The following is a 72089-nucleotide window of genomic DNA, read 5'->3' as shown; positions in this document are numbered from 1 at the left end:
ACTGCAGGACGAAAAAATCTTCTTGGACTGCGCCTCCAGTTTCTTTGAATCTCTGTCCCCAGGCACCGTCGGGAAAGAACCAGGCGCTGACTTGGATGAACAGGAGGCCTGCACCACCAAGCTCTCTGGCGTAGGGTGCCTAGACAGAAAACCAGGGTCAGTTGGAGCCGCCCGATACCTCCTGGCCACGGCCCTGTGAACTGCTGGGGAAGATGCCGGCCTCTTCCACACCTCTAACACCGGATCCAGCAGAGCGTCATTAAATGGCAAAAGAGGCTCTGCCGCAGCTGAGGCCGGATGTAGCACCTCTGTTAGAAGGTTTTGTTTTGCCTCCATCACCGGCAAAGGCAGGTCCAAAAAACTAGCTGCCTTCCGTACTACTGCGTGAAAGGAAGCAGCCTCCTCAGTATATTCTCCTGGGGACGAAAGATCCCACTCAGGGGAAGTGTCCAGCCCACTGGCCGACTCCAGACCACGCAGCCCATCACCCGAGTCCTCTAGCTCTCCTTCTTCCAGGGCTCGTTGGTACTCCTGCTCTTCTAATACACGGAGAGCACGTCTCCTCGAATGAAGCCGTTGCTCAATACGCGGAGACGACAATGCCTCCGCCGAAGTCGAAGATCGGCGCCGATCTTCAGAAGCCACCGACGCCGCGTCCGGCGCCACAGGTAACTTCGGCGCCGACGAAAGAGCAGTCGAAGCCGATGGACCCACCGGAGTCACAGGCCGAAATCCCGACGTCGACGGGATGGAAATCCCCGGGGCCAATCCCTCTGAAGCCACCGGAGCGGCCACCGGCGCCGACACCGGCGCCGAGCCCACGTTCCCAAAAGGGAGAAAGGGCATAAAGGGTGCCGGCCGAAGAGGCGCAGGATCACCCAATGAAAAGGCCAAAGGCCCAGCCGGAGCACCCCCTGGAGCCATCTGTTGGAAGATGGCATACATCGCATTCAAGAATGCGGAACTATCGGCTCCAGGGGTGGGAAAAGCCGGATACTGGGGTGCCTGTCTCGGAGGCGACCCCGACGCCGGCCTCGACGTCTGCGACGCCGGAGATAACACCTGAGGCTCCAATACCTCAATCACCGACGCCTGTCCAGGTGAAGTCGGAGACGCCGGAGAGGGCAACGGCGTCGAAGGATGAGGCGTAACCGTGGGACTGATCTCCCTTGTCCTTCGGCGCCGATCCGAAGACCTGGAACGAGTCTCCTTGCTCGAATGACGCCGAGACTCTCTACGGCGCCGGGAGTCTCGATGACGCCTATGTCTTGGCGAAGAAGACTTCTTGTGATGCTTCTCTTTTTTCGATTTCGCCATAAACAGCTTCGCCTCACGTTCCTTGAGGGCCTTTGGATTCATGTGTTGGCATGAATCACAAGTCGAGACGTCGTGGTCGGAGCTCAAACACCAAAGGCAGTCGGAATGAGGATCTGTCACTGACAACTTGCCTCCACACTCACGACAAGGCTTGAATCCAGACTTTCTCTGCGACATTATTACCACAGCGAAAGACTACGCAGCAAAAATACACTGTAACCACAAAAGTAACAGCTGCTCCCTCGAAGATAACCGTTTCGAATGCATGGAAAAAAGGGAACTGACGTCGGCACGTCGTCGAGGACCTCTTATTGCCTGTATGACGTCAGACGGCGTCGCGTGGGCTAGAGTGATGTCCTCGTCGACGTGCAGAGACTAGGAAGAAGATTTCCGTTGAATGCTGGCGCCATGGGAGAATTCATTAGGTGAGGAATCCACAGGTAGTTGTATCCATCAGAAACACTGCTCTGAGTTTGAGGTGGTTGATTTGAAGAGTGGTGTGAGAGGGGGACCATTTGTCGCTTAGTTGAAGGTCCTGCAGACATGCACCCCATCCCACCATTGATGCGTCCGCTGTTATAGTTAGAGGACGGACCTGGATTAAGGAGCATAGCCTCTGGAAATATTCTCGGGTGTTATCCACCAAACGAGAGAAGCTGTCATATGTGGGGTTATTTGTATTGTGTCCTCGAAGGAGCCTTGTATCTGCTGCCATTGTTTGTCTAGCTCCTCCTGGAGTGGATGCATATGATGGCGACAGAGGGGAAATAAGATTTATGCAAGATGACATCATCTGCAGCAATGATTTGTAGCGTCAAGCTGAAAGAGACTCTTTTTGTTGAATTATTCTCGCTAGCCTGACTAGCCTGTGTTGTCTGTCCACTGTTGGATAAGACTTGGTTTGGACTGTATCCAGTATGGTGCCCAGGAAGATTATACTTGTTGATGGCTGGAGCTGGGACTTTTCTTGGTTGAGAGTGAGAGCCAATTGTTTGAAAAGGAGTAAGGTCGCCTTGAGAGATCTACGTACTGACTGGATGTCGGAAACCTTTACTAACCAGTCGTCTAGGTATGGAAAAATGTTATATAGCTTGTGCCATAGATATGCTGCAGCAGGTGCTAGACATTTGGTAAAAATCCAGGGAGCGGACTTGAGCCCGAAAGGGAGCACCTTGAATTGAAAGTGCCTGCCGGCTACCATAAATCTTAGGAACTTCCTGTGTTTTGGGTGGATGGGTATGTGGAAGTAGGCGTCTTGCATGTCTAGTGAAGCCATGTAGTCCGCTCTGTTGAGAAGCTGCAAGATGTCTTTCAATGTCACCATGCGGAATTACTGTTTTTTCAGATATTTGTTCAGCTCCCTTAAATTCAATATAGGTCTTCATAGACGAGATGTTTTCCTGATTAGGAAGAAGCAAGAATAGAAATCCTTTCCCCTTTGGATATAGGGTACACATTCTATTGCTCCCTTGGTTAACATCACCTCTGTTTCTAGGTTGAGAAGATGGAGTTGTCTTTGATGTACTTGGGACGGAGGTGTCCACGGGGACATACATATTAATTCTAGAAGGTGACCAAATCGTATTATGTATAGGACCCACTTGTTGTTTGTTATTTGACACCAACGATGAGGGTGGTGTTTTAGTGAAAAAGGAGAGGCAGCCAGCATTTGGAGATTGTCATTGCCTGCGTGAGGGATATTTGGCTTGTCTCCCAGACTTTCCTCTTTGAGGAGCCTACTATATGCCGCTGCAGGTGGTTGTCTTTGGTGATATTGGGGTCTGGTAGGTTGGAAGTTACAGGAATAAGCTAAGTACCTGCATTGCTGGTATCTTCCACGAATGGAAGACTGCCCTCTGCCTCTGGCACCTCGAAAGGGTGTTTTCTTTTATTGTAGGGGGCCTAGCGATTTGTCTGCTTTGATTGTCTGGAGGGCATTGTTGACATGTTTGCCAAAAAGGGCTTCCCCATCATAAGGAAGGTCCAGAATCTTCGTTTGGACTTCGGGTCGAAAGTTAGTGGCTTTAAGCCATCCTTGGCACCTTAACACTGCTGATCCAGCCAAAAGCCTAAAACCCATAGCAGCAATATCTAGCGCATAATCTATTATCTCTGAAGACGAGCGCTGCCCTTCCAGAAGAATTTTCCTAGCTTCTGATTTATTCGTTTCTGGAAGCTCATCTAAGGAGTGAGTGATGTCCAACCATAGTTGTCTATTGCACCTGCCAAGGAGCGTTAAGGTTTTTGCTTCACGCACCACAATGGCAAACAGTGAGGACAATATTTTCCCGATGTTATCAAAGTGTCTAACTTCTTTATTGGGAGGCGCGTTCAGAGGTGCAGAAGGGTTCCTAGAATGTCTTTGTGCTGCTTGGGAAATGACTGAATCCGGCTTCAGATGACCTGATAGGCAGGCAGAAGTGTCATCTGTTGCTTTGTCATTTTTATCCAACTTAGGCAAGACCGCTGGTACAGTAGCAGGGTCACGCATTATTTTCAAACTATGATTCCACACATGGTCTATTATTGGGGTAGCTCTGATGACTTTCCTATGAGGTTCTTTAAAGTCATACAAGAAACCATCTTGCTTGGTTGTGGGCATTTGTAACTCAAATCGTGTGGCAGCTTTCTCCAATAGATTATGGAATGTACCATACATTGGCAATATACACTCGTCCCACTCATCCTGTGTTGTAAGTATTTCTCCGACTTCTGCTTCATTCTCTGACGGAGCATGGATTAGCGGATTCTGCGGAGAAACGTGCTGAGTGGTAGGTTGTACCTGGAGGTGTAGCGATTGTGGAGTACTTGGTGTGGAAACCACTGGCTTGGGAATGACTGTAGGCTGTGGGTGGAAGCGTTCTTTATAATCTGCTAGCATGGCTTGCAGGTTAGAAACCAGACCGAGGGCAAACATACCATTCCCTACTGCTGTTGTTGAGGAAGTGGTTCACAGTAGTGCTGGTCATAATATGAGTCATCGTCAGAATATTCCTGGCATTTAACACGTAATTGGGATGGACTTCTAGCCACGCCATAAACACCGTCATCATCTGAATCATCATCATCCAAGAGGCGTGATGGTAAAAGCCTTGATACCTTACTTGGGGATGTTATGGATGGCGTTAGATGAGTCTTGGACATATTTGTAAGTGGCGTATGTTCCATCAACTGGTAAAGAGGCAATGAAGATGGTCTTTGCCTTTTTGTAGGCATTAGTTTGATCGTCGACGATAGAAGAGTCGCTGTTGTTGGCGGTGGCGTCGAAAAAGAAGGTAGCCGTCAGTGGAGATGTTGTTGACGGGAGCATCGTCTACAAAAGTGCCATCAACTGGAGTATCGTCAACAGGGGCGTAGTCGACAGACACATGGTTGGCAGTATCGTCGGTGGGGCTGTTGACGTGAGGTCTATAGACAAGACCGTCGATGGGAGGGTCCTGGACGAGGTTTGAAATGTCGGCGAGTAGATCCCTGGCAACGAGATGGGTTGCCCTGTCGACGAGGATAAAAGTGTCATTGATGAGGATCCTGAGGCCGCCGCCCTCAAAACTGAAATAGTGACTATGGTTGATGTCACTGTTGATGATAAGGCTGTTGATGAGAATGTAGTCGACGATGGTGCCATCGACGGCGCAGATCCTGGATTCTTGAATTTATTAATTTTAAGAGGTGGCGTTGGGGGCTCAGAGAGAGTTTTCTTTTTGGGTTTTATGAGGGAGCCTGACCCTCTCTGAATGCCAGACTGAATTTTCTTCGCAGGGCTGTGAATTTTTGAAGAGCCCTCAGATTACTTTTTTGGAGCCTTTTTAGGAGGTTCCTTAATATCTGAGCCTTCATTATGTTTTTTAACAGGTGTCTTTGTGATGGAGGTAGAAGATGAGGCACTCAGAGGCTGGATGGACAGATTTACATTTTTGAAGCCACAAAAGAAGACGACCCTCTCTGTCCTTTAAAGTCTGTGTAGAACATTTTCTACATACCTTGCAGTCTTTGGTATTGTGATTTGGGTATAAGCAGTATACGCAATCATTCATGTGGGTCATCCACATATAGGGGGTCATTCCGACCCCGGCGGTCAAGGACCGCCGGGGATGTGGGAGCACCGCCAACAGGCTGGCGGTGCCCCGCAGGGCATTCTGACCGCGGCGGTTTGGCCGCGGTCAGAAGAGGAAAACCGGCGGTCTCCCGCCGGTTTTCCGCTGCCCTGGGAATCCCCCATGGCGGCGCAGCTTGCTGCGCCGCCATGGGGGATTCCGACCCCCTCACCGCCATCCTGTTCCTGGCGGCTCCGGCCGCCAGGAACAGGATGGCGGTGAGGGGTGTCGTAGGGCCCCTGGGGGCCCCTGCAGTGCCCATGCCAATGGCATGGGCACTGCAGGGGCCCCCGTAAGAGGGCCCCACTTTGTATTTCAGTGTCTGCTTTGCAGACACTGAAATACGCGACGGGTGCCACTGCACCCGTCGCACATACCTACTCCGCCGGCTCCATTCGGAGCCGGCTTCCTCGTGGGGAGGGGTTTCCTGCTGGGCTGGCGGGCGGCCTTCTGGCGGTAGCCCGCCAGCCCAGCGGGAAAGCCAGAATGGCCTCCGCGGTCTTTCGACCGCGGAGCGGCCATATGGCGGCTCCCTCCAGGCGGGCGGCGACCGCCGCCATCTCTTTTTCAGACAGGTCGCACAGGATCTGAAAAGCCCTTTTTTTGGTGTCTCTGACATGGCAGCCAGATTGAAGCACCAGAAGCAGAGATGTTAATTCCGAAATTCTAGGGAATAAGTTTCTGAGAGAAAAACTGAGCAGAGCTCAAAGGAGACTCTTCAGCATGATGTGCAGTGGAGAATCTGAGAGAAAGCAGTTCCTCACAGGAGGCTTCAAGAGAGTGGTGCAGCCTGATTGTTTGAATTTTGATTTCGGGTCTTTTTTTACAAAATGACTGTGATATGTTACTAAGCTAAAGGCCTGATGCATGTAATGTAGGTATACATTTAAGCATATTTTATGTATTATACCAGGGACTCCCATCTCGACGAAGTATTCAACCATGTGAATCTATAAATGTTCTAATACTGGAGTAATAATATATTTTCCATACTAAAAAATAAAAATGACATACTAAAATATAAATTAAAAAAAACTTGTAAAAGTAATAAATAAAGTTTGCCCACTGCATAGTAGGATGTTTTACATCCACTACCGTTATGGGTACAGTCTTGGAATTAAAAAAAAGGAAAAATAAGAAACTTTCATATGCCAGGGAAATTTATTTCCAATAAAGGCCCCTTTAAACTTGGCTATAATTGATTACAGAGCATCCAGATGCTTCCTGGATTGAGCTTGCTACCAGCAGAAGTGTTTTCAAAAACGTATAATGGAGAATACTGAACCTGTTGCTGGCATGGACAGCTGACCCTGGGTATCTATCTGGAGGACTTTACTGGGAAACACCCTTGCTGCGAATGCCATTGGATAGCAGACAGCCCTTAGGGCCTGATTACGATCTTGGCAGTCATCCTAATTATGATCTTGGCGGTCTTGTCACCATCCCACCATGGCGGCGGTACCAAGTACTACGCTGAGTCAATGGTCTCTCACCCACCGTATGTAGATATCACTGCTGGTCCAGCGGTAGTGTTTCTGATTTCAGGGAACCGACGCAAGATGCGGCCAGCAATTTAAGAAATATTTTTCATATGTGTCGATGCAGGTGTGTACATTTTGACTAAATAAGTGTACAATGTACACACATGCATGACACATGGAAAAATACCTTGTACAAGTACTTTTCCATTGCTGGAGTCCGGACCATATGTGTCCAGTCCAGTCAATGGGAGAAAAGTGTGAAACGTACTTACCTGGATTTCGGCCCCCATGGGGTTGTTTTCTTAGTGGTCAAGTTGCCGCTGTGAAGGAGGTTCCTGGGCGAAGGGTTCCACATCGGAGACTGAAGGGAAAAGAAGGAAATGGGTATGCTTGCACCCCATTTTCTTTGATTCTGCCATCTCAAAGCAGGCAGTCTCTCCGCCACAGTGGGTTCGACGGAAAGGCACTTTGTAATCTGGAGGGCGGAAGCCTTGTCTGTACCGCCCTCTTACAGCTGCTTTTCCCCATGCCACCATCGAGGCAGTCAATTAATGGCTGGCGGAGTCAGTGGGACTCTGGCGGTCTCTTGCTCAGCAACCCGCCAACATCGTAATACAGCAGACGGACCGCAAACAAGGCAACCTTAGAATCCACGCTGTTCCGACAGCTTGACTGTTTCTGCCAAAATCGTTATCACGCCCTTAGTCCTTCCAGTTCCAGTCCACTAGAGGGTGCACTTATAAAGCCCCTACGGACCCTAGGTGACCCTAAGGGCTAACAGGTTATCAGGTAGAGGCCAATAGCAGGGTCCAGTCCAGGTCCAGTGGCACTGGTGAGATACACAATTGCAGGAAAAGCCTCCTGTAGTTTGTTGTATCTCTGTAGCTTAAACAGGTCAGCCTTATGACCATTGGAGTCTACTTCTTTGTCCTGGATACAAGAAGGAGCAGATCCAGTCCTTCGGTGTTCCTCTAATGTCACAAACAGCAGGTCCAGTCCTGTTCTGTTTTTCCTCAGATCCAGCAGTGCTTTGAAGTGGGTGACTGGAGATGCCACATCTATGCTTGGATCCTAATAGTGGCTGAGAATTCCCCCTGGGCATGCCATAATCAACTGGGCAAAAGTTACTTTTAGTGTGCCCAAGTATTATGTGTGAACCCAACAGACCTGTCAAGGAGGATTAAACATTGTAATATGACAAAGGATGCTCACAGCCCTCCTCCTTCGGTTGTACTCAAAGGAGTCATCTCCGCCCATTCAGCAACTTTCTATACGTTTACTTTTCCTTAATATTTATTAAAAATCAAACTTCACCGGGCGGCTCTTCTTGAGATACAGTACTAGGATTTTAGCCTGTACTCTGGTTTGCTACATACAATAGCTAGGCCTGCCACAGTGAAAAATAGCTTTTAGGTTCTAATCACTGTAGTACATTCTAACATTAAATTTCTTCATGTACTACTTTTAAATACCATGCACCCTGGCTTGTGGGTCACAAGGCCTGTATAGTGGTGACTTGTTAATATTTAAAAGGGAGGTTTTGATCTTTCAAAAGGGTGTATTATGACAGGTCAAACTGCATTTCTTACACCTCTATGGTACAGGTGCATTATTAGGCCTGAAGCCATGTTTACACTGCCACTGCAGTGGATGGCATAATAAGTGTTGCAGTTCACTGGTGGCATTTAACTTCCAGGCCCAGGTACATCTTGTACCATATAGTAGGGACTTATAGATATATTAGGTACACCAATTAGGAATATGCCAATTTGGCCATTTTTAAAAGGGGAGCACAGGTAATTTACTACTGGTGAACAGGGGTACTCTGCACGCAGATCTAAAGCCAGCAAAAATATAGAGTCCAGCAAAAGATGAAAAATCTGGGGTGGACTTGCCAAAAAAGCAGGTTTCCTACACTCAGACTGCAATCTATTCTTCATTGTGGAATCTGATGCCTCCACGTTTGCCAACAGGGTACACTTTATCATGAAAGGCTCTCCAGACAAGTGCTATTCATATAGCGGTGCATTAATACTGAACTCTCTACTCCTCTGAAATCAACTATACCATTTATGATTAAGTCTTACTGACAAGTTACTGGCCCACTGGAACTATTATGTAGCAGGAGCAGAACACAACATCACTATATGGACAGTCATAAAACTTTTGGATAGCTCAAATCAGTGAAATGCATGCATGCCAGATGGTCATTGTTCTTTTTTTAGGTTTCACTATGAAGTGAGTTATTGATATTGACAGGGAAAACCAGATGCTCTGTTCGGGCAACGAAAAGAAGTGCAATCATTCAGCATTCTTACATTTGTTTACGTGATCTGACTAGAGACACCTGAGACCTATGTGCAGTCCTTACAGAAACTCCTAAAGAGTTTTCACGCAGTTAATCAAAACGAATGGGTTGCACAAGATCTACCACATGAAAAAGACCATCAAGATTTAATATGAGTGATCCAATAAGCCAGCACAACTAAGAAACCACCAGGAGGGTATATCCAAGAATGTGCTCTGTATGTGCAGACTACGGGGCTCATTGTGAGTTTAGCGGTCCCACGACAGGACTGCTAAACTCACGGGGAGGATGCCACTGCCATGGCGTTGACGCCCCCCCCCGAGCGTATTACAATGTTCCTGCTGGGCTGACCGGCAGGGACACTGTAAAACCCGTCCCAACCAGGCTGACCAGCAGGAACAGTGCTAGGATATTGGCCTTGGCTCCTTTAAGGGAGCCAAGTCCAATATCCTGGCACTCCAGCACCCTGCAGTGCAGACAGTGCGCATTTTAACGGTTCTGGGGGCCCCTGCACTGCCCATGCCATGGGCAGTGCAGCTGCCCTCTTATGGCCCTGCCATGAAAAGGCTGGCAGAAAGTGGGGTTGGAATCAGTCAGGCCGCGCTGAGTTCAGTGCTGCCATGGCTGGTTACAAGTCTGACCACCATCACCCCATCAGGATCTATAATCCTGGCGTGGACGGCGGTCTTTAGGCGGGTCCACCTGCCAAAGGTGTAATTGGGCGGACAGACCGCCTGGAGTGTGGTGGTCTGACTGTCAACGCAAGTGTGGGGGTCCCTGTCAACACAAGTGTGGCAGTCCTTGGGAGTGCCATGTCGACTTAGTCATTTTCTCCCCACCAGCACACACAAGCTGTGAGGCAGTGTGCATGTGCTGAGTGAGGGGTCCCCAGGGTGGCATAAGACATGCTGCAGCCCTTAGAGACCTTCTCTGGCATCAGGGCCCTTGGTACCAGGGGTACCAGTTACAAGGAACTTACCTGAGTGCCAGGGTTGTGCCAATTGTGGAAACAAAGGTACAGTTTAGGGAAAAAACACTGGTGCTGGGGCCTGGTTAGTTGGGTCCCAGCGCACTTTCAATCAAAACTTAGCATCAGCAAAGGCAAAAAGTCAGGGGGTAACCATGCCAAGGAGGCATTTCCTTACACCTTTGGAACAGGTGAACCTTTCCTGGTTGTCAGTTAAAGCCTTCTTAGGTGTAATAACTTCTGCAGCCAGAGTGAGAGAAAATAAGCTCATTATTGATTACTATTCTGTATCTCAGATTTGTTTCCAGGTAAGGTAGTCCTGCGACCAGATCCCAAATGTAAACTCAAGATTCAATCATCTTTTCTTTCGGCTGAGGATATTATTCTTCCGGTCTTTAAAGCTCCCATTGACATTCTGTATTCCCGGGATGTTAGGAGAGCATTATTGATTTATTTGGATAGAACTAAGGAGTTCAGGTCATCCCAAGTTCTGTTCATTCCCTATGGTTTGGCTTCCAAGGGTAAAAAAAGCTTCTATTGCTTCCAACAATAGAAGAGTGTGGCAAGCCATGTCCCTTGATTATGCTTCAGTTGGCTTTCAGTTCAGTTGCCTGAAGGCACACGCAATCTCCTTGCAAGATTAACTAGAGCGGTGGCTGAATCATAGGCCGAAGCAGGTGGAGTTTCACTGCCAAAAGCAGCCGTTGCTGTTTATGTGGTAACAGCCATTGCCGGTTATGTGGTGACAGTGAAGAAAGCATGCTCCATCTAATCTGTGTGTGCCATGGCCTTCTATCTCCCAGACAAAAACTGCTACACCAGGCCCTGAGAGGCCTTCAAATCAGGTCCTGTCGCCCACAGTAATGACACTTTTGAATAGTCCCTCCATCCAGCTATCATGCAAGACAACTGGGTTTCTGCTCTAGGCAGCAAAGCAGCTCTCACAGCAAACACTCCATGGCCCTAACCAAAATCGAGAATGGACTAAAGGGCCAACACTGGAAACAGCCCAGACTTAACATCGAGGATGCTGCAACAAACTGCAGGAAGACCAGCACTTTATAACTCCCGAGACTGCCCGATCAAGTAACGGACAGGAGTTTCATTCCTAGCTCCCCTAGCAACAGGTTGTCAGTATCACATTCATCAGATGCACTTTATCCGATAATAAGCACAGGTCACAGAATCCATTCATCAGATGCATCTTATCCGCTAATAAGTATAGGTTGGTTACTTTACATTTACCAGTACTCTAAGCGGTGGTTTTGGAAGACCCAATTTTAAAGTTTCCTTTTGCTCCAATTGTGAAAGTTTGTCCATTACATGTGTACTCAGTGCTGCCTTGTTTTAACATGATTACTTGTTTTAATTCGCTCTCTTGTGGCTTCCCTTTCACAAATATTCAGATGTATGTTGTAATGATTTTAATAAACTACCAATAAAGAGCATTGTTTAATGCAAGACATTTTTAAAGCAGCCACTTGGGCGTCGTTTCATACTTCTCTGTCCCATTCAAATTTTGATTTGCTTTCTTACAATGCTGGCAATTTTGAATATTCTGTTTTGAAAACACTTATGTGATAAATTGTTGAAATATATTGTTTTTCAGCATAATGTAACTGTCAGTTGTTCATTACTTGGAGAAGTCCTCACATGTCAGTGCTAAGACGAGGAGGACATGCGTATGAGTAATGAACACATTTCCCGTTGAGTTACATATAAATGAAGGAATTTTGAGCAGAAAAAAAACTAAAGTAATGTAATTTTGGAGTCAAAAATTGAGCGGCGATGAAGATGGGGTTGGCGCTTATAGTGCTTGGAGTGGGGGGGTCGGCTAACATAAATGGCTGCACCTTCAAAAGTCAACCACCAGGCTCCGCCCACCGTGGTTCGCCAATGGCACAGGGGTACTCTCGAACAGCACATCCGCGAAACGCCCTTGGGCGGCAGGCTTGGGAAATGTAAACCTTTGCCCCATTGACCCCCCCCCCCCCATCCTCCCAACAACACACACACCACCAACCTCGCTGGGTGGGAGGGGGTAGAGCGAGGAGGAAAGGAAGCGGGCTTGTAAGTCGTTTTGCTGTAGGGTGATAACACATACAAAACATGGACGTTAGGTCTGCTGGAGGCTCCCGTTGGTATCTCATGTTAACTGGCATGGTTTTTTTTCTGGAATAAAGCTATCAACTTTGCAATGTGAGAATAAAAACGTTCCACTCAAAAGTTAGACACTGCTCTAACAGGTATGTCGGGAAACATTTGCAGCCTCAATAATTATTTTACCAGAGGTCATAGCTGTATTAAAATACCCTTCCTGCCCCGTGCCATTGGGTTTCAGTGATAGGGCTTTTCTTTTCATTTGACACTTTCAATTGCGCAAGCTGAAGTTTTCGGTGGAAATAGGGCACGTGGTCGTAGCTGAATGTGACGTGTAACTAGTCGCAAAGTCGCATTCTGTGTTAGGAAGTGGGGTAGCAGACACACCTCTCGCTCGTATCAGCAAACCCCCACTCCCCCCAAAAAAACAACAATGATAACCCCGGACGGCTTAAGGGTTTCGACGGCATCTCTCCCGTTATGCCTGTTTCGGCGCCCTCTGTGTGAGTAGAGAAGTTTTCATTGTCTCTTCCCAGGGCCACGAAGCCCTTGGTGAATGCAAGTCCCCATGTGTGAATCTGCCCCCAGGTCCACGCTCCGTCCACCGCTAACCCCACATGCTCAGTGGTGAACGACGCCCTCGGCACGTTTCCAGAAGCGCGGTTGAACAAACCCTTTGCTTTTCCTGGATTCAGCTAAGCTTGGAACGATCGGTTTGCATGATGAAGCATGGCTCTGTAACCTGCCGTTTTCAAGCATGCACACCGGTGGCCGTTCCACGTGCTGATTTGGGAGCCCCTTCGCAAGTGGCAAAGGCTGGCAGATGTCAGACACACAGACTGACTCACAGTTCTAGGTCTCGGAGGCTGGCACCCTGCAAAATATATAAGCTTGAGGGCATGGGCACCGGAGGGCTCCGAGGTGGCATCCCAGTACCCGCTGTGCGGTTATGATGCAGCAGGATGGGTTCAGTTTGAATAAATCCACGTGCAAGTGTCTTTGGACGTCGGGGCATTTCTCCGTAACCACGAGTGTAGGCGGCTGTGGGCGGGGCTCCGGGGCTCGTAGCCCTGTGGCTTCGGCTAGCCTCTCTCGACAAATCCCCAGCTCTGGTGTGCTGTGGCAGGAGGGCTGATTTCGAATAGACCCACTTCCACGGCTATAGTTAACAGTCATGAACCGATCTCGACAGTACTTTAATACCAGACTCGCCACTCTGCCCCTGTAGTTGGAAAGCTCCTAGACTGCGCGTCAGATCTGGAGGTGTGTGCGCGTGTTTTGCAGTTTAATATAGCTCGAGCTCGACCCGAAGGTATTGGAGCGCTTTACATGAGCACCAGTTACATTAAACAGGGACACATTCATTTTGGTAGGCTCGGGAAGATTTTTGTGACTTGCCCAGAATCACTGGGTGTTGAGGCGACGCCGGGACTCGAGTTTGGTTCCCTGTTCAAAAGTCGGCAGCTCTGACCCTAACGCCACATCATCTCCCCATTTTGGGCTTCTGAGGTCTTGGGGTATCCTTGGCACAAAAAGGAGAGGGTAGTTGGCTGTTTTCGCTGCAGCAGCAGGCGCTGCCCGACAGTTCGCCCAGACGCTTGCAAAGTCACAATTCCAGTTGCAAGCGTCAGAGGAGCTGCATCTGGAGCGAGCTTCTTACAGCCCGGCGGCACTGAGCTTCTTGCAACCCGGCGGCACTGCGATCACTTCCCACAAAAGGCACCGCGAACGGATGCTATTTTATCGTGTGGAATCCGAGTAGGCTCGGCGCCTTACAGTGCACTGCAGCCCCCATCTAGACATATTATCCGAGAAGAAATGACGTGGTCGTTTAGAAAAGGCATTGGGCATCCGACCTTCATCCAACAGACGCATTCCTGCGATCTCTTCTCGCCACATAACACGTTGCTGGTATTTCATAATTTCGGACCAGACACGGGTGCCTGTGCTCCCTTTAAAACTGCCAGCTACGCCCTTCCTCCCAGGTCTGCGAGGCTGGCTTTAGCATTTCACATACGACACAACTCCTCGCGGTGTGCAGAGTTACCATGCACTGCCACCTCTCCTCTTGGCATGTCACAGTGAAGAGCCGATCTGTAGTCATTTCAGACCATCACTGAGAAGCTGGACTTCCTCTGGAACGGCCGATTATTAACATGCACTGCTTACTGTCCAGTCGCATAGCACCTGAGAGGGGCTAGCATGTCATCATTTCAGCCCCTCGTGAAAGAAACGGAGCTACCTCCAGCAGAACAGCCATGTAACATGACACGTGACCTACCCTCTCAGCATGTCACCAGAGAAAGGCTGACATTATTTCACACAGCGACAGAGGAACCTGCGCTCAGCCATCTCTTTTCTCCGTATATCATCCAAGAAAGGCCTAGCATTTCTATCACTGAGCTTACCTGAGAGTCATTCAGGTGAGCAGTCTTTCAGCAGGCACTGGCATCTGTCCTCTGCACAGCATCTTATTCTGTCACAGTCTTGAGGGTACCGTCCTTCCCTAAGTGAATACATTTATTACAAACTTGTTAATAACACATCTACCCATATGTCGACTCAGGCAAATGCAATAGGGTTGAACTTACACATACGGTAAGGGTGAGTTCATGTGCCAAAGGTGTACATTCACCCCTACCCCATGTGAACATTCACACCAGTGCATGTGAACATTCACCCGTACTACATGTGCGCATCTACCCCACCACATGTGCGCACTCACCCCTACTACATGTGCACACACACCTACAGGATAGGCACACTCACCCCAACCACATGTTAGCGTTCACCTGTACCGCATTTCCAGTCACTTATACTGCATGTGAGCACTCCCCCCTACCGCATGTGCCCACTCACCCGCGACCCCTGCTGCATGTGCCCAGTCACCCCTGCTGCATGTGCGCACTCACCCCTACAAAATGTGAGCACCCACCCCTACCCCATGTGTACACAACCCCACACACACCCTCATTCCTACTGCATGTTATTTGGAGTGATGGCAGGATGATATACACCGACTAACCTATTTTGTTTTTTAAATCCTGTCAAAGGACGCCAGAATAAATGAACCAAGAACAAGGGGAAGGATATCCTTGAGATAGTTTTAACATCACTTTAATTGATCCCTTAAGACTATTGTGATAAATAGAAAAATAATATATTGTTCCATCCCTGCTGATGGTGACACAGGGTGTGCAGTACCAGCCCAATGATGAAGCATGCCACTGTAGTGGGTGAAGACACTTTTATCACGCAGTGAGGGGCGCCAGACAGGGCAGCCATTTTGTAGCTATACCGCTTCAACCCTTTTGGTGTGTGATTGGTTTATATTTTGGAGGGGGGTTGACGAGTAATGCCTCTTGCCTCATTTTGTGTTGTGTGTGCATTCCACACCACACTCGTCCAGGTCCCCCACAAGTGTGCATACAGTTCGTCGTTTGTGTCAATGACCAAGGACCCCTTTGGAAGGCGGTATTCACCAAGACCATCGAATTGCTCAACTCTTTTACCCGTTCCCCACACCCTTTGATGTATGCATTCCTTTTCCACACTCGCGCAGATCACACAAGACACGCACACGCGCTAAACAGGCCAGCGCCGCATGTGTGTAATAATCCGTTCAGGGATTTTTCACTCAAATGAGGATGCTGAACCTATGGCTGAGCTGCCGCGTCTCTAATCCGGCCGCTCGCCCCTGAGAGTGAATGCCTCGGGCCTTCCATGTTCCCTGTGGTGTGCCCCGTTCTCAGGGGCTGGGGCTGCCTGTCCCAGGGAGGGTCGTGCTGAAGAGGCGGCCATTGTGTGTAGGAGGGAGAGGGAGGGGCAGAAAGGGATGCATGCACTCGGGGAGCGCTTGGGACTGAATTACGTGTTTTCCTCTAAAGACGGGGGAGGGGGGCTTCACAGTAAACAGGGCTTACCTTATGCAGGAGTGCCCCATACTGCCCGCATGCCTCCCACCCCCACAGCTGGAGGGGAGCGCGCTTCCCTCAGACACAGCTGTTCGCATATAGAGGGTTCACAAAGTTCAAACTGCGAGATTTGAGGAGAGATAGAGGGAAAGCTGACACCCGGGATTTACACTCTTGGGGGGCGATCTGCAGAATAAACAACTGGCCTTCAGGATCCCAGCACATCATTAAATCACGGCGTCTGCTTCCTCCCTCCCCCTCGTGGTAGGGAGGGCTGCGGTGCCCCCACTACACCTGGAGGCCCGAGCCGTGGAGGGGCTCCGTAGGTGTGGGTCGAAGAGCCACCCGCAGAGAGCCCTTCCCGCTGCCCGAGCCCGGAGGCAGATACCCACCCTGTCCCAGGAGGCTGCAATGCGAGCACCCAGCTTTCGGCGAGTTTTAGGTTGTCCTGACGGGCACCTCTGCTGCGGCACCGCGACGTCTTCCGGCTCTTGGGTCTCTGTACATACTCTCTGATTTCAAACTGCATTCATCCGCATTTTAATGCCACTCTCTCCTCTGCAAACCATGCTTAACGCCTCCGTCCCAAAATACAAATAAATCGGCTCCTTACCCCGCAACGCGAATCAGCACTCGCTGGAGTCAAGGCGTAAAGCTGTATGTAGACACGCGGTCACATGGGTAAATACTGCTATTTTAAAGGGTTTTAAATACACAATTTCACTGGAGTAAAAACTGGTATTTTAAAGGGTTCATACACATACATCCACTGAAGTCAATACTAATATTTAAAAGGGTTTTAAATACACACTTTCGCTGGGGTAAAAACTGGTATTTTATGGGGTTCATACACCCACTGAAGCCAAAACTGATATTTAAGAGGGTTTTATATAGACACTTTCACTGGAGTAAAAACTGGTATTTTGAAGGGTTCATACACATAGATACACTAAAGCCAATACTGCTATTTAAAAAGATTTTTAAAACGCACTTCACTAAAGTAAAACTGGTATTTACAGGGTTTTATACACATACTTCCCCTGGCGTAAATACGGATATTTAAAAAGGGGTTTATACATATACAAACACTTTCGTAAATACTGGTATTAAGAATGGTTTTATTCGCGCATTTTCAAAGGACTAAAACTGCAATTTTAAAGGGTTTTATACACAAATTCACTGGCGTAAATACTGCCACACAAAAGGGTTTTATACACGCACTTTCAATGGAGTAAAAACTGATATTTTAAAGGGTTTTATACACATACTTTCACTGGCGTAAATACTGACATTTCAAAGGGTTTTATACACCCACTTTCACGGGAGTAAAAGCTGGCATTTAGAATGGTTTTATACACATACTTTCACTGGCGTAAATACTGGCATTTAAAAGGGTTTTATACACACCTTTATATGTCCCATTACAAGTGTGGTATATTCAGTCGAGTAAATAACTGAATAGTAAAATGGTATTCTCTTCGGACACACATATGTAACTATAGCCAGGAGAGAACATTACCCTTGTTGACTGAGTGGAGGGGACATGACTCACTCTATGATCATATGCAGGAACTTAGTCTCTGTGCATGTATGGTTTATGCTAAACTGCTTGTTGTAGAAAGATCAATAAAGGTATTTAACCAGTACCGGGGAGCAGGGGTAAATCCAGCACTGCAATAAAATCAGATTGATTAGATCGCATGCCTGTTAGTAGAGATGTTTTCCTCTGCTAACTCACTGTAATCATATATATATATATACATATATATATATATATATATATATATATAGAGAGAGAGAGAGAGAGAGAGAGAGCGCGAGGGCGAGCAAGCGATAGAAGGGGGGGGGGGATAGGAAGAGAGAGAGGTTGTAAGGGTCACCAGAATCCCCAAGATGGCCATATAGGACCAGATCTTGCATCTTACTCAAAATATTTTTTAAATTACGTTTATTTTGGGGCAGTTAGCTTGAAAATGCTTCTCTCAATTAGAGAAATGTTTTAGACCATAATTGACATTAGAATGTCCATATTTTGTTTATCTTTCAGCAATAGAATATTGATCAAACATTGGATAAAGGTAAAACTGTGCATATGTCATAGGTCTCCGTGAAATATGGATTTTGATACCATTATGTTTCATGCAATAAAAGTACCAACACATGAAACACATAATTACAGACAGGTGGTCACACACTGAAGTAAGTATTCAAAAATAAAATGTACCCAACTACAGGTTAGGTATAGGATGTAATAATACATACTGCAATGGAAAGGCTTACTCTCATACAGTATTTCAACCCTCACTTTGCACTGCCGCGTGCTATCGCCCCGACTCCCTCCTGGTTTCAGACTTCCACCATTACCTGCTGACACCCTTGTCTGACCATCCTCCCCCAGGCTGGGCCCCCTCGTGGGCTGCACACGCTAGCACGTACACAGTGCAGTTTATATCATGAGCTTTGTCTGATTCTCTGCGCTCCTATTCCAGGAACAGGTCCACTAAATGGAACAAACACATCTCTTACAATTGTTAAAATGCGAAACGCCTGTGATCCTTTCCTTGGCAGGCCGGCCCCGTTTACTCCTGGATACTCAGGTTTGGTTGCCCCAGTAGACTTATTCGACTCTTTGTCCAAGAGTTCTATGCTCATTGTTTACATGTGTCGCTTCCCCACGAACACTGCAGAAAAAGCATTACTTGCATCACTCCTCGAGTCGGACACACACTGGAGTACAAACTGGCGATTAAAGAGGCTGAGATCGAGGGTGATGTGAGGTGTCTGAACGTCGACTTTGGCCTGGGAGCCTTTCACGAGACGTGATATTAAAGCCCAGGTTCTCTCTGTGTGGTCAGGGGCTGGAGTGGACAAATCCGGGAAGCAAAGTAGGCTCGGCTGAGGCTTGTCCTTCTGTGAGAGTCCTGATGACCGAAAAGTGCTGCACTATACAAGCCCTGTTATCAGTCTCACCCAGTACCTGCGCGCCTGGGAACCAACGTAAACAAAAACAATAAAAAACACATTTCGGCCCAACGCCAGAGGGTTCCCGCTTCGCGTCATATTTCAGACACGCACACACTCGACCACCTCTCTCTTGCTGTGTGTGCTGCACGCTTCGGAGAACTCTTTCACGCCAGACAGGGAGGAACAGCGAGAAGTACTGGCGTTAGCAGCTTTAAACGCTGCACCTAGAGGCAGTGTAGCGCCGAAGCCTACCAAGCCTGGGTGTTAGTTACTCGCCCCCCGCGAAGGCCTCTTTCATGGCATGTTCTTCGGTGCCGCTCACCAGTGCGGGCGCTGAGGGAAGCCGGCCTTTGTGCTCTCTTAAAGTGCACCCTGGGCACATGGCTCGCCTCTGCAGCAGGCGGGCCACTGGCGGCTTCCCGGTTACACACGGGTTGCCAGTTTTCGACTAGAACGATGCTTGGTTGGGGGGATCCTCTTGTAAACCGTGCTCACCGTGGAAGGAGTTATCCCTATTTAGTAGGGGCGAGTCAGGATCGTAGATTGGCCAGTAAAATGGGGGAGGAATGGGGGTGAGCGTCAGATTTTCCAGCAATCATACTGGTATATAAGGTCAAAATACATTTAACAACAAGCAGGGCCCATGAAAGGCGCTAAAGGGGCAGTGGAAAGGGAAATTAATGCGGACTGGTAGGGGTACTAAGTGAGAGAAAACACAGTATTTTGTAAAATAACCCACATTTTTAAGACTTTCAAAGAAGCGAGAGAGAGAGAGGGTGTGTGCGCGTTGTGTTTGTGCTTATGTAAAAAATCCGACAGACATCTCTCCCTACCGGACCGAAAGCAGCTGTACCCAACTAAGTTCCAGTAAATGCATTGTTAGGTGGGTCTAACACCTAAAAACACCCTCTCTCCCCAAAAAAAACAACACAATCACTCTCGAAGCTAGGCCTCTGGGGCTAATATGCAACGAGCTTCCCCTTTTGTGAACGCGCAGTTTGCCTTCGGTTTTCCGTGGTAGTTCGGCGGTAACTGCCGAGGTAGTGTGCTTCAAAGTGAACACTAGCATTGAAGCGCCCGCAGGGACAGCTCTGGCCTCTTGGCGCTGCCTTCACATACACTTTTCCATCTCGCCCCTTAGGCCGCTCATTATATAGTAGCTAGCTGCACACACTGCAGGGGCAGCAGATGAAATGATGGACACACTAAACAGTGTAAACATCTATACTGGAATACCACCTCCTCTCCTTGTGTGTTGAGCCGGGAAGCAGTCGTTTCCGGAAAGATGCAAGCGTCCATATATTTCACCAGCATTTTTGGTTTTATTGTTTGCCTTTTGTGAAAAATCATGTTTCTTTTACCCAGAGTTTACATATGTGACTTGAGTGGTTTCATTACACGGGGTTCATATTCTTTTCTTGCAAGGTTTTAGTGACAAGTAGTGCAGCTCTTAACTTTCCACAATACGCCTTGTTCGTTACTTTCCGGTGTTTTGGTGGCTGTGTTTATGTGTAGTGTTTCTGTTGACATTGTTTGCTTACGTACTATTTTACTGGATTGATGTGTACATGTTTGGGGAGTGGGAATGTTTTGAACTGCCATTTATGTGCGAGTTCATGTTTTCTATGCGGTTTTAATGGGGGGGAGGTGGAGGGTGAGCGTTATGAGTATAATTCATGGGACATGGTTCCTTATTCATGTTTCTTTTGTGTGAGGGCATGTGCATGGCTTGTGTGGTTCTTTTTGAACTGTGCGGTGTGTGTGTATGAGTGTGCAACTTGTGAAGAATACATTCCTAATTCACGGGTTGTCTTTTGCCGGCGCCTATATTTTAAAGAGTGTACTTTCGGTCACACTGTATGTTTATGACAGTATTTTGAGGACATAAAATAGGGAAACAGTCTTTGTGGGATATAGTTTGATCTTTGAGACAAGGTCAGTTGTGTACAAGTGACTACATTTGAGGGAGAGTATTTCAGGAGGGGTCAGTGTATAAGTCTGGCTGCCTGAATGAAAGGCCATTGTGTGGAATTTATCGTAGGTTTAGTGATAGGGTGGGTGCCTGTAGCCATGGCCACTCGTCAGGATCGATGTTTTATCTCCCTTTTTGTGTGTGAGTTGTGTGCAAGATACCATGCATATATTTTGTGATAGAATTGTCTCTGAAGTTGTACTCCTTTTGCGGTAGCTTCCGTGTTGCCTTTAGGTGGAGGCTTTGTGCTCTAGTTATAATATATCTTTTGCGGGAAGTATGTGTGTATTGTGTGTATGTGGTAGCATGTATTTGTCTTTAAGTGATGCATTTTGTGGATATGTTATTTGGATGGGAGGGAAGTGCCCTTACTTACTTATGTCTCACTCTATTTTCTTTTGTTTAGGGTTGTGTTTTCTCACTTCTTTGTAAAGGCAGTTGTATTAGTCAGTGCGATCCTTTGAATGGCATCATTTTGTTAACGTGTACGTTGCAGAAAGGCACATGTAATTTGCGAGAGAGCTTGTGTGGCTGTGTTTTGCTACTGTCCCCCGCTGCGTTGTCATGTTGTGTTACTGTGTCCTTTGAGAGAGGGTTGGAGTTACCGTACTCCTTTGGGGCCCTGTTTTATTACAGCGCTCTCTTGTTTATCTGTGTTGTATTATCGAGTCCTTTTTAAGAAGGGTGCGTTTCAATGTATAGCAGTGTTGTTTCACCGTGCCCTTTATCTGTGTTGCTGTGTTTTGGCAACGGCTGCTCCCTGTTACAGTGCCATTTGTAGAAGTGAGGTTGTGTTTTGCTGCCTTGCTTGATTTTGCGGGCCACGGAGACTGTGCCCTTTGAGAGGGGGATGTCTGTCTTCCTGTGTTATTTTTTGAACAGTGTTCTGCTAAAGTGCTCGTGTGTAGACCGGTTGTTCATTCTTTCTTGCGCATTTTGTGTCTGTGTTTCCTTTTGCAGATCAGATTCGTAGTCCAAGCCCTACTGGTAGTAGTCCCCCTTGCATTATTATCATCCCGGTTATTTACACTGCACTGCGGGGAGGGTTTAATGCATTTTCTAACCGTAACTACCAAACCATCTAAGGAAGGAAGGAAACCTCACACATCCAACACTGCCACCGCCACCGAAAGAAAGAGGAGCTGGGGGATGGGCTTGACTGCTTCTTTATTTATTTAATTATATATCCCGTATCTATAATTGACGATTAATTAAAGTTCCATGAAATAATGCTGCGAATATTAGGAACATCAAACCCGCACACACGCTCCAGTTGTTTACATTCACCCCACGGCCCAGAAAGCAATCCCAGCCGTGGGGACATTCGGATTCAGGCCGGCACTGTGCATTCTCAACTGTGCTCCGACCAAAATATCTACCTGTGCGAGGAGTCCGGCATTTCCCATCAAATTCTCTCCTGCTTTTCAAATGGACTCTCTACATGGGTGGATTTTTTTAAATCTAAATACCTCAGAGATACATATGAGTGGAAGTGTTTCTTCCTGCACAAGGGGTAAATAAATGCGAGGTATCGGCATTTACATTTAACTGGGTATAAAACTGGTTAATGGCCGTAATTCTCTCCCAAACGGGGTGCCGCCTGTGCCCCTTCAGCTGCTTGATTTATATCCCAGAAACGAAGGAGTGACACCAAAGGGGCAGTGTCTTGATCCGTCGGGCGTCATACACAACAAACACACACCGAGAATGAGGCCTGCATACGTACAGGCCCCTCCCCCTCGTGATTAGTAGACCCGTGAATTCCTGTTTCGTCCAAACGTATCGCTGTCTTATCTGGAGGGCACCGAGACACCTACATTCCTGTGCGGCCGTGGGGCTCCATCACGGCCAGTGCTTAATTTGTGCTTATTTTTTCCGGTGCTGAGCACCGGCGCTTATTTTTTAGGGCCAGTTTTATTCTTGTGACTCAAGCATTGGCTGCAAGCAAAATACACATGGGAAAGACGGAGGAAGAGAAAAAATAAAAAGCGTCACAATGGGAGAACGCAGAAAGCTGCAAGAGCGAGCCGAAGGTGCAGGAAGTGTCTTTAATCGATTGAAGAGGCCCGAGACGGCTTCAGGATTAGCTGCCTCAGAATTACGTGCTCGCACATTTAAATGCAGCAACCCCGTGTTTAAGAGGAGGGCTTTGGACGCCGGCACCTTTGTATTTACAAATTAAGCACTGATCACGGCACGAGCTTTACACGCATGTCGCGGTATATTGTTTTCTTTTTGCTACAGTTGGAACAGACCCTAAACCTTTCTTTCTTAGGTCCCAGGACAGGCATGAAACGTCGGGAAGTGGAAACACATTTTTGTCCAGTGTTTTTTTTTTTTTTTCCGAGGACGTGTTTTAACCTTAATGCCGATTTGCGATACTCCTGTTTTCAAAATGACCCCCCATTGTTGAGAAATAGTGCCCAGTGTAACACGGGGCTTCAGGTCGAATCGTATTTCACCCCTATGATTCCGAGGAACACATACTGCATAAAAAACAAAACAAGTAGCTGGAAAGAGGCTCAAAAACCACAGAAGCATCCACCTTTGACAAAGGGACAGGCCGAATGGCATGTGCAGCCAGCGTTAAAAGAAGGACTTTTCTACAGTGTCTGCTTTCATTTTCCAGCTGCTGGGTAATCCCGGCCTGTGTGGGAGTTTTGCACAAGGAAAGGCCTGAATTTAAAGGAGCAGATGAATGAGGAGGGGATAATGGGAAGGGCAGAGAGGGGGCCACAGGCAGAATTACTAGCCCTGCGCTCGGCACTCATGCATTGCAGCCAGAAGACCCTTCCTCTGTGTGGACCCCAAGCCTTGCAACCTGTGAGTTTGTGTGTAAAATAAAAGGGATGTCGTCTGTGTGTGTGATATCAAAGGACCTGTGGGTTTTGTATTCCGGACCTTGTGTGTGATATAAGAAGAAACTGCGTGCTTTATATTCCGAAGGAGTGCTCTGATATAAAAAGGAGCTGCGGGTTTTATATTCCGAAGGAGTTCGTCTGATATAAAAAGGAGCTGCGGGTTTTATATTCCGAAGGGGTGTGAGTGTGTGTGATTTAAAAGGGAGCTGCGGGTTTTATATCCCGAAACGGTGCGTGTGTGATACAACAGGGAGCTACGGCCTTTATATTCCGAAGGTGTGGGTGCCTGGGATATTAAAATGAGCTGTGGGTTTTCTATTCCGAAGGGGTGTGTTTGAGATCCAGGAGGGAGATGCAGGTTTTATATTCCGAAGGGGGAGAGTGAAGGTGGGGGGGTATATAAAAAGAAGCCGTACGTTGTGTATTCCGAAGGGGTGTGTGATGTTAAAATGAGCTGTGGGTTTTATATTTCAAGGAGTGTGTGTGATACAACAGGGAGCTAAGGCTTTTATATTCCGAAGGTGTGGGTGGCTTTGTCCGTAATATAAAAGGGAACTGAGGGTTTTATATTCCAAAGGGGGGCGTTTGGGTGTGTGTGTGTGGTATGTAAAAGGGAGCTGCAGGTTTTATATTCCGAAGGGGTCTGTGCGTGTGATATAAAAAAGGAGCTTTGGGTTTTGTATTCGAAAGGGGTTTGAGATCCAAAAGGGAGCTGCGGGTTTTATATTCCGAAGGAGTGTATGTGTGTGTGATATGTAAAAGGGAGCTGCGGGTTTTATATTCCGAAGGGGTGTATGTGTGTGTGATATGTAAAAGGGAGCTGCAGGTTTTATATTCCGAAGGGGTGTGTGCGTGTGATATAAAAAAGGAGCTGTGGGTTTTGTATTCGAAAGGGGTTTGAGATCCAAAAGGGAGATGCGAGTTTTATATTCCGAAGGGGTGTATGTGTGTGTGATATGTAAAAGGGAGCTGCAGGTTTTATATTATGAAGGGGGGGTGTGCACGTGTAATATAAAAAGGAGCTGTGAGTTGTGTTTTCTAAAGGAGTGTGTGTGAGATTCAAAAGGGAACTGCGGGATTTGTATTCCGAGGGGGTATGTGTGTGATACGAAAAAAAGATGCGGGTTTTACATTCCGAAGTTGTCTGAGGGTTTGTGCGTGATAAACAAGGGAGCTGCGGGTTTTATATTCCGAAGGGGCGTGTGCCTGTGAGATATACAAAGGAGCTGTGGGTTTTGTAGTCCGAAGGGGTGTATGTGTGTGATACAAACCAGAGATGCGGGTTTTACATTCCCATGTTCTGTGAGGGTTTGTGCGTGATATAAAAGGGAGCTGCGGGTTTTATATTCCGAAATTGTGTGAGGGTTTGTGCGTGATATAAAAAGGAGCTGCGGGTTTTATATTCCGAAGGGGTGCGTGGTATCAAAAGTAGCTGCGGGTTTTATACTCCGAAAAGGGTGTTTGTGTGATATAAAAGGGAGCTGCGGTTTTTTATTCCGAAGGCCTCCTCCCCACCGCTGAGTACAGAGGCGCCTGCAGCAATCTGTTTGCGGAACTGACTCCGTGCTTGTCACTCTTTTTTTAAAGGACTCTGTTTTTAAACTCCCACAAACTAACTCTCACTCTGCGTTTTGAGTGTTCATTTCATACACTTGAAACTCAGCACTGGTGTTAGTTCCACCTCACAGAAATTGTTTCAGTGACTGCGACGAAATGGAGAACATGCTGTTTTTTGGGCAAGGAACCCAATAAGGCATTCACAATAACGCCGTTTTGTCCTGTCTCCTGCCTTTGGCTACATGTAAACACACACAATGAAAGCTCTTTAGTGACACCTAATCCCTCAATTTAACCCTCCCCCAAGCTTGCAGCCTCGATGGGAAGTTTGGGCTTTGCCGTTTTTTGTGACCTTCCCCTGCTTCTAATTTATCATGAACACACTGACATTAAACAAAATAAATGAGTCCAGATCAAACCCGCACAATGCCCATTCTGCACCATCACCTTTCATCCCCCGAAAGACAGTATGGGCACAGATATGTGAATATTTTGAAGCGGCTTGGGGTGTTGCGTAGCGTGCCTGCAGGCCGCACGCGGCTACTTTAGACACAATAATAATATAACTACCTCCAGGAAAAAATAGGCGCCTCGTCTCGCCTTTCAGAGTGAACATGTTTCATGTCCGGTGCCCAAGCCGGCCTATCTGCTTCAGATCACAGGGAATCTCCTCGGCAGACACCCGGGTATTAATTTGATTTTCTGCTGCCGAATTCCAGCGGCCCCAGCCTTGTTCTTTCGACCGAGTATTTTGTGTCGAGCCGAGGTAGAAGGTAACTCTGAAAGTCTTGTTTTATAGAGTTGGGCGCCTCTCGGAAATCACAGACCAGATGGATGTACCCTACACGAATACACACATCCCCCTCCCCCCCCCCCCAATAAGTAAACTATTGCAAGTAGTTTCTGGGAATTTTAGTAAACATGTACCAATAGTTGACTAATATACTGCTGCACATGTGTGTTCTATCTGGTGTTTTCAGCGGTGTTCTTCTCAAGTCCTAGCTGGGCTTAATGTTATTGTTACAATTCCCATCTAAACGCATTGTTGATGCTTTCTGCCAGCACAAAAGAGTTGTAAGAAATTAACTAAAGATAAAAAAAGACTAAAAACACCAGCTACAAACAAGAGCAGCAAAGTACAAATCGAATATACATAATTACAAAATGCCATGCCCATTTTTGAACAACGCTTAAGAGGAAGCGTGGGGATTGATATATAGCCGGCAAATGAAAAGGAAGTTCTTATTGATTTCCGATCAAGTATAATTTCGAGAACGCAAAGGGTAACGTTTCCTTGTAAGAGGGTGGGGGGGGGGGTGATATGGAAAGCAGCTGGAGATACTGAAAAGGGGGAGTTCACGGTGCCTTCATAATCACATACATAAAAAAGCAAACACAAGTAACGATCTGTAAAAATCGGCATTTATTAATCAGAGCAGATTCCATATTGCACACAGGATGAAAACTTCCTTTCAAGACTTTCAAACTTCAAACTTTAAATAAATAAAGTTATAGTAATTCTGAGAAATCGAATATACAACTGAAAAATACACAACCTGACGAAAGGCCAGGAGGACTCGTTCTCGGGCAGTAAGTAAGCAGTTCACGTTTCTCTGCAACGGCTTTTATTTTGGTGTCCCCTCCTGCCACCGAAAACTGCTCCCGGAGATGGGAACCTTAAATAAGGCAGTACTAGTTGTCCATACAATGAGACGGTTGCACACTGTCACAATTTGCTGACGTACTTTTTGAGTTCCTGCAATCTCGTTTTTTTCCTGTTTCTAGTTGCACCGAACAAAAAAAGGGGGAGCTGTGCCTTTAAATTCTCTCAGTGGGACTTGTTTTGTCCCTTCGGATTGATGAGCAAAGCAGGTCAAGTCTGCATTAACCCCCCTTCCTGCAGAGTTCAAGTCATTTACATGAAAACTGAGGCCGCGGGGTTCGGTCCCCAAACCACAGCCCCAATTATGCAGCTATGAGGCAGGAAGCCTAGGGGACAAAACAAGACGAATAAAAGAAAGAGGCCGAATCCGGCAGCACACCTCCTGCAGGCGGGGCCTTTCCTGAGACTGAAGGCCGTGGTTCTGCCCTAGGCCTGTGTTCAAGTACCCTGCCACCCTCACAAAGGAATACAACAAATGGGTAAACATCTTCTTCCCCGCTCACGACAGGCCTGCATTTTTCAGTACCTGTCTGAAGGAGGCCACGTAGTGGGAGAGGGGCTTCTGTATATATCCGTAGTGTTTTGTTTCTGTAACACCACAGTCTTCCAATTCCTGGGGAGATGCTTTGGCTGACTTTGCGGGATGTGGTTTCTGTACCACTAACGATGGGATTCCTTAAGGCTGTGCCTGATGGAAGTGGTGTTTTTGCAAAATGTAAACAGGTCCGGAGCCCTCCAGCGTCAGAGGGTCTAGGGAGGACCTAGTTTAGGCGTGGCAAGCACAGACCCACGAATTACAGTATATGCCGAATGCCTGAGATCCCTCCCTCCTCGGTAAGTCTAGTATTGTGTTGTGCTAGGAAAGGAGGGGTGGTAAACACGTTAGTCTCTGAGGTATTTGTGTTTATCTTTGACTACGAAGAATGAGTTTGGAGCTGGGGGCGCCGGCCCTGGTGTTGGTGAAGTGACCTGCTAGCTTCATACATTAGAATCTCATTGAACAGCACCGCCAAGAGAAGGCGGCCCAACAAAGCCAGTGTTTTCTCTTAAAGGCCTGCCTATTCACGGCTCTCCCCTGCTCCCTGGCCTCCAGTGTGCTGGCTTAGGGGTTCTCTTCAATTAACGCTTGCTTCTCCCTTTCTGCTTCGCACGGCCGCCTCTTGGCAGATACAAACCGGGGCTCTTTAGCTAGAGAGGAATTAAATAAGAATAGGAACAATGGCACCCCCCGCGAATGGCAGGGGACGGGAAAGGCTGTGCGTGGGAGATTGTCCAGGGGCTGTATCGGCTGTTACTGAGTGCTGGTTGCCTTTTACACATCTGCATTAGACTATCTGTGGGTACACAAATGCATCAAATACACGTGACGTTTACGACACTGCTTAATTATGGTGAGACGGACTTTTACCCCCAACCCCACCACATATATCGGCTTACACTTAATACCAAGGCAAACATTACAAGTGCCAGATTGTCAAACTATGGTCACATTTATTACGCATCTTTGCTGCAATAGCACGAGTTAATGGCATATATTCCTTATCACACCAGCATATACTACTTCATTTTAGATGATAGCTATACTTATAGAATGTTATGGCATATCTGTAACTATTTGATATCAATCGCTCGTGTCGGTCAAGATGTCCTCCTACAATTACTAGAGAACAGCATCGGTAAATCCTGCATATATGGTTTATGCCATGCTATTCCTTTCAGGCCTAGAAATCAGAAACAAGGGGTTATGCACTCTTTGAGCCTTTCGAGTGTATGCCCCGTTGTTTTGCAATGTACAGTGATCATCACACGGAATCTGTAAGACAACGATATATCAACTATACGAACAAACCTACATTCATTTTTACAGTGTAAAGCGGAAAGTGAACACTGCGACCAACCACTATAGAGCATGGCTGAAGAAAATAACTGCATAGTGCAGCGTGGTCTCCATGTTGTAATCATTTATCAAATACAGCTATAGTATAGTTGGACGAAGTGTAGTGTGCTATTTATAACTACTTTTGAGTGTGGTAAGTGGCTATGGCGTAAAAAAAGGAAGACGTAGCCTCGACTAAGGATACACCGTCCCTCTTCAATAACGGTAATACATGCACATTCTGTGAGACAGTAAGCCGTGTTCCCTAAATTTAGGTGAATTGTGCCACGGGAAGAATAACATGACATTTAATATTTTCGCCGTAGTAACACGTGCGTGAATAAAAGTTTATGTGTACTCCTGTTCTAAATAACGTTATTGTGACGTTTATTTTCACTGCATAGTGCATATGTATGCACCCCATGACAGTGAAGACAAATGTGGCACAGTTTAACATGCTAATAAACAGATTTACATGTTATACTACTGTGTAAAAGTCAAATTCCACGTTATTGCCACGGCATAAGCTAGCATCGTTTTCTATAAGAAAGGAAACAGGCTCCCACCTTCACATGTCCTTCTGTCAAAGGTCAGGTAGAATATATTTGATTATAATTTAGGCAGATTAAAACAGCAGGGCATAAAGAATGTATAAGGATTACCAAGAGTGATATGCTGTTTGTTACCCTAGTTGAGCAGGTGTCATCATGACCAGACACTCAGGGCTTCCCCTTGTTACTAGCCCCCCACACAACTAACAGTGACAGTGAAAAACGTATTTCACTGCAGGAGTGTGGAGGGAAGTGCAGATACTCTGAATGCCCCTGATAGTGGTGTGTAGTTTACAAGGCGGCCTACGCCTTGACAGATATAGAAAACACAGCTAATAACAATGCGAATTAAAAATTAGTTTGTAGGCAGAAAGCAGGCAGTTCGCAGTCAATTTCTATTTTGCAGCAGTAATTGAAACTTGCACGGGTAACAAAAACACCTGCATGTAGGAAAGCCGTGTCATATCCCCGTTAGATACAGCCGACACACGTGGCTAACAAAGACTAACTTAACACCCTCCAGCTCGGAGACTTCAGCGGAAACCCGAGGGTCGCCCCTGGGGCAGGCACTCTACTGTTCGTTTAGTGACCATATCTTGGACCAATGTTCACACCCTGGGACGCAGTCAGCACGTTTCTCCAAATCTGAAGGGCTCAGTTTCGTTATAAATTAGAAACCATGCCCAGTGTCGATGCTACAAGCGTCTGGAGTGGCTGACCACAGCACGTAATCCCCCTTGAGACGTAAACAGCATACATTTAGCACCTTTTCGTTAGTCATGGCGGTAGCTGAGGCAGCAGCCAGGCGAGGTTTTGCTTGCAGCGACCGGCTGTGTTCGCTGTAGTCCCTGCACATGGCCCTGCGCTGACACAATTGTTCCTGAGCTGAAAGTGGCTGGAGGCACAGGGCAGAGCCGGGATGATGCACTTCCAGGGCTGCTGTGTAGAGGCCCCTACCCCCTTCGAGGCATTTTCTTTCGCATTCCTGTCAGGACCTTTACAGATCAGTGTATCCCCGGGGCCCCTCCCCCTCCTGCTCAGAGAAAGCATTTCCAGGCCTCCCCCTCCAGGCCAGAGCAGCCGCTCACCGCCGAATCCCTGAAATCTGCTGGCCTGTAACACAAGAACCTTTTGCAGTCCTGCCTTGTTCCCCCAGAGACGAATGGACGAGAATTGAGGCGATCCTGTTTCTTTGGTAAACCGGAGACGAATAGTTGGCAGCAGGTCTGTGTGCAAATGGCTAGGCGTTCCTGAAGTGAGTCCCTGAGGATTGTGCCTGGCCCTCGAAGCCCGCAGATCCCCAGTGCAGCGCAAGTGTAGACACCAGTACTGGCCACAACCCCTGATCTCGCTCGAATTCCATTCTCCGAGTATAAGTATAACAAACGACACGAACTCGGGGGCACCAGTTGGGCGGAAAGCTGTGGTACGTTGAATCCTCAGTCATGCGGAATTAGTATCCTCCAAACAGTGCGTGACCATGCGCGAGACTTCACAAAGTGCACCTCTTTCAACAATTACTGAGACAGTATGTCCATGTAGGCCAGTGCTAGGGCCTACCAATATTCCATAGGGGGGAAGCTTCGGAACTTAAGGCTGGGGGGCAGCGGGATGGCATTGCCCCCCAGCTGCCAACTCCAGACTGGGTGCGGCTTGGGTACTGACCTGGAGCGGCCTGCACCCAGGGAGTAGGCCGGACTGAGGTCTCCGTCGGCCCCTAGCACTAGGGAGGGGGTACAGGGGAAGTGCTCCAGCAGAGTGAAGGGCCGCCGGGCGGGAGTGGGCGCGGCGCTGCTGCTCTTCCTCTTCCTCCCAGGCCGGGCACGCTGGCGGCGACGGCTTTGTTGCCTTGCTGGCTCGGTGCCCTTGGGAAGCCGTCTCCTTTTGGCGTTCCTTTCCGAGCCGCTGCCCTTGAAAGCCTTCTTGGAGGGGGTGCTGCCGCCGCTGCGGGCTCTTTTGGAGGAAGGGGCCCTGCCGAAGGACAGGCGGAACTCTTTCCCATCTGCGCTGAAGCCCTTTGCATAACACCAGAGCTTGGACTGCCTGATGAGCCTGTCGAAGTGATCCCTGCGGGGCTCGGGGGAGTCTCTTGGGGGGGAGCAGGGCAGCGTCTCTACGGCGCCCTCGCACGCTGGATCATCTTCCGTAGTCTCACCACGCAGCAGCTCTTTGTTGTCGGTTGATGGCGTCGCTCCCCTATCTTCCACCGGGCTACAGGGGTGCCTCTGCTGCTGCGGTGCTGCAATGGTCGGCGTGAACTCGGGGCCTTTGTATTCCACCAACTGGTGTCCTGGCAATAACAGAGAGGTGCTGCGTCCCGCCTCGAATCCGTCTCCTGAGCTTGGATCTCCGTCTGCTGATTTCTGACCCTCCTGGGTCGATTCCAGCATTACCTCTGCTATTCCCTGGTTTCCGCCTGCTGCCCCCAGATTTATGTCTGCTAGTACCTGACACCTCTCAGCTGCTCCCGGATCTCTGTCTGTTGGACTCTGGAGATCAGATAGTCCATTAGGCCTCTCTGCTGCTCCCATATCTTCCCCTACTAATCTCAACTCTATCGAACCCAACTGACCCTCTCCACAGCTGCTGCATGTCGGTGGTCCCACCACTATCAATCCCTGATCCCCCTTCGATGAGCCCTGTTCCTGGCTTGAAGGCACCCGAGCTATCGTCCCTATTCTCAGATCGAGTTCAGTTGATCCTAAATCTCCTTCCGAAAATGTAATGTCTACTTCTGATCCGGAGTGGTTTTCATCTCCTATACAATCTCCTAAGGAAAAGCCCAGGTCTCCAACTGCCGTTCCAACAACACGCTGTACTGATCCCCGAGATCGAGTTGGTGATTCCAGATCGCCCTGATATCCAGTTGGTGATCCCAGATCACTCTGTACAGATTTATGATCAAAATGACATCTACCCGTTAAGAGCAGTTCGCCGTGTACTAATCCCCGATACCCAGATACTGATTCCACATCTCCCTGATATCTTACTGTTGGTCCTAGGTCACTGTGTACTAATCCCTGGTACACAGCTGCTGATTCAGGATCCCGATGGTAGCTAGTTTCCGAGTCCAGAACTCCACGATACCTAGCTGTAGACTTTCCATCTCCCTGATACCCAACCGCTGATTTCAGATCTCCCTCAAATCCAGCTGCTGGCTTCATATAATGTTGAACTGATCCCGGGTACTCTGCTGCTACGCCCATATCCCCCCGATGGTCAGCTAATGATCTCAGATCATCCTTGTAGGGTACCTTAGCCCCTCGATCTCCTTGACACCCAGATGTTGTTGTCAGATCTCCGAGAGCTGGTCTTTGACATTCAGTTGCTGATTCCACACTTCTGCTTGCTGCCCTGGAAGTCGCTGTGTCTTCATCAAAAGCTGTGCCCACTGATCGTCCCTGTACGTGTGATGATCCCAGATCTTCAGTGGCATATCCCGGATTCCCATGCAGTGATCTCCCATACCCAGCTGCAGATCTCTCTTTGGCAGGTGTTGTTCTTGGATCTTCCGGGACATGACAAACATTTCCAGCGGCCGCTCTGGGATCTACCAATGAGGGCCTTGAATGTCCAGTTGCTGCTTTAGTGTCTGCCAGCACTGGCCTAGAATGTCCACTCGTTGCTTTATGTTTATGGTCTACCGTGTCTGGTTTAAGATGACCATTGGCTGCTCTGGGATCTACCGGCGTTGGCCTAGAATATCCTGTTGATACTTTAGGGTCCACCTGTACTGGCATGGAATTTCCGGTGGAAACTGTTAGATCTATAGCTTCTGGTCTAGAATGCCCAGCTGCTGCTCGAAGATCTATCGGTGTAGTCCTCGAATGACCAGTTTCAGATCTCTGTCTTACGCCGTCTGCTCTTATATCTGTTGCTGCTGATCTCGAAGGCCCTGTTGATATCCTTGGATCTGCCGGTGCTGAACTCGAATGCCCGGGAGCGCCTCGTGGGTTTACTTGCGCAGACCTCTGATGTGCAGATCGTGACTTTCCATGTCGCTTGTCCACGCCAGAGGGCCCCTGCTCGCCCTCCGCCTGTCCTCTTCCTCTGCCCGACACCCCCCATGACTGTCCCTGCAGACTCCGAGCCCACAGGTGTTGAGAGAGCCGCAAGAGGCTGGGATCGGGCTCCGGGAGGGCAGCCTGTCGGTAGCGGGTACTTTGCACCGAGTCACCGGAGTCTGAGTCCGAGCTGCCGGCCCCTTCATCTTCCTCTGCGGAGCTGGAGTCCCCTGAAGTGTCGCTGCCAGAACTAGATGCCTCCAGGCTGGAGTCAGAGTCACTGGAGTATCCGGCCGAGGTACCCTGCTTAGAGCCGGACAGAGGCAGTGGCAGCTGAGGGGTGGGCTCGGCCCTGCGTCGGCGACGTGCCTCCTGGCAGAGAACAGCCAGGTCCTCCCGGGAGATGAGCGAACCCTGCACAGCGCGACTGGGCAAGGACTGCATGGCCTTCAGAGTGCGCAGCTCCCGCAGGTCGCAGCGCCGGCTCTTGATGCGCAGACTCTCCATCCTCTTGCTTATAGTGGTTCGGGGAATGTCTTTGAACAGGTCGCTCAGCACCTGGGCCAGGGAGAACATTCTACGCCCGTCCACCTGCAGGTAGCCCAGGCTGATGCCCTCCACTTCCTGGAAGCCTGCCTGGAACTCTCCGGGGGGCAGCCGTGCCAGGTACATGTCACAAGGGGGCTTCCTCAGGCGCTCCCGCTGTCGCAGGCCCTGGTACTCGCCTGAAGCCAGCATCCTCCTTCTTCAGTGAGCAGCAGCGGGCACAAAGAGCAGGGCCGGAGCCAGTATGTGTTGCAGGGAGCTGGGGCACGGCATGGCCCGGGGTCTGGTGGATTCAGTCTGTGCCCTGGGCCGCGTTTGTCCGTGTGCGGCCGGGGCACGAAGGTCTGTGCGTGTCACCGGGACATACGGCTTCCTGCAGCGCACCTCCTGTGATCCTGTCCTGGCTGCAGCTTCCACCAGCTCTGCATGATAGGAGACTCCCCGGCAGCACATCACCTCTTCATTCCCGCAGCTGATTGGCCATCGCAGTTGTGTGACGTCACCACGCCTACCCTCCCCCATCCAAACCCCCCTCAGCCCACACCTTCGCCCCATAAAAACTCCCAAAAAACCTTGACTTCCACGGGCATCGCTGATAGGGGCAGGCTCTGTCGCCGTCTTGTGTGGGGGAAGGGTCTCCCCTGTACGGTCTTGCGATCTGCTGCATACACGAGCGCCCCAGACAAAGGTGCTTCAATGCACGGATGGCACACGCACACACGGAGGTCCTTACTACCATCCCATAGCCAGACACAAAGAGGCCGCTGCCCCTTATAACGCAAAGGGTGCATATTAAGACCTGCAGCTCGACCCTGCCAGATGTCACTGCTAACGGGAGGACTTGTGCTTTTGTGACCAACAACATCTCGTCACTAAAAAAACACCGGTTCTAAAGCAAGAGAAGAGGAATACATCTCTCCCGGCTCGTTCCAACTTAAATGTCCCTCTTCCGAGCTCCCAAATATTTGCAAGTATGGAGCTCCTCCACGGTTGCCCAAATCGGAACCCCCCTTATTTCATACTTCCTTACCGCGGTATGTCTGGTACTTCAGATCGGTAGAACTGCCTCCTGGCTCCCGGTGCCAGCCCTGTCTCAGAAATCCCATATTCCATGGCCAGCTGTACCTATTGCGTCCAGAGTACTGGACACAATCTCTGCAGTGGATAAACACCCGTTGCGCCCGCTCCGGGCAATTTAATGTCGGCGCGTGTGGCGTAAACTGTGAGCACGGGCGCAATGAAACAAATTGCGCTCGTATACTGCTTACATGTACCCAGCAGACGCACAGCACACGGACGGGCGCACATGCATAACCAACGCCCGAGTCATGCGGCAGATACACCAGAGCAGGCGCCACACGCCAGGAGTAAAAATACGCTTTCGACCCCTCAGCTTCACTCGGGCGTCCCATTTCAAAGCTTTACCCCAACTGTAGCTTAAGACGGCGCCGGATCACTTTAGTTCATTTCTTGACAATGGCAAATAATATAATGAAAATCTGCCTGTTGGCGAATGGCGGACTTTAGAAAACACTGTCGACAAAACTCCTAGTGCCGACGTGTGGCAGATGCTTCCTCTTAACAGCGCTGTCTCCGAAACACGCACACGAACATCTATGCAATTTCAAACTATCTCCTAAATACACGGTTCGCGTTTTTGCACACCACAAAAACAATCAGTGCAGGCGAAAACGTAGGGAAGAAATTTCAAACTGTTATTGGCAATATACGCCGTTTACATTTTGACTTTATAACGATACATTAATTGCTGTTTTTCGCAGGTGCAGCGTTCGTTTGTTGCGTCCTATGTTGTTTTGGTATAGTGCACGCTCACTACAAAGAAATTACAAGTAGTCAATGTTGTGGCTTAAGTTCCAGGCTGACTGAGAAATAACGCCATAAAAAACAGATACAATGATAGTAGTGCGGCAACGCTGCAGTCAATATCAGTGAACTTCCGCTCCAATCATTCGTTGACTGCAGTGCTTAATTTGTGCTTGTTTTTTCCGGTGCTGAGCACCGGCACTTATTTTTGAGGGCCGGGCTTATTTTTCTGCCTCAAGCATTTGCTGCGGGCAAAAGACATATGGGAAAGACGGAGGAAGGGAAAAACGAAAAAGCGTCATAAAGGGAGAAAGTAGAAAGCTGCAAGTATGATCTGAAGGGGCGGAGAGTGGCTTTATATGGATTGAAGAGGCCCGAGATGGTTTAAGGATTACGCCGCCTCTGTGTTCAGTGTTCACACATTTAATTGCAGCAGCCGCGGAGGGCTTTGGACACCGGCACCTTTTTATTTACAAATTAAGCACTGGTTGACTGTGTATTTATCTCTGGCCCTGAACAGTGGTGGCTACATTTTAGATATGTTCGCGCGCACTAATGCCACAAACATACAGAATTAATACAAACATTGGTTTACCATTGACGAACCCTGTGATCAAACCAGGTTCAAGATTACATTTTCTAAAATATCTCTTTGGGAAAATGGATATTTGCAGAAGTTTTTACCTGCTTTGTGCGGGACGGAGAGTCAAACCCCCTCGTGGAGTCTGTGACAACAGTCTTTATCTGTAGCAAATACTAATTATTGCTATGTAACATCACAACAATGGAGATAATACTATAAATTACTAACGGTAATAATTCAGACATGAAAGAACAATCTGAAAGTATGTCAATAGTTACAAGGTAATTGATAATTGCTATCACCACAATAATATTCAATGTTTTAATTAGTGTTAATTCCATTTTAATCTCTCATCCAATCACATAAACACAGGGCTGGATTTGGCTATATGGGACTCAGTGAAAATCCCGGTGACTTGAAGACCAGGGACTGCTTTTAAGGGGGATGGGCAGAGGGATCCCCAGCTTTCCATCCTGGCTACACCTCGAAGAAACGGACACAACTTTCTTGTAGAACTGAAGTTAACCCACCCACATCAGATCGTTACACAGACTGTCAGATTCCCTGACTGCCCTATGGGTTTAGTGTGAATATATTTTCCAAAGCTGCGTTTGACTATTTACTGTGAATTTGTGGAGAACAACATGGCTACCCCCAACAGGGGTTCTCAACCCTATAAGTACTAAATGGAGATCAGTCTCATTTATAACAACCAGGTTTCCCGCAGACTAGGAAACTCAATAAAGGAAGTACACAAACACATTTTCAAAGGGAGAGAGTTCCATAAGGTTGGACCAAGAAAGACAAACAACCTCCCACCGTGCCTAGGTAGTTTACACCGACCTGTTATAGCAAGATGCAGACTGCTAGAGCAAAGACTGTACTTTGGAGAGTACAAATGAAACAACGCACTGAGATAGGTGGGACCACAACCACTAAGAGCCTTGTGTATATAGCTAAAAGCTTTGAACTAAATGCGCTTGTTAATGGGCAGCCAGCGAAGAGTGCATAAATGTGAGGAGACAGAAGTGAAAATGAAAATATAGCATAGTAGGTGGACTGTGCGTTATGCACTAACTGAACCTGTTCATCGGTTTTTTGAGGCACCTAAATATAAAACATTTCCATAGTCCCATAGTCTAACCTGGATACTGTACAATTGTTCTTTTGCTTGAAGAAGTTAAGAGCCAAATAATATTTCTTAACATAAACATTTAAGTAGCCCAAAGCAACAGGTCATGGTATTATTTATTTGATGCTCGTTCATAAGCCTAGAGTCCAGCCAAACACCCAGTTTTTTTACCACCGTACTTAGCAGTGGCCCTAGATCATCCAGCCACCACTGTGAGCCCCATAGTTGGGGCTGATTGACCACCCCTAGTACCTCAGTCTTATCACCATTACATTTGAGGTAGTTGTTCCTCATCCAACCAGCTACAGAGACAGAGGCTAACCTTAGATGGTCTTGTGTCATCTTGCGCATCCAGAGACACAATAATCGGAGTGTCTGCAGCACAAGTGAGAGGGGTCAGACCATAAGCCCCTACAATGTAGGCTAAACAAAGATGTTAAGCAATGAAGGGCTCAGGGAGAAGCCCTATGGTATTACGCATTATAAATGCAATACCAAAGACGTATGAAGCTTGGAAAACACTGGGAACCAGTGATCTTGTAGGAAACACGCCACTGAGTAAGGCGGTTTCAGTACTAAATCAAGGATGGAAGCCTACTGAGACATACATATCTCCCAGCTCACGTCTGTATAAATCAAGTGCTAGGCTGCCTAGTACACCTGTCCAGTTCACCTGTTGAGGCTAAGCACAGACATAGGCATCATCTCCACAATAGCTGCTACAACTATCTGTGCATAAACTACACAGGAGTGACCACATACATCAGGTTCCATATCAAGAGTGACTGCATACATCAGTTTCCATGTAAGTCTGTTACATCATCCACTACTTCATATTAAGTTTATAGGTACTGAAGAACTCTCGCCCACAGTCTTAACACTAATTCCACTGCCTTCTCAACTCCAGTTTCATAGGCTCCCTATAACTTCCTGTTCTGTAACCTTCCAGTGTAAACAATTCAGCAAACCCCATAACTCCAAACAAATAGCTTCTTCTTAACCTCAGGCACACAGCTTCGTCTTACCTCCGAGTCCTATAACCTCCTCTTTACTCAAGTCTCGAAACTTCCTCATAACTCCAGTCTTGTTGCTCCCCTTAACCCCAGTTCTATAGCCCCCCGTAAACCTCCATTCTCTAGGTTCTCCATATCGCCCACCTCATGACTGATTCTAAAATCTAGCACTAAAGCCGTCCCTTAACTCTAGCCCATAGCCTTTTCTTAACCTTTTTATGTTCATGTGCACTTTGTTCTGTGCGCGCCGTATTTGCACTGTCAGTGGACTCCACTCCAGGTGGACTGGGATGGTGTCTTTCCTGTGCCCACTGAGCATCAGGGACCATAGGGCCGTTGAGTAAGTACAGTGTGACGTCCCTCGGTATTCAGGTAAGAACCGCTGGAGGCTGAGTTCAGGGTTGGTCCCTTCCACAGTGACGATTTGGAGAGCTTTGTTTAGGGTGCGCATGAGGCGCTCAACTTCCCTGTTTGCCTGTGGCCATTGTGGAGTGATGCTACAATGTCGAATTGCAAGATGTCTGAGCAGCTCTTTAAATTCTGACACTTGAAAGGGCAGTTTACTACTGTCTGTCTTAATTTCTTATGGTAGGCCAAACAGTGTAAAAACTCTCTCTAGCACTGGCGCTACTTTGGTGAATGCTGAGTGGCTTATGCCAACCTTTGAATACTTTGAGTAGCTGTCCACCAGTACTTCGGTGACTCTTTCTTCGAGAAAGCTCCTAAAGAATAAGGGGGTGATTCTGACCTCGGCGGTAAAATGCCCTTACCGCCGGTCAGAAGACCGCCATAATACCGCTGCGGCCAACCGCCACGGTCATTCTGACCCACAACGACCAAACCTCCAAAAATCCGTCCTCCACTGCAGCCCGCCACATCGGCGGGCAGCGATAAACTGGAGATGACCAAACCTCCACCGTCACGCCAACAGAAATACGCCCATGCCATTACGACCCGCGAATCCACACGGCGGTCATTCAAACGCGGTATTCCATTGGCGCTACACACCGCCGCGGTCAGAATACACACACATCACCAAAACACAGCCACATTGGACAATTTGAAAAACACACACCTGATACACATGCACACACCACTCCCACACAATCAACCAACTATAAAACACACACCCACATCACCCACAAACCCCTGCGACCCCAATTACTGAGAGAAGGAGAGAGAGACACTGCAGACAATCCAAAGCAAGACACACTGAGGCACACTACACCATCACACACACCACATAGTAGCACAAAGCACCACTCACCAACACACTCCTCATCACATACACCACCCCACACCTCACCCACACCACCCCATGGCACCCCAAAGGCATCCACGATTTTCGGACCAAGAACTCCGGGTCATGGTGGAGGAAATCCTAAGAGTGGAACCCCAGCTCTTCGGCTCGCAGGTGCAGCACACCAGTATAGCCAGGAAGGCGGAGCTATGGCAGCGGATCGTGGACAGGGTCAACGCGGTGGGACAGCATCCCAGGAATAGGGAGGACATCCGCAAAAGATGGAACGACCTACGGGGGAAGGTCCGATCGATGGTCTCCAGGCACAACATCGCGGTCCAGAAGACTGGCGGCGGACCCCCACCCACCCCTCCCGAATTTACATCGTGGGAGCAAGAGGTCTTGACCATCCTGCATCCTCAGGGCCTCGCAGGAGTAGCCGGAGGAATGGACTCTGGTAAGTCCCATCTCAACTACTATATCCCCCACACCCCACCAGCATGCCAACCCACACCCCCACCCTCACCCCCAACCCCCCAGCACACATCCTTCCTGACAATGTCTCACCAGCACAACCCACCCATCCCAACACAAACTCCTGCATGCCAACACAAACCATGGGCACCCATCACCTAAGCATGACCACTGCACTAACCCCTCCCCCCCACTAAATACCCTCACAACACCTCCCTCCAGGGAATGCCTGCACTGGGGGACAAGGGCACCCACAACACGCATGCTATTGCACACACAGAAACAATAACCAAACTCTCTTACCCCATGCAGGACCCGAACGACAACACACCAGCCAGGAGGGTCCAGAAGTCTCCATCCCACCACCGGAACAGGCCCACACTGAGGATAGCAGCTCTGTCGACAGTGAACCTGATGACCAGCCCGGACCATCGGGGACCTCTGGGCAGTCGGTTCCCCTCACCCAGACACAGGCCACACCAGACCCGACCCCCTCTGCCGACACCAGCACAGCTCCCACCCAGCGGGCCCATGCCTCTGTCTCTAGGACAGCTCAATCAGCGGTGTGTCTGCCACTACAGGGCACCCAGGCTAACCCGACACCCCAACAACAACAGGGACCTGGGGGCAGTGGGAGCGGGCACACCGGCCAGGGGACAGAGGCCGTGGGAAACCGGGCAGCTCGGAGGGCTGCTGTGCGACAGGGGGGGGAGGAGAGACCCAGGGAACCCACTCTCCAAGAGGCCCTCACCACCATCATGGGGGCCTACCACCACTCCCAAGAGACGATGGCGACGGTACTGGCCAGGTTCACTGAGATCCAGGCACAGCAGGAAGAACGCTACATGGGGTTCAGGGAGGAGCTGAGAATCATCGGGACCGCAATGGGGACCATCGTCCTGGCCCTCCACAGGATAGAGGACGCGTTGCGGGACCATGGTGCACCACACAGGGCCCCTGTCACTAGGCCGGACCAGGAACAGCCTACCACCTCCGCCGGCGCTAGTGGACAGGAGGTCCCAACACCTCGACAGCCCCCCAGAACCCCACCTCCTGCTGAAGAACAACCACCCCGTAAGAGGAGCCTGAGACCAAAGAAAAAGACAGAGTAGGATGTCAAGACCCCCGCCAGCAGGACATACCCCCTCAAGTCTTCCCACTGTCCCACATTGCCACCCTGTCCAACCATGAACTGCCTATGCTCCATCCTTCCACAGGCAAAAGAACAATGCACCTGTGAGACTGAGAACTGGACTCTGCCATGGATATTCCTCCACCCCCACCCATCACCCTTAGAATCACATGTACCGGTATCTAGCACTGTAAATAAATCACATTTTGCACACAAACCTGTTTTGAGTCATGCTGTATTATTAACAAAGGGATAACATATTACTGTTCAATTTCTGTTCTGTCAATTAGTCATGACAACATACCAATGTCAATACGCTGTATTTCATGGGCGAACCAAGCAGAAGTCAGGTACTGAGTCAGACAGCACTGAGAAGGGAAGGGAAAGGCATAAATTAATAAAAAACATCTGTGGGGAACTACAGAAAGTATAGATGCAGGAGGCTAGAAGCAATTGTGAAATGGCGTGGGTGATTCTTACCTTGGTGTTACTGGAAATACTGTTGTATCACTCTGTCCCTATTGTCTGTGTCGTCCTCAGAGTCTTCCTCCTCTTCACTCTCCACAGGCTCCACGGCTTCTACAACACCACCATCTGGACCATCCTCCTGCAGGAAAGGCACCTGGCGTCGCAAAGCCAGGTTGTGAAGCATACAGCACGCCACGATGATATGGCACACCTTCTTTGGTGAGTACATTAGGGATCCACCAGTCATATGCAGGCACCTAAACCTGGCCTTCAGGAGGCCAAAGGTTCGCTCAATCACCCTCCTTGTACGCCCATGGGCCTCATTGTAGCGTTCCTCTGCCCTTGTCCGGGGATTCCTTACTGGGGTCAGTAGCCACGGCAGGTTGGGGTAACCAGAGTCACCTATTAGCCACACACGTTGTCTCTGTAGCTGCTCCATCACATAGGGGATGCTGCTATTTCGCATCACATACGCGTCATGCACTGACCCTGGGAACTTGGCATTTACATGGGAGATGTACTGGTCAGCCAAACAGACCACCTGGACATTCATCGAATGATAATTCTTTCTGTTTCGGTACACCTGCTCATCGTCTTTTGGGGGTACCAAAGCCACATGGGTCCCATCAATGGCACCAATGATGTTGGGGATATGTCCAAGGGCATAGAAATCACCCTTCACTGTGGGCAAGTCACCCTCCTCGGGGAAAATGATGTAGCTCCGCATGAGTTTCATCAGGGCAGACAACACTCTGCTCAAAATCTTAGAAAACATAGGCTGAGACATTCCAGATGACATGGCCACTGTGGTCTGGAATGACCCACTGGCCAAAAAATGGAGGACTGACAAAACCTGCACCAGAGGGGGAATCCCTGTGGGTTGGCGGATGGGGGACATCAGGGCTGGCTCCAGCTGGGCACACAGTTCATGGATAGTGGCACGGTCAAGTCGGTATCGAAGGATTATATGGCGTTCTTCCATTGTCGACAGGTCCACCAGCGGTCGGTACACGCGAGGATTCCTCCTTCTCATCCCAAGTCCCAGCGGACGGTGCCTAGGAAGGACAACATGGAGCACAGAGTCAGCCGAACCACAGGTACGTACAGACAGTTTGCACAGTTAAAGAATGGCAATGGGTTGAAAGGCGTGTATGTGTGGCAATGCAAGGCCTAGGCCTGTGTGTCGCAGTCAAAATTAAGCCATGTGGGCCCTTGAAATGGCGGCTGCCTGACCTGTGAAGTGGGACAATGGGATGTGAGGTCACTGCGCTGGCGGGGCACACCGTGGCGGTAGGCGGTCGAAGACCGCGGCGCAAAGCCGCATTGGTTAACATTGAAGCCTATGGGTTTCAGGAGCCAATAACGAAGTGCGCCGGCGGTACGCACCGCCGTGGTACGCACCGCCGCGGACGTGACCGCCATTTTCTATCTGCTTAATCACTCGAGACCTGATCATCCACAGGAGAGGACCTATACTGCAAGTGCTGCTGTGACCTCGGTCTGGAAGATACAATGGCTGCTGCGACTGGGGAAAGGGCCCCTGCCTTCACGTCTGAAGAATTGGACAAGCTTGTGGATGGGGTCCTCCCCCAGTATGCGCTACTCTACGGTCCTCCAGACCAACAAGTGAGTACCCCGGGTGCTAATGGAATGGGCTATGCCTGTGTGGATTGGGGTGGATGTAAGTTGGTGGGGTGGGGGGCGAATGAGGAGTGCAACGCCCGACAGATGAGAGCATGTGCCATATGGCAAAGTGGGTGGGGGGGGGCCAATTACATCTAACATGCAGGCCATTGATGATTTCCTCCTTTCCACCCTGTACATGTCTAATAGGTCAGCGCCCATCAGAAGATCGATATTTGTCGTGCCATCGCCAAGGAAGTCCGGACCTTGGGGGTCCACAACAGACGGGGCACCCACTGCCGCAAGAGGTGGGAGGACATCCGCCGCGGAACAAGGAAGACTGCAGAAACACTGCTGGGGATGGCCTCCCAACCTAGGAGGGGTGCCAGTCGCACCATGACCCCCCTGATGTCCCGGATCCTGGCGGTGGCCTACCCTGAATTGGATGGGCGCTTTAAGACATCACAGCAGACACAAGGGGGTGAGTATCAGCACATTCTCCTATCTTTCTGCGCAGTGGAGGCATCTGGGTGGGGGAGGAGGGCTGTGGGTGACATTAGGCCAGGGCGCTTTCTGTAGTGTAGTCCTCTCCCTTAGGCATGGCCCTGTGCCCCCGGCCCCCACCTCTGTAGGGTGACAAGTACAGCCATTGAAGGTCCAGCATCTCCCATGTGCGCGTTTGACGTCTCTTGGCCTGTTGTCTTAGTCAGTAGTACTGAGTAGTGTACCCCGAATGCGCGGCTTAGTGCATTAGGCACCTGTGTCTGTCCTCTCCGCCAACGGTGTTGACATTGCATGCACTCAACCTGGTCTTCTTTTTTCTCCCCCCACCCTTTCTCTTCATCTTCTTGTGCATGTGTGCATTAGCATCATCAGGCGGAGGAGATATGGCATCGGAGCACGAGGGAGCTGCAGGACACAAGGCCCCGGTGGGCCCAGGAACAGACACCGAGGGCACCAGTGATCCGGAGGGCGAGGGGAGCACCACGACGGGGACCGCTGGTGAGAGCAGCGAAAGCGACACGTCCTCGGATGGGAGCTCCCTAGGGGTGGCGGCAACATCCGTGCCCCCGCCTCTACAGGTACAGCGCACCAGCCCCGCCCTCCCAGCAGCCCCTCAGTCTTCGCTCCGTGCCGCTTCGCCCAGGAAGGCGCGCGTCTCCTTCGCCCCAGGCACCTCAGCCCCTGCCCCTGTTGCCCCTGCTGCCCTCAGTGCGGAGCTCATTGACCTGGTAAGGACGCTCATTGTTGGGCAGACGACCCTTCTGAATGCCATCCAGGGTGTGCAAAGGGAGGTGCAACAGAGCAATGCGTACCTGGAGGGCATTCATTCGGGTCGGGCTGCCCATCAACGAGCGTTCACTGCTCTGGCCTCAGCACTGACGGCAGCCATTGTCCCTGTTTCCAGCCTCCCTCTTCTGACTGCCTCCAGCCTGTCTCTGTCTCCTGTTCCTCAGCCTATCCCATCCACACCATCAGACCAGCCTGCACACACCTCAACACCCAAGAGCAGCTCATCCAAACACAAGCACCACAGATCCCGCAAACACTCACCCGAGCAACACCCAGATGCAGACATGCCAACAGCCACTGCCACCCCTGTGTCCCCCTCCTCCTCGTCTCCCTCCTCCCTCCCTGTGACGTCTACACTCACACCTGCATGCACCCCAACATCAGCCAGTGCTTCCATCACCACCTCACCCTCCAGTACAGTCCACACTCGTGCAGTCACCACCCCCACTGCCATGTACACGTCCCCTGTGTCCTCTCCCACTGTGTCTGTCACCCCCTCTTCCAAGACACACAAACGCAGGCAGCCACCCACCCAACAGCCATCCACCTCACGACAGCCTACAGCACCAGCACCTTCACCCAATGACAGCACACCTGACTCTCCTACAACCACCTCCTCTACCTCCACTTCCATCTCCACTTCTCCTACCCTTTACCTTGGCCCTAAAAAACTTTTCCTGGCTAACCTTAACCTCTTTCCCCCCGATGACCTCCCCCCTCCATCTTCAAAGAGTCCCAAGAGCACCGCAGCCACCACCAGCCCAGCTTCGGGTGTCACTGTTGTGCCTGGGTTCTGGAGCCCACCCTTTGCCAGCAGTGACACATCGATCAGCAGCAAGGACACGTCCAGCCCCCCCCCCCGGCAAGAGGACCCGCAAAACCAAGGACCGCCGTGCGAGGACCGACAGGGCTGCCCCCAAGGAGCAATGTGCGGCCACTTCACCACCCACACCATCTGGGGGAGGCAAGGGCCCGAGAGCCCCATCAAAGGAGCGGAAGGGCAGCAGGAGCGCGGAGAAGGTGGACCCCACATGCCACATCCCAGCTGGGAAGGAGGACACTAAGGAGGCCAGGAGTCCGTCCCCGAAGGGTCCAGAAACGTCACGGTCCGAGGGCGACTGAACAGGGAGTCCAGGCCAGGTCTGGCTCCCTTGACCCGCTGAACAGGGCCCCGCCGTGGAGATAGGCACCGCTGAACAGGGCCCGCGGTGCAGAAGAGCACCGCTGAACAGGGCCCCGCCGTGGAGATAGGCACCGCTGAACAGGGCCCGCGGTGCAGAAGAGCACCGCTGAACAGGGCCCCGCCGTGGAGATAGGCACCGCTGAACAGGGCCCGCGGTGCAGAAGAGCACCGCTGAACAGGGCCCTGCCGTGGAGATAGGCACCGCTGAACAGGGCCCCGCCGTCTCAAGCACCGCTCCGCTGGGCCCTTCCTGTCAAGCACCGCTCCGCTGGGCCCTTCCTCTCAAGCACCGCTCCGCTGGGCCCTTCCTCTCACGCACCGCTCCGCTGGGCCCTTCATTTCAGGCACCGCTCCGCTGGGCCCCGCCGTCTCAAGCACCGCTCCGCTGGGCCCTTCCTGTCAAGCACCGCTCCGCTGGGCCCCGCCGTCTCAAGCACCGCTCCGCTGGGCCCTTCCTGTCAAGCACCGCTCCGCTGGGCCCTTCCTCTCAAGCACCACTCCGCTGGGCCCTTCCTCTCACGCACCGCTCCGCTGGGCCCTTCATTTCAAGCACCGCTCCGCTGGGCCCCGCCGTCTCAAGCACCGCTCCGCTGGGACCTTCCTGTCAAGCACCGCTCCGCTGGGCCCTTCATTTCAAGCACCGCTCCGCTGGGTCCTTCCTCTCAAGCACCGCTCCGCTGGGCCCCGCCGTCTCAAGCACCGCTCCGCTGGGCCCTTCCTGTCAAGCACCGCTCCGCTGGGCCCTTCCTCTCAAGCACCGCTCCGCTGGGCCCTTCCTCTCACGCACCGCTCCGCTGGGCCCTTCATTTCAAGCACCGCTCCGCTGGGCCCTTCCTCTCAAGCACTGCTCCGCTGGGCCCCGCCGTCTCAAGCACCGCTCCGCTGGGCCCTTCCTGTCAAGCACCGCTCTGCTGGGCCCTTCTTCTCAAGCACCGCTCCGCTGGGCCCTTCCTCTCAAGCACCGCTCCGCTGGGCCCCGCCGTCTCAAGCACCGCTCCGCTGGGCCCCGCCGTCTCAAGCACCGCTGAACAGGGCACCGCCGTCTCAAGCACCGTTGATGGTTCACTGTGCCCACCATGCCTCCTCCTTGACCAGTGGAGACTGTCATCCACCTGATGGACTGTGGCTTTGCACTCCCCAGGATGGTCCAGTGGGCAATCCACCCACTGTAGAGACATTGAGAGACTGTGGCTTTGCACTCCCCAGGATGGTCCAGTGGGCAGCCCACCCACTGTAGAGACATTGAGAGACTGTGGCTTTGCACTCCCCAGGATGGTCCAGTGGGCAGCCCACCCACTGTAGAGACATTGAGAGACTGTGGCTTTGCACTCCCCAGGATGGTCCAGTGGGCAGCCCACCCACTGTAGAGACATTGAGAGACTGTGGCTTTGCACTCCCCAGGATGGCCCAGTGGGCAGCCCACCCACTGTAGAGACATTGAGAGACTGTGGCTTTGCACTCCCCAGGATGGTCCAGTGGGCAATCCACCCACTGCAGAGACTTGAGAGACTGTGGCTTTGCACTCCCCAGGATGGCCCAGTGGGCAGCCCACCCACTGTAGAGACATTGAGAGACTGTGGCTTTGCACTCCCCAGGATGGTCCAGTGGGCAGCCCACCCACTGTAGGGACATTGAGAGACTGTGGCTTTGCACTCCCCAGGATGGTCCCGTGGGCATGGTGGCTCCTCGTGGATCTGGCGTCGTGGACTCATGTGGCTGTGGTGCCCCCCCCTTCCCTTCCCCCTGAGGTGCCTGTAGTTTTTACATCTGATGCCCCTGCAGTGTTCTCTCCAAAGGACTCAGGTCTCCTGTGTGGGCTTTGCCCTTGTTTCTCAAGACTTTGGCCTACGGACATGCTGAATTCGTAGGATGTGCAGGACTTGGTACTTCAGTTATACACTGATGTGTATGTCATTTGTTTTGTTGTGGATATCTTTCATGGTTGTACGCTAATTTTCTGGAGCTTTTTGGTACATAAATATTTATTCCAAATATGATTATGTCCTAGCATTTTTCAGGGGTGTTTGGGTGGTGTCACTGTGACTTGGTGCTCTGCATTGGTGAGTACATGATTGGGGGGGGGGGTCGCATATGTGTGTGCCCGTAACCTTTCGTCCTCCCCCTCCCGTGTGTCGTAGGTGCAGTACTCACCGTTGTCGTCTGCGCCGGACTTCGTACTCGTGGTAGATGAGAAGGTAGACGAGAGCAGGTAGGATGTTTAATTCGGGTTCCATGCTGTCCTCCGTACTCGTGGAGTGTGTTTTGGTGAGCGTTTTCCCGTTCGTAGTCTGTTTCCGCCGTGTTTTTATCGGCGGTGCTCCCGCCCCGGAAAAGGTGGCGGATTGGTGAGTTATGATAGTGTGGGCGGTACATTGTCTGCCGCCTGCCTGTTGGCGGTGACCGCCGCGCTGTTTGTCTGTACCGCCGCGGCGGTCGGAGTGTTAAGTTGGCGGGCTGTGTTGGCAGTTCCCGCCAGGGTCAGAATTCCATTTTTTGGACCGCCAGCCTGTTGGCGGGTTGGCCGCCGCTTTAACACCGACCGCCAGGGTTAGAATCACCCCCTAAGTTACTTACCTTCGGTAACGCTTTTTCTGGTGGATACAGTAACTACCTGTGGATTCCTCACCAAAAGAATTCTCCCCTCGCACCAGCCTCGACATGCGACGCCGTATGACGTCATCCAGGCAATAAGAAGCCCTCGTCGACGTGCAGACGTCAGTTATCACCATTTTTTACGTGCCATAGAGGCGAACAGGTTAACCCTAAATAGTACATATTCATCTCGAATGAATGAAAATAGAACATTTATTATAAATACATATTATAAATAACAGTAATGAATGCTCAATACAAGAGAGAAATATATATATAAACCAAGTCCAAACATGCACAGTTATCACAACTATATATATGAATCAGTTATATACATATATACAAGACCAAGGATGCTCACCCAAGGATATCTCAGTTTGACCAGTCAGGCAACGGGGAGGCGGGTGGGACTGTGAGGAATCCACAGGTAGTTACTGTATCCACCAGAAAAAGCGTTACCAAAGGTAAGTAACTTATTCTTCTGATGGATACACCTACCTGTGGATTCCTCACCAAAAGAATAGAGTCCCAAAGCAGTACTACCTCCGGAGGTGGGTGCCCGAATGGTCAAACCAAGAAATCCTGCAGCACAGAGCGAGCAAAATGGCCATCCCTCCTAACCTCAGAATCCAAACAGTAATGTTTGACAAAAGTATGGAGGGACGCCCAGGTCGCTGCCCTGCAGATGTCAGCCATAGGAACACCTCTAGCCAAAGCCGATGAAGCTGCTTTAGCCCTGGTGGAATGGGCACGAAGCCCCACAGGTGGTTCTTTCTTCGCCAAAGAATAACAAATCTTAATACATAGAATGACCCACCTGGATAGCGTTCTCTTGTGGACCGCTCTACCTTTCCTCTTCCCCACGTATCCAACGAAGAGATGATCATCTTGTCTGAACTCTGTCGTCCTGGCGACGTAGAAGCTCAGCGCTCTTCGTGGATCCAGCCGGTGGAGCCTCTCTTCCTCCTTGGATGGGTGAGGTGGAGGGTTAAAGGAAGAGAGAGTAATCGACTGCCCCAGGTGAAAGGGTGTAACAACTTTGTCCTTAAAGAAAGAAAGGTAAGGGGGTTCTACACTAAGAGCCTGAAGCTCACTAACCCTTCTGGCAGATGTTATGGCCACCAGGAAAACAGTCTTGAAAACTAGCAACCTTAAAGAGCAAGAATGCATCGGTTCAAAAGGGGACCCCATTAGAAACGCTAAAACTAAGTTAAGGTCCCACTGAGGCATAACGAATGGTGTTGGTGGAAATTTGTTAGTGAGTCCCTTTAGAAACCTTAAAACAATAGGAGATTTAAAAGATGGCTGATCAGGAATGCACAGAAAAGCGGATAGCGCAGACAAATAACCTTTGACTGTGGCAAGCGTACAACCCTTCTGTGCCAGACAAAGAGCAAATGACAATATGTCAGATAAACCAGCTTTTAAGGGATCGATTCTGTTCTCTCCACACCAGCATGCAAATTTAGCCCAACGACTAGCATAGATTGATTTGGTGGAGTGTCGCCTGGCCGATAAAATAACATCCACCACTTCTGGTGGGAGAGAAAAGGAACTCAGATTGCCCCGTTCAATCTCCAGGCATGAAGGTGCAGACTCTGGAGGTGGGGGTGTAGAATCTGCCCCTGCGACTGCGAGAGGAGGTCCACCCTGTAAGGGAGACGGAGCGGCGGGCACTGAGAGAGTTGGAGAAGGTCTGAATACCACACACTTCTTGGCCAATCCGGAGCTATTAAGATGACTTGAGCTCGGTCTTGGCGGATCTTCCTCAGAGGTCGAGGAATCAAGGGTATGGGGGGAAACGCGTAAAGCAACTGATCCTTCCAGGACATCTGAAACGCATCCCCCAAAGCTCCTTGCACTGGATACTGGAGGCTGCAAAATAGCGGGCACTGCACATTCTCTTGAGTTGCAAACAGATCTATTTGTGGATATCCCCACATCCGGAAGATATACCGAACCAGATCTGGATGAAGACGCCACTCGTGGTCGACCGAGCTGCATCGACTGAGAACATCCGTACGCACGTTCAGGACTCCGGCCAAATGATGTGCTACCAAGCAGATCTTGTGTTCCTGAAGCCAGGACCAGAGTCGAAGAGCTTCTCTGCAGAGAAGATACAACCCCACTCCTCCCTGTTTGTTTATATACCACATTGCGGTAGTGTTGTCCGTTAGAATCTGGACTGGCTGACCGCGAATGGAAGGGAGGAAGCCTTGAGAGCTAGACGTACTGCCCGCAATTTCAACAGATTGATGTGTAATCTCTGTTCTAATGGAGACCAAAGGCCTTTGACCCCCAGGTCCCCCAGATGAGCTCCCCACCCTAGAGTGGAAGCATCCGTTACTACTGTGGCCACTGGTGGGGGCAGCGAGAACGGCCTTCCTTGTGACAGGTTGTCGACCGCTGCCCACCATTGAAGATCCACTGCAGTGTCTCTGGAGATCTTTATCGACTCCTCGAGATCCCCTTTGTGTTGAAACCACTGCCTGCGGACGCACCACTGAAGAGCCCTCATGTGCCAGCGTGCATGAGTGACCAACAGTATGCAAGAAGCGAAAAGACCGAGCAGACGAAGGACCTTGAGGACTGGAACTACCGCTCCATTTCGAAACATTGGAATCAACGCCTGAATGTCCTGGACCCGCTGGGGCGGAGGAAAGGCCCGATTCAATGTCGTGTCCAATACTGCCCCTATGAACAGGAGGCATTGAGAGGGTTCCAGGTGAGATTTGGGTACATTGACTGAAAAACCCAGGTCGTACAACAATTGAGTTGTCGACTGGAAATGTCACCGCACGAGCTCCGGAGTCTTGGCTTTGATCAACCAATCATCCAGATAGGGGAACACCGCTATCCCCCTTCTTCTGAGCTCTGCCGCTATCACCGCCATCACCTTTGTGAAGATTCGAGGTGCTGAAGTAAGACCAAACGGGAGGACAGCAAACTGATAATGTTGCGATCCCACAACAAACCGGAGATACTTCCTGTGCGATTTGAGGATCGGAATATGAAAATACGCGTCCTGCAAATCGACCGACACCATCCAGTCTCCTTCGTTCAATGCCAAAAGAACCTGTGAAAGGGTCAGCATTTTGAATTTTTCCTGTTTGAGGAACCAATTCAAAACCCTCAAGTCCAAAATCGGTCTCAACCGACCATCCTTTTTGGGGATCAGGAAGTATCTTGAATAACAGCCCTGACCCCTCTCCTGCTCGGGAACCAACTCTATTGCACCTTTTGCCATTAGGGACAACACTGCCTGTTGTAATAGGAGAAGATGGTCTTCCGAACAGAAGGATGGGCGGGGAGGGAAGGGAGGAGGGAATTCCCGAAAGGGAAGAGCGTACCCCTTCTTCACAATGTCGATGACCCAGGAGTCCGATGTTATAACCTCCCACATCGGAAGAAAATAGACAAGTCTCCCCCCTACCGGAGACAAGTGGACAGGGAGTGGAGGAGGACTACGGCTGCTTTCCTTGCTGCACCACTCCAGAGGAAGAGGAAGAGGCAGAGTGCTGCTGGGTGGCTCCTCTTGTCCGGACTCTGCCCCTGTCCCTGAAAGATCTGTATGGCAGGGTGGATGCAGTCTGTTGTGGTCCTTGAAATCTGCCACAAAAGGAGGAGCCACGTCCATATCCTTTAAACCTCCTATAACCTCTAAAGGAGGATGAGGCAGAAGACTGCAGCCCCAAAGATCTCGCAGTAGCTCTGCTTTCCTTAAAACGCTCTAGAGCAGAATCCGCCTTAGTTCCAAAGAGCTTCTCGCCATCAAAGGGTAGATCGAGAAGAGTCGCCTGCACATCAGACGAGAAGCCAGATGAACGTAGCCAAGATTGTCGCCTAGAAACTATGGTCGTGCCCATAGCTCTAGCCACCGAGTCTGAAGTGTCCAATCCCGACTGGATCACCTGAGTCGCAGCCGCCTGAGCATCCGCCAGTAGCTGCAACATTTCCTGGGACAAGTTCGGGTGGCCCTTCGCTTCCTCCATAAGGGCATGGATGTAACGTCCCAAAATGCAGGTCGCGTTGGATGACTTTAAGGCCATACTAGAAGATGAAAAGGCCTTTTTAGCAGTATGGTCCATCTTCTTCGATTCCCTGTTCCGGGAAAAGAGCCAGGAGAGGACCTGGATGAACAAGAGGTCTGTACCACTAAACTCTCTGTTGTTGGGTGTTTGGAGAGAAACACAGGATCACCTGGTGCCGCCCGATAGCGACGAGCCACCGCCCTGTTGACAGCAGCGGTAGACACAGGTTTCCTCCAGATGTCTTTTATGGGATCCAGTAGTGCCTCATTAAAGGGCAAAAGAGGCTCAGCAGATACAGAACCTGGGTGCAAAACCTCCGTCAATAGATTTCTCTTGACTTCCGCAGCTGGAAGGGGAAGGTCTAAAAAGTCTGCAGCCTTCCGAATAACCGCGTGGAATGATGCCGCTTCCTCGGTGAACTCTCCAGGGGAAGCTAGATCCCACTCCGTGGAGGTATCTATGCCACTGGCTGTATCAAGACCCTGGAAGTCACCAGAAGGCTCCAAAACCTCACCCTCTTCCAGGTGCTGCCTTGCATATTCTTCTTCCTCCAATAGTCGCAGAGCCAGACGCCTGGATCGAAGCCTTGACTCCAGACCCGGCGTCGATAAGGCATCGGCCGACGCCGAAGATCTCCGTCGGCGCCGAACCTCGGATCCATCCGACTCCGGACCCTCCGGCTCCACAGGAACCTTGACTGTGGATCGGATCTGAAGCGAATCCAACGGCGCCGTAGCAGGTCTCCTGGGCGACGTCAAGGGCATCGGCGCCGCTTCAGGTGCAGCAGGCAAAAATGGAGTGCAAGGCGTCGATTTGTAAGACGCCGGAATGCCCAAATTAAAGGCCAAAGGGCCAGATGGACCTGCTTGACTTCCACCCGGCGCCATGGAAGTAAAAATGTTAAACATGGCGTTCAAGAACGCCGTAGGATCCGTTCCCGGAGTCGGGAAAGCCGGGTATTGTTGCTGCACAGGCGCCGGCATAGACGCTGAAGAAGGGCCAGGTAACTCCTGGCTAGGAGAACCCTCTGGCCTCTGGGGAGGCTCGACCTCGAAGACCGACCCGGGTGACGTCGGGGTCGTAGGAGGTGGAGGGGTGACGGTCGGGCTAATCTCCCACGTCGGACGGCGCCGAGCTGACGGAGAAGCCGATCTCGATCTGGACCGTCCCTTGCTCGATCGGCGCTGGGAACTGTGACGGCGCCGAGAGTCACCATGGTGATGACGAGATCTCGAGGATCTTGAAGAGGACTCCCTCCGATGACGCCTCTCCTTTTTCTTGGACCGAGCCAAGAACAATTTTGCCTCCCTCTCTTTAAGTGCCTTAGGATTCATGCGCTGGCAGGAGCCGCATGACTCGACCTCATGGTCGGAGCTAAGGCACCAGAGGCAATTCTCATGGTGATCGGTAACTGACATCCGACCCCCGCACTGGTTACATGGTTTAAACCCGGAGTTCCTTGGCTGCGACATTGTAACCGTCGTTCGAAACAGTAGCTCCCTGTGAGCCTCGAAGAAATAACTGTTACTCGGAGGCACAGAAAAAAGGGAACTGATGTCTCCACGTCGACGAGGGTTTCTTATTGCCTGGATGACGTCATAAGGCGTCGCGTGGAGTTGGGCGATTGTGACGTCATCGTCGACGTGCAGAGCTAGAAGAAATTTCCGTCGAGGCTGGGGCGAGGGGAGAATTCTTTTGGTGAGGAATCCACAGGTAGGTGTATCCATCAGAAGTCCATGTTTACTTTTCACCATGGGGCGGTGCAGGATTCTTCAGTGATGACAGGTGCTGTGGCCTCTTGGGAGCTGGTGAGTTGACATGCAGGGCACAGTTGCACCATGTTGTCCACTGCTGCATCAAGGTTTGGGACCCACACTTTTTCTCGCTGGCATGATTTCATTTTTGCCATGCCTCGGTGTTCTTCATGGGCAAGCGTCATCATGCATTGCTGCGAGCTTTCTGCGATAACTAACTTGCTCCCTCGCAGTATGACCCAGTCAGGGGCAGCGTTGAGTTCATCATGCACCCTCCACATCATGGTTGAGTCTCTCTTTGTCCAAGCCTTGCTAGTTGTTGGCATCTCTCACAAAGTTCTGCCAAGAGCCCTGTGTAAGGCATCTGTCACCCCGGAGAGTGCTGCATCTTTTGTGGTGGCCTCTTTGGTGTCAGTCAGGATCAGTATTTTTCGGCAGACTCCTTAGGTCACTGTGAGAAAGTAGCCTCTTTCTAGCCTTGTTACCCCGACTTTTGGCCTGTTTTTGAGTATATGTCAGGGTGTTTTCACTGTCTCACTGGGATCCTGCTAGCCAGGGCCCAGTGCTCATAGTGAAAACCCTATGTTGTCAGTATGTTTGTTATGTGTCACTGGGTCCTTTCTAGCCAGGACACCAGTGCTCATAAGTTTGTGGCCTCTATGTGTTCCCTGTGTGATGCCTAACTGTCTCACTGAGGCTCTGCTAAGCAGAACCTTAGTGGTTATGCTCTCTCTGCTTTCCAAATTTGTCACTAACAGGCTAGTGACTAAATTCACCAATTCACATTGGCATACTGGTACACCCATATTATTCCCTAGTATATGGTACTGAGGTACCCAGGGTATTGGGGTTCCAGGAGATCCCTATGGGCTGCAGCATTTCATTTGCCACCCATAGGGAGCTCTGACAATTTTTACACAGGCCTGCCAGTGCAGCCTGCGTGAAATAACGTCCACGTTATTTCACAGCCATTTACCACTGCACATAAGTAACTTATAAGTCACCTATATGTCTAACCTTCACCTGGTGAAGGTTGGTTGCAAAGTTACTTAGTGTGTGGGCACCCTGGCACCAGCCAAGGTGCCCCCACATCGTTCAGGGCAAATTCCCTAGACTTTGTTAGTGCGGGGACACCATTACACGCGTGCACTGTACATAGGTAACTCCGAACATGGCCATGTAACATGTCTAAGATCATGGAATTGTCCCTTTCTGGCATTGGGGGGACAATTCCATGATCCCCTGGGTCCCTAGCACAGTACCCAGGTACTGCCTTTCCGGAGTCTCCACTGCAGCTGCTGCTGCTGCCAACCCCTCAGAAAGGTTTCTGCCCTCCTGGGGTCCAGGCAGCCCTGGCCCAGGAAGGCAGAACAAAGGACTTCCTCTGAGAGAGGGTGTTACACCCTCTCCCTTTGGAAATAGGTGTGAGGGCTGGGGAGGAGTAGCCTCCCCCAGCCTCTGGAAATGCTTTGATGGGCACAGATGGTGCCCATCTCTGCATAAGCCAGTCTACACGCGTGCACTGTACATAGGTAACTCCGAACATGGCCATGTAACATGTCTAAGATCATGGAATTGTCCCTTTCTGGCATTGGGGGGACAATTCCATGATCCCCTGGGTCCCTAGCACAGTACCCAGGTACTGCCTTTCCGGAGTCTCCACTGCAGCTGCTGCTGCTGCCAACCCCTCAGAAAGGTTTCTGCCCTCCTGGGGTCCAGGCAGCCCTGGCCCAGGAAGGCAGAACAAAGGACTTCCTCTGAGAGAGGGTGTTACACCCTCTCCCTTTGGAAATAGGTGTGAGGGCTGGGGAGGAGTAGCCTCCCCAGCCTCTGGAAATGCTTTGATGGGCACAGATGGTGCCCATCTCTGCATAAGCCAGTCTACACCGGTTCAGGGATCCCCCAGCTCTGCTTTGGCACGAAACTGGACAAAGGAAAGGGGAGTGACCACTCCCCTGACCTGCACCTCCCAGGGGAGGTGCCCAGAGCTCCTCCAGTGTGTCCCAGACCTCTGCCATCTTGGAAATAGAGGTGTTGGGGGCACACTGGACTGCTCTGAGTGGCCAGTGCCAGCAGGTGACGTCAGAGGCTCCTTCTGATAGACTCTTACCTCTCTAGGTAGTCAAACCTCCTTATCTGGCTATTTAGGGCCTCTACTTTGGGGAATTCTTTAGATAACGAATGCAAGAGCTCACCAGAGTTCCTCTGCATCACCCTCTTCACCTTCTACCAAAGGATCGACCGCTGACTGCTCAGGACGCCTGCAAAACCGCAACAAAGTAGCAAGACGACTACTAGCAACATTGTAGCACCTCATCCTACGGTCTTTCTCGACTGTTTCCAGGTGGTGCATGCTCTAGGGGTAGCCTGCCTTCAGCCTGCACCAGAAGCTCAGAAGAAATCTCCTGTGGGCAGACGGAATCTTCCCCCCTGCTAACGCAGGGACCAAAAGACTGCAACACTGGTCCTCTGGGTCCCCTCTCATCCTGACGAGCGTGGTCCCTGGAACTCAGCAACTCTGTCCAAGTGACTCCCACAGTCCAGTGACTCTTCAGTCCAAGTTTGGTGGAGGTAAGTCCTTGCCTCCCCACGCTAGACTGCATTGCTGGGTACAGCGTGATTTTTAGCTGCTCCGGCTCTTGTGCACTCTTCCAGGATTTCCTTCGTGCACAGCCAAGCCTGGGTCCCTGAAACTCTATTCTGCAGTGCATAACCTTCTGAGTTGTCCTCCGGCATCGTGGGACTCCCTTTTGTGACTTCGCGTGGACTCGGGTTCACTTTCCTTCCAAGTGCCTGTTCAGGTACTTCTGCGGGTGCTGCCTGCTTCTGTGAGGGCTCCCTGAGTTGCTGGGCGCCCCCTCTGTCTCCTCCTCCAAGTGGCGACACCTTAGTCCCTCCGGGGCCACAGCAGCACCCAAAAACCTCTACCGCAACCCTTGCAGCTAGCAAGGTTTGTTTGCTGTCTTTCTGCGTGGGAACACCTCTGCAAGCTTAATCGCAACGTGGGACATTCGTCTTCCAAAGGAGAAGTCCCTAGCTCTCTTCTTTCTTGCAGAACTCCAAGCTTCTTCCAACAGGTGGCAGCTTCCTTGCACCCTCAGCTGGCATTTCCTGGGCTCCTGCCCACTCTCGACACTGTCGCGACTTTTGGACTTGGTCCCCTTGTCTTACAGGTACTCAGGTCCGGAAATCCACTGTTGTTGCATTGCTGGTATTTGTTCTTCCTGCAGAATCCCCCTATCACGACTTCTGTGCTCTCTGGGGCTAGTAGGTGCACTTTACACCTACTTTTCAGGGTCTTGGGGTGGGCTATTTTTCCAACCCTCACTGTTTTCTTACAGTCCTAACGACCCTCTACAAGCTCACATAGGGTTGGGGTCCATTTGTGGTTCGCATTCCACTTTTGGAGTATATGGATTGTGTTGCCCCTATACCTATGTGCTCCTATTGCAATCTATTGTAATTCTACACTGTTTGCATTACTTTTCTTGCTATTACTTACCTAATTTTGGTTTGTGTACATATATCTTGTGTATATAACTTATCCTCATACTGAGGGTACTCACTGATATACTTTTGGCATATTGTCATAAAAATAAAGTACCTTTACCAATAACTCTGTGTATTGTGTTTTCTTATGATATTGTGCATATGACACCAGTGGTATAGTAGGAGCTTTACATGTCTCCTAGTTCAGCCTAAACTGCTTTGCCATAGCTACCTTCTATCAGCTTAAGCTGCTAGAAACACCTCTTCTACACTAATAAGGGATAACTCGACCTGGCATAAGGTGTAAGTACCTCTGGTACCCACTACAAGCCAGGCCAGCCTCCTACAGTCACAATGCAAATGTATACTTCCATCCACTTTCTGTCTTTGTGCTCATCTGCAACCTGGGGTGGATGGCGAGAAATAAAGTCTACAGGGTTTTTGGACCCTTGCCTGTAGATTAGTTTGAGGTGGATGGGCCATTGTTCAATCCGAGGTAGAGGGTGGGGAGCCATGCCTCGAAGAGTGGTATGAGTCATTGGTGGACTGTGATCATCTGAAGGGCTTCCTGCAGAGACAGAGTTGGAAATGTCCACACGCCCATTTGGTGGCGAGGGCCTCCTACTCAATCTGGACATACCATGCTTTAGTAGGTGTGAGTGCTCAATTGGTGAATGCTGGTGGTGCCAACATTCCAGGTTTGACTTCCTGGGTAAGCATAGCCCTTAGGCTCGTCAACAAGCAGCTCTGTCCATTTCTCCAGGTCAAAGTAGGCCATTGTTGTCCCACTCAAGAGGGCAGCTTTAATTCTCCTCAATGCCTCCCCTTTGCGCTGGCCCCACGACCAGCAGGTATCTGCCTTAGTATCTCAAGGGCTCCGCAATTGTGGCAAGGTTGGGGTAAACCTGTCACAATACGTGGCCATGCCCAGGAAGCTGCAGACTTTGGATACAGTGGTCGGGTCCTGTTATAGGGCATGCGATTTCCTGGGATCGATTTGTATTCCTCCTTCATTGAACACGTAACCAAAGAATTCCATTGGTGTCTGGAAGAATGAGCACTTTTCTCAGTGTAGAGTGACACCATGCTCCCATAGGCGTTTGAGTATGGCCCTCAGATGTTTGTGGTGCTCTTCCGCAGATGTGGAGTGAATTAGAATATTGCTGCTCACATTCATGACTTCTGGGAGCCCTGATAATATCTCCTGTGTGGCATCTCAAAACACCTCTGCAGCTGATGAAATGGCAAAGTTCAGTCTCTTGTAGCGGTGCAGACCGAGGTGCGGGGAGAACTTTGTTATGTACCTGCTTTCTTTCAGGAGGAGCAGCTGGTGGTACTCTGCATTCAGGTCTAATTTGGAGAACCACCATGCTCCGTTTGGATCGGCTATGATGTCATCCATTGCAGGCGTGATGTACCTCTCTCTTTTTATCTCCTTATTGGGGAGATGCATGTCGATGCATAAACATATCTTGCCAGGTTGCTTTGGCTTTTCAGCAATAGCCATCGGGGACACACAGGGCGTTGGCCCAGACACTTTCTCAATCCCACCTTGACTTTCAAGTTAATCCAGTTCTTATTCGACCAGAGGTTGCAGGTGGAAAGGCACATGTCAGAGGCATAGTGCCACAGGTATGACTGACTTATCGATGTGTAGTTCAACTGGTGAGGCTTTCAGACACCCTAGGCCTTGGAATAGTTCAGGGAATTGATTCAGTAGCTCATCAACCTGGTATTCTTCCATGTTGCATGCAAATGATAACAGACCTACGTTTTCAGCCATGTGGCTTCCTATCAGGGTGCCAGCTTCTTTGTTACCTACATGGAAGATTGTTAAGATTTCTTGGTCATTTGATCTCACGTTTACTGTCATGTAGCCTTAGAGACATTTTAAGGCATGTGCAAAGTGGGCTCTGGCCCATGAACCCACCTTTTCAGTGGGTCCCTTGACAAAGCCAGCTTTGTTCTGCAGATAGTCTTGGCCTTAAAAAATTCTTAAATATATTGTTTTAAATACTGCTTTTCTTTAATTTATTTTTAATGTGGGTGATTTGTGAGAGTCTATTACAGTCATTTTGCAGAGAACTGTTTTGTTTGTTTCATGCAACATCTATAAAAACTGTTTTTAAATAGGAACTCACATATGAGAAATCGGAGGGTGTCAGACATTATTTGCAGTGATTAGTAAGCTGCTGCTGTGTTACAATATTAGAAACACATGACACTAAACCTGAATATTAGATCTAAATACATTTATAATTTGGACAAGTGTGTCTGTGCAGTGTCAGTGATCTGGCCAAAGAGGGCATAAAAATGCTGAAACTGGATCAGTTTGAATAAATTCAAAGCTGTTCTGAACAGGGACCCCTAAAATATGTTGGGCCCTCAAAATCCTTAAGATGTCCCTATAGGGACTGACTCTCATCTGTGTATATATTGGTATGTGACGGGGCAAGGGCAGGCTTTGGCCTGAGGCAGCAGTACTGTTGGATGCCCATGACATTCACAGATGCCCCAGTATCGATGAAGGCCTTGACCTCAGATCCAGCATTCTCTACAACATAGGTGGTTGTGGTCTTTTGTGTCATTTGAGGTAATTTTTTAATGAAATGAAGAAGAATTCCTCTTCGTCTTCTGACAACAGGTGCACAAGCTTTGGACTGTGCTTCTGAAAGCGCACATGGCCTTTGTGTGCTGGCTGGGTGGCCACGGGCGATGCCACGTGGCTAGCGGTGCTTGTGCTACTTCTTGCTCTTTGTCCATTGTCCAAGATGGGTACGGATCGGAGCCCACCCGATTGCTACTGCGGTACAGCGTCTGTGCCCCTGAAGACGGAAATAATCCTAAGGCCTGCAGTGAGCGACGTGCTCTAACCAGGAAGGCGGTGGAGACGGAGCTGGCCCGCCCCCTGAATGCACAAGCTATAGAGCGCCCAGGGACGCATCTTAAAGAGAGAGAGAGACACCCCGAATGCCTAACGCAGGAGAAACTCCACCAAACGAAAATAAACCAATGAAGTAAACCTCAGTGTAAACACAACTGTCACTTTCCTCATAAATTAAGACGGTAATTGTGGGAAACCCATCATAAGGAAAGGGAAACCAATACCTACACCAGTAACAGCTGGCCCAATAAAAAACAACAAAAGGAAAAGAAAGTTACCCACATGCACGGCGGCACCACAATCACTAAAGTTATTCAACTGAGTGATGCGCTATACATTACCACATCACGATGAACACCATACCCCAATAGAGCCATTCATTGTTGTAGGCCCTCCCTCAGGACAAGCGTCCAGATAAAAGAATTGGGTAGAGAGGGTGGTACTGTTTTTTGAAGCAGTGAAAGCTGTAAATGCGTAAAAGAGATTCATGATACTGCATCTGGGGGGGAAAGACACACCACATATCTTAAAACAATTGTAAAAGCTGAGCCGAAGATGCACCTCACCCTCATTTCAGCCCTAAAGGCACACTTTGAACCTATGGCTAACATTGATTATAAAAGGTTCATGTGTAAACAAGCGAGGCAACAACCTGAGGAGTCCACTGACACATTCTATATGAGGCTCAAAGAGCTGGGCAGCACATGTGATTTCCATAGTGAGAACAAGGATAGTAGAGGACAGATTATTCAAGGGTGTGCCTCATCGAAATTAAGAGAACGCATCCTGGAAGAGTCAGGTCGATCCCTGGCTGACATCTTGACCATGAGAAGAACAAAAGAACTCCCGAAAGCACCTGTCTCCCATATGGAGGCAGTGCTTCAGAGTCCTATCAAGGCAGAACAAGTCAGCACAGTGATGCCAGCACCCAATAGACCAAGACCTCGAAAAACAACACCATTGCTGAGAACTGGTCACGGTGGAGGGCCGTCAAACCCCTTGACAGACTGCCCAGCCCTATGAAAGAAGTGCCCAGGCTGTGGCAAACCTAACCACTAAACAGTAAATGCTGCCCTGGAGATTCAGGCCAGAGGCAGTGATATGGACTATGAGAAGGAAGAGGCACAAACCATGCACTCAGTCTTCACCATCAACAGCACTGCTCAGAAGGGTGGAAAGCTACGCTAGTGCCAAATGCTGAAAGAAATATGTCCTGTCCTTGCTATAGTGGACACCGGGATGTCCATCAATGTTATGTCACATGCCACCTACCAGGGACTCCTGCCACTGCCTCCCCTGACACCAGCAAAATCATAGTATTTGCGTACAGGCAAGTCCGACCACTTATAATGAAGGGGAAATTCCAGTCTCTAGTATGCCATGGTTCCTGAGAAGTTGAGGCCCAGGTGTATATTGCTGAAGAGGGCCAACACACTCTCCTAGGATGTCGCACGGCAGAAGCACTGGGCTTAGTGACTTTTACATTTGGCGTTTATCTTGAGTCCCTCAGTGATATTTTAGAGGCCTTCCCACCGGTGTTTGAAGGAATAGGCTGTTTAAAAGATAAAGAAATCACTCTGCATATATACCAATCAATACAACCGTTGGCCCTCCGGCACAGATGGATAGTTTCCACCTGAGACCTCTTGTGAAGTGAGAACTGGAGAAGCGTGAGTCCGCAGGCACTAGTGAAAGGGTAGAAGGTCCAACATCGTGGATATCACCAATCGTCGTGGCCAAAAAGCCGAAACAACTAGGGGAAGTCAGGATCTGTGTAGATATGAGGTTACCTAATGCTGCAATAAAGAGGGAGTGAAACCTCACCCCTACAATAGATTATCTCATCGCAGAGTTGAGCAAAGCCTGGTGGTTCTCAAAACAAGGCCTACGATCCGGCTATCACCAATTGGTTCTAGTTGAGGAATCCAAATATATCACCATGTTCTCGGCCCATGTGGGCCTTCGCCGCTACTAGAAGTTGAATTTTGGCACCTCCAGTGTTGCAGAGGTATTTCAAAACACTATCCATGAACTCTTAGTAGACCTCCCAAGTGTCATCAACATCAGTGATGACATTTTAATACGTATATAACTAATCAGGAACATCATTTGAGGCTGAGAAAAGTCCTTCAGCGAATGCATGAATCAGGACTCGCACTACATAAGGAAAAATATGAATTTTTAAAGAACAAACCACAATTTTTCCGCTACGTATTCTCATCGGAAGGAATTGCTCCTGATCCTTAGAAAGTCGCTCCCCCGCCAAAGAGTATGACAGAAGTTCATAGTTGTTTGGGCATGATAAACTATTGCAGACAATTTATCAAGGATTTTACCTCTTTAATGCAACCTCTGAGAGACCTGACCAAGGCCACAACCGCTTGGTCATGTAGTCCAGCTCAAGCAGACGCGTTTCAAGCCACTAACGATGCGCTCTCAGCTGACAGTGGGTTCCTCAGTGACCCTGATAGTTTTTAAGGCATTAATGATACATGAGACACTATGGCCCTCATTCGGACCTTGGCGGGCGGCGGAGGCCGCCCGCCAAAGTCCCGCCGTCAAAATACCGTACCGCGGTCGCAAGACCGCGGCGGGTATTTTGACTTTTCCCCTGGGCCGAAAGGCCGCCCGCCAGCCCAGGGGAAAACGACCTTCCCACCATGAAGCCGGCTCGTAATCGAGCCGGCGGAGTGGGAAGGTGCGACGGGTGCTACTGCACCCGTCGCGTATTTCACTGTCTGCTATGCAGACAGTGAAATACTAGCGGGGCCCTCTTACGGGGGCCCCTGCAGTGCCCATGCCATTGGAATGGGCACTGCAGGGGCCCCCAGGGGCCCCGCGACACCCCCTACCGCCATCCTGTTCCTGGCGGGCGAACCGCCAGGAACAGGATGGCGGTAGGGGGTGTCAGAATCCCCCATGGCGGCGCAGCGAGCTGCGCCGCCATGGGGGATTCAAATGGGCAACGGAAAACCGGCGGGAGACCGCCGGTTTTCCATTTCTGACCGCGGCCAAAGCGCCGCGGTCAGAATGCCCAAGGGAGCACCGCCGGCTTGTCGGCGGTGCTCCCGCCCCCGTTGGCCCTGGCGGTGCAACACCGCCAGGGTCATAATGAGGGCCTATGTCATTTTAAAGTGTTCTTTATTTATCCCTCAGGATGTGGTTTAAACGATTCTTCCAATTCCTTTATTGTAGTGCGTAGGGTCTTTTCTTTGGTGGTAGTCCAGGAAGTAACTTTATTTCTCCTTTTCTCTTCTAGGTTCTACTTCTGGGATATCTGCACTCTGGACGGGGTGGTCGGGAAGGTCAGGATGGATCCGTTTTCCGACATCGGTGGTGGACCCCGGGAATAAAGAAAGAGGTAAGTGTGAGATTCCTGGGGTTTAGGTTAGTAGTAAGGAGTGTGACAGGAAGGGGTTGGTGTATAGCAATGTGGGTGACGGGTGGTGACCGGGTCGGGGTTGGACAAAAACAACCAAGAACTCACCAGTGCTCTGTGTGCAACCAAAATTAAGTAACCCTCGGATGTTTCTTTAGGACTGTTGTATAGCACAGTCCCTAACTGGTGTGATTAGAGTTACATGCACTCTATATTTTATTACTCAGTTCCATGGGCCCTTCCCCGAGTCCCTCCCCTGCTATACCCCCCTCACTCCTGTTCCTGTTCCAAAAAGGAAAATAACTGAATCGGAGACCCGATCATACCTGGGAAAGCCACACCCCTCCAGGGACGTGGCGGGTCCGTTCGTCTAGTGGTCTCCGTTGAAGGGGGCTCTCTCCTCCCAGCCTCTTGTTCCGTTCCTCGCCTTGCTCGGGTTTGTTGTTCTCGTTGTTCCTGTCGGTGCGTCCAACCTCCTCGTCTCTGTGGCTCCATTCGCTCTCGATTTCACTCCGCGTCTCTTCCTGCTTTCTTAACTCGCTTCTCTCTTCTTCCTCCGTCTTCCTTCCTTTTGTGTCCCGCGACAATGATCCAACCCAGATATCCGGGTTGAGAGTTTCTTCTGGGTGGTCACCGCTCTGTGTTGTACCCCTGGGGCACTCCTGATGCGGCCCGGGGGTCAGTGTTGTAACCGGCAACGTAATGACCCGGTTACAACTACCCTGTGACATTTTGATCCAAAGAGAGACATCACTGCTGCTGTGGACGCTGGCCTGAAAGGGTTGGAGGCGGTGCTCATGCAAAAGATTGATGCAGAAGAATGGGCCCCAGTAGCCTATGCCAGCAGGTCCCTCATGGAGACAGAGCAGAGGTACTCCCAAATTGAAAAAGAGGCTATTGCCATTCATTGGGGATGCAAGAATTTCATATGTACGTCTACGGGCATTCGTTCACTGTCACCACTGATCACAAGCCTCTCATCCCCCTGTTTAACTATACTGCCTCCAAGCCACCCCCACGGATAGGAAAATGGATGCTCCAGCCTCAGGAATACAATTGCAAGGTAGAGTATCATCCTGGAGCACATAATCCGTCAGATTACTCGGCAAGGAATCCTAGGCCAGCAACATCAGCAGAGGAAGACGGGACACTGAGGAATATGTGAAGTGTGTGGTTGAAAGGTCCTGACCTTTGCCCGTTTCCTTAGAGACCATTCACCAGGTGACCAAAATATGATGAGAACCATCAGAGAGTTTGCTGAATATTTTAGCTCTCTTGGCATAGTGCACCGGAAGATCACACCACGGTGACCTGAGGTAAATGGAGAGATAGAGAGTTATGAGGACTCTAAACAAAGTAATAAGAATCGCCTCTGCATGAAAGGTGACGTTGGAGCTGGCTGTGTACTCCTTTCTACGAGACTATCGTCAGACTCCACACTCCACCACTGGAATCGCCCTGAGTCACCTCTCCATGTGCCGTGTTGTGGTTGACGCTATTCCTCATCATGAGTCTTGGACGCCTGCCCCTAGAGATGAGAGTTTAGAGAATTGTAAAAGAAAGAGCTCCAATGACAAAACAAGCCTCCATCAGCAAGCCCGCCACTCCGACTTGCAAGTTGGAGACCACATTCTCATCTAAGATCGGTTCCTGGGTAGTAATTTCTGGTTACTGTTTGAGAGCCACCCATGGGTCATTGTTAAGTGCCAAGAATTCCTGGTAGTTGCTCGCAGAGGAACTGAACAGGTTACTCACAACATTTCCTGTTTTAAAAGGGTTCATCTCCTGGCACATGTGACTGACCTGGTCAATGGAGATGTGAGGTCTGAGGCTGAGCGATCTGAAGATTCTGCACCGTCAGCTGGTCCTCCTGCTCAGGGCGGTTGGTCGCTAGAGCGGACTAGTGGGCCTACCACTAGACCCGGCTAGCTTGCATCACCTGCAAGTCATGCTACCCGCACCCGATACGAACTGAGAAGTAATTCTGCACTTTCTAGTCGATTTAAGGATCACCTGTTGTGACTGACAGGTGGGGGTTCATAGAGTGGGAGAACGCATAGTGTGTTTGTTTTGTTACCTTGCCTACACATTACTGAGTGGCAAAATCAGTGTCAGAAACAAAAGGGCAGCTCGTCCTTATGGAGGTTCGTTGACACTCCATTTTTCTTGCTTTCTGTCAATTTATTATTACACTAATAGTGAAAAATGTTTATTATTCACTATCAGTATAATAAAGAATGGATTACAGTAGCTGGACTATGGCCCTCCCTGGCAGATGAGCTGAGGTAAGTAAAAATGACTTCTAAATGTATGCTGTGTGTGTGCTTGCAGGTGAAAGCGTATCAATGTGAGTAATGTTTTAATGTAAATGTGAGACCGAATGCATGGGTGAATGTGTGTGTATGTGTAAGCAAGCGTGTGAGTGAAAGCAAATGTGAAATGGCATGTGATGTCACTTCTGCTCCCCCTGGCATTTTGGTGAATTGACATTCCTGCGTGCAGTTTGTGGTAAGTTCCACATCGGTAGCTTCCCTGAGGCCACCGGTAACGATGGAGGGGGATACCAATGAAAGCAGCATTCCTGGCATAGTCTGGCCATTCCTGTCAGCATCTCCCAGATTTGTAGCTCATCCACAATTGTCTCTGCAAATAACTACTGGACAAGGAGGCCTGCATCTTACCAACTACCAACAATAAATGTTCCACCTGTGGCATGCCTTACATGCTTGTTTTGGTCAATGTTCACCCAACGTAGGAATAAAGTTGTATGTTAGCTTTTCAAACACTTGGATTATAGCCCTGCTCTTGCAAATAAAATTATTTTGCGTGAACAGTTTTGTGGATTGGGTCTGTTCATAAATCTGTTGAAGGAGACTATCCTTGTTGTTAATTTTAGCAGCGCTGAAATTGCGAGCTGTTTGTCTCACGAGTATGTGGTCTCATTGGCAGATCAACTGATATTTTGGTTCTATCCCGAGCTATTATTATAAATCCATATTTCGTCTACCCAAAATTGTCGTAGTTTGGACTCTTGCTCTGGGCAAGACTGCTGGTTTAAGGATGACAGTACTTATGTTTGTAGGAGACTATGGCCCTCATTCGGACCTTGGCGGGCGGCGGAGGCCGCCCGCCAAAGTCCCACCGTCAAAATACCGTACCGCGGTCGCAAGACCGCGGCGGGTATTTTGACTTTTCCCCTGGGCTGGCGGGCGGCCGCCGAAAGGCCGCCCGCCAGCCCAGGGGAAAACGACCTTCCCACCATGAAGCCGGCTCGTAATCGAGCCGGCGGAGTGGGAAGGTGCGACGGGTGCTACTGCACCCGTCGCGTATTTCACTGTCTGCTATGCAGACAGTGAAATACTAGCGGGCCCCCAGGGGCCCCGCGACACCCCCTACTGCCATCCTGTTCCTGGCGGGCGAACCGCCAGGAACAGGATGGCGGTAGGGGGTGTCAGAATCCCCCATGGCGGCGCAGCGAGCTGCGCCGCCATGGGGGATTCAAATGGGCAACGGAAAACCGGCGGGAGACCGCCGGTTTTCCATTTCTGACCGCGGCCAAAGCGCCGCGGTCAGAATGCCCAAGGGAGCACCGCCGGCCTGTCGGCGGTGCTCCCGCCCCCGTTGGCCCTGGCGGTGCAACACCGCCAGGGTCATAATGAGGGCCTATGCCTATCCTACAGCAAGTCACAGCAGTTGTCCCAACCCTTCCGGCTCCCTAGCAGCACCTCAGCAAAAACACAAACAGTAAAAGGTGATTTGTGGCAGCCTTTACGCATGGACCCGAGAATAAGACATCTCAGGGATACTACTGTTTGTTTGTCTTTGTCACTTGATGTTCACGCCTTAGCATGGTGGCACTGATAATGCAAAGCATAACAAGTGGCCTAACTATAAACAAGGCAGCCATCTTAGATGAATTAAATAATTAAATGAGCTACGACAGAACAAGCTAAATAGGTTCAAAATCACTAGGTGACGGGGGCACGAGTCTGTAAGCCAAAGGGTAAGCTAACTCCTGTTATCCCATTAAAACAAACTAGGATTCACTACAAAATGACCTCAAGCCCTGGGTGCAATAAACTTCTAATTTTAGATAAATCCACCCCATTACAGAACTGGTTCTCTCCTTAACAAAATGTTTCAGATACTAATTGACAATCATGTTTAGAACCTTCTACTGTTCAAAGAGTTGATGTGACTGGCTATAAAAACACTTTTCTTTTTACTGGCTGAAAAAACAAATGGCACAGGCTCAGATTTTGGTAATTAGGGAACTATTAAAATCTTAAATTGGAATTTTGCTGGTTGTGCATCCAGGATGGAGTGTAGAATGTGGTAGTCACCTTTTATAGCAAGCTATGACATTGTACTATTACAAGAGACCTGGGACACCTACATGCTCATGTGTAATGATGATTTTCCTTTTCTAAAATTCTCAACTAAAACATTTTGAGGTCATAGATTTTTTTAATAAGTGCTTACATGGGGAAAGTTTGGTGTCAATGTAATCTTATGAGGGGCCTTCCATGCAGTTTTGAATGTTTGTACTTGTTCCCAGGAAGAACCGGCTGACCATGTTTTATATAACATCCAACGTCACTCAAATAAGAGGGGCTCTGAGTTAGGAAAGCTAGTTTTAGAAAGTGACCAGGTATGCCCTACAGCAGTGATACTCAAAGTATGACCCTGGGGCCACCTGCGGCCCTCCTAACCTCCACATGCAGCCCCCGGATTAAAGCAGCATTGTGCTGCTGTTTACTTCAGAGGGCACTAACACTTAGAACTATGTTAAATAAAGGAGGAAGCTTTAATTTACAAGCTAACTGGAGTAAAGAAAAAGAATAAAATAAAGTATCCTGCACTATTTAACCACTCATAAAGCTGCACTCCCATCCTGATAGCATCAATGCGGCCCTCGAGCTCACTTCAGAACATCATTTGTGGCCCCAGGAAAAATGTTTGTGAAAACCTATGCCCTACAGCATGAGGAAGGTCTGATTGTACCTACTCTATTTGGTCGTGGATGTTCCTCCATTACAGATTATGGCCCTCATTATGACATTGGAGGTCTATTCCAAGTCCGCCGTGGTGACGTCCGCCAACAGACCACTGCGGAGGCGGAAATCCGTCCGCCAGATAATGACACACAAACACAAAACCGACAGAAACCAGCCACAACAATTCCGCCAGACCCAACAGAGGTGAAAAACTGTCGGACCCACTGCCCTCCCTGTGATGCTAGCAACACACCACCCTCCAAATAATGGACCACGAATCACCACAGCGGACACTCAATGACTGTCACCCATTGGCAGTGCAGACCTCTGCTGTAGAATTGGGCACCCAACACCAACAGAAGCCAACATTGGCCAGATTAAAAAACCCAGAACTGACACATATACACACACCGTACACACCCACCATCAGCACTATAAAACACCCCTCTACCCAACCCACAATCCTTTGCAAACACAAAAAACAAACCACACCTTGTCAGCAAAAGACAATACAAGAACTGCACACACAAACCACAGCCACCTATTCACCTTTCACGCATCAAACGCCACACACCATACCCCAACACCCATCACACTCTGCACAACACACACACTACACCCACCACGCAACAGGCATTGCCCCAGAGAAGAATCACCGTTTCACAGATGAGGATTTGCGGGTGATGGTGGAGGAAATCATCAGAGTAGAGCCACAGCTGTTTGGTGCACAGGTCCAGCAGATAACCATTGCCAGGAAGATGGAGCTATGGCGGAGGATCATTGACAGGGTGAACTCCGTAGGAACATATCCACGCACAAGGGACAACATTCACAAGAGGTGGAATGACCTACAGGGGAAGGTGCGTTCCATTGCATCCAGGCACTAAGTTGCCATCATGAGGATTGGCGGTGGACCCCTACCTCCTCCCCCACAATTGACAGCACGGGAGGAGCAAGTCTTGGCAATCGTGCATCCTGAGGGACTCACTGTAATCACTGGAGGGCTGGACGCTGGGAAGTCATATTACTACCCTACCACCACGGATAGCTCCATGTCACCCCCTCACCCTGACTCCCTACACCCCACTCCATTTCATACAGTGCACCACCCCCATAACCTCCCTCAATTGTGTACCCCTGCATGCCCTACCCACTGCAAGAACACCCCTCCAGCTCTGCATGCACACACAACAGGATTGCATGGGCAGCATGTAGCACTACCAATCCCACAATTCATCACCATACACTAACCAAAGGTGGGAGGACAACACCCAGCCAGAAATGCTGAATATGTGACAGACAATGACTGTAACAAGGGCATTCACAGTGGCTTGGCTGCCCTAAAGAGATCATTCAAGGTTCTGGCTTCCTCTTTGATGGCAGCCAGTGTCCCTGTTTCTTCCGTCCCCCCTCCAAATACCTGTTCCCAGCCCCAAAGCCCTCTCCTCCAAACTATCCCACACACACAATCAGACAAGCATGCACCCAAGACAAGACAGGACTCGCACAGACAAGCAAAGGCACCACACTTCACTCCACAAGCACACCCACAGCCAAAACACAGAAGCACACACAACAGCCACTGCCTCCCCCTCTTCCTCCCTCACAGTCACATCAACACTCACACCTGCAAGCACTGCATCATCAGTCCCAGCTCCTGCCATCTGTACAGCCTTGCCCACAGTCACAACAGCAGACACGCTGACTAGCACCCAATTCACCACATGCTCAGTCACCACCACCACCAGCATCACAACCTCATGCAGCACACCCACCTCACTTGCAGACACCACAACATACATACACACGTCCTGTTTGTCCACTCCCCCGTCTCCCACCCCTCCAAAAACACATAAACGCTGCCACTCAGACACTCAACAGCCACGCCCCTCACACAAGCACACTGTACATGCACCTGCAACTAAGTCCAGCACACCTACTCCTCCTATAACCACTCCCTCTATTTCCACTCCCAAACCTCCTCCCAGAGCCCGCCCCATTGGACCTAAGTACCTTTTCCTTTTCTGCTTTGACCTCTTCCCTCATCCACCCGTGCTGCCTGCAAAAGGAGGATCTCTCTCCCCCAGCCCAGTACCTCCAGCTCCAAGTCCACTCCTGTTCCTCCCCCTGCAGCTACACCTGTCACCAAGGGGCACAAGAGTGGCACTCCGGCCCCCCACCCCAAGCAACCACCTCTGCGCCCCCTAAGCAACGGAGCAAGGGGGCCCCATCACAAACACAAGTCCAAGGACCCCCCTCCCAAGAAATCCCCCCATCCCACCCCCTGAGGGGCCTGCCTACCATCACCATGATGCCCCTGCCCAGTGGAGTGACTTGGACTGTCAGGAGTCAAGTTGGGCCTGTGGCTTTTAGCTAACATTGGACTGGCCACGGGCCCTTTGCTTATAGTTGCCTCATTTGTTGTGGGCGCAGGTCCCCGAAATTCAGAGGTTGGACCAAAGGTATGTGTACTGGCTTTCTTTACCTCTGGCTTATGTGGGTGTAGGATTTCACTGCAGATTATTTTCGGTGTGTGGTGTGTGTGTATGGTGTGTATTGTGCATGTGGGTGTGTCACTCTCCCCTCCCTCCCTTGTGTGTTATGCGACTGTACTCACCATCCTCGTCTTCATCAGCGTTGCTGCTCCTGGACTGCCATCACGTGGTACAACATCGGCAGGACTTCCAGTTCGGGTTCCATTGCTGCCAATATGATTCGTTATTCGCCAGGCTTTTGGTGGTGGTGGTCCTGCCCCGGAAATCCTGGCGGTCTGCTATGTCATAATATGTTAGACAGGATGTTGTCTTCCACCAGCCTGAAGAT

At 50.0% G+C, this 72089-nt stretch overlaps 1 protein-coding gene across 1 annotated transcript; it reads right to left on the bottom strand.

Annotated features, from left to right (window-relative positions):
* Positions 1–26940: 26940 nt before the first annotated feature.
* On the bottom strand, positions 26941–34613 carry EPOP (elongin BC and polycomb repressive complex 2 associated protein). The gene has a single exon (XM_069237486.1). The coding sequence runs from the start codon at positions 34365–34367 to the stop codon at positions 31182–31184; it is 3186 nt and encodes a 1061-aa protein (XP_069093587.1). The 5' UTR covers positions 34368–34613; the 3' UTR covers positions 26941–31181.
* Between the last annotated feature and the right edge of the window lie 37476 nt (positions 34614–72089).

Source organism: Pleurodeles waltl, chromosome 6, assembly GCF_031143425.1.
Source record: "Pleurodeles waltl isolate 20211129_DDA chromosome 6, aPleWal1.hap1.20221129, whole genome shotgun sequence".
NCBI classification, from domain to species: domain Eukaryota; kingdom Metazoa; phylum Chordata; class Amphibia; order Caudata; family Salamandridae; genus Pleurodeles; species Pleurodeles waltl.
This window is presented reverse-complemented; position numbering and strand designations above follow the sequence as displayed.

What these genes read in the sequence shown, in the direction of transcription:
- EPOP (XM_069237486.1), bottom strand. Translation starts at nt 34,367, where the DNA reads ATGCTGGCTTCAGGCGAGTACCAGGGCCTGCGACAGCGGGAGCGCCTG.